Source organism: Arachis ipaensis, chromosome B05 (genome assembly GCF_000816755.2).
Source record: "Arachis ipaensis cultivar K30076 chromosome B05, Araip1.1, whole genome shotgun sequence".
NCBI classification, from domain to species: Eukaryota; Viridiplantae; Streptophyta; class Magnoliopsida; order Fabales; family Fabaceae; genus Arachis; species Arachis ipaensis.
Window position 1 is genome coordinate 76,051,218 of NC_029789.2, and position 72,089 is coordinate 76,123,306.

The window sequence follows — 72,089 nt, forward strand, 5'->3', positions numbered from 1 at the left end:
TGGTCGCTCACGATTGCTCGTGGCGACCCATAACGGCATACAATGTGATTCCTAATGAAAAACACAACGGCATTGGCGTCGTCAAGGCGGGTAGGTATGGCCTCTACCCACTTTGACACGTAGTCAACCGCTAACAGAATATACAGATACCCACTAGAGTTGGGAAACGGTCCTATAAAGTCAATTCCCCATACATCAAATATCTCACAGTACAACATAGGTTGTTGAGGCATTTCATCCTTTTGGAATGTGTTTCCTGACTTCTGACACTGATGGCAAGACACACATAACCAGTTAGCATCCTTGAATAAGGTTGGCCACCAGAATCCACAATCCAACACTTTTTTAGTGGTCCTTTATGGGCTAAAGTGGCCACCACATTCGGACGAATGACAAGCTTCAAGAACTGGTTGGAATTTAGACTCCAAGACACATCTTCGAATTACTTGGTCCACGCCCCTCTTCCACAAGTGAGGGTCATCCCAAATATAGTATTTGGAATCACTTTTCAACTTGTCCCTTTGGTTTTTCGAAAAGTTGGGAGGGAAGATTTTCGCAACCAAGTAGTTCGCCATCGGGGCAAACCAAGGAAAGCTATCCGACACAGCATGCAAACTATCCAATGGGAATGAGTCATTGATCGAAAATGGATCAATTTTTAAATTCTCAATGTGGCTTAAATAATCCGCAACCAGGTTTTGAGATCCACTCCGGTCCCTAATCTCAATGTCGAATTCTTGCAAAAGCAAGATCCAACGTATGAGTCTAGGCTTTGACTCATTCTTTGTCAATAAGTACTTTAAAACTGCATGATCCGTGTATACCACTATCTTTGAACCTAGCAAATAAGATATGAATTTATCCAAAGCATGAACAATAGCTAGGAGTTCTTTTTCAGTAGTGGTATAGTTGGATTGTGCTGCATCAAGTGTCTTAGAAGAGTAAGCAATGACATAAGGGAGTTTACCATCGCGCTCTGCAAGCGCGGCACCTACAGCATGGAGTTGACGCATCGCACATTATCTCAAATGGCAACGTCCAGTTGGGGCCTCGCACAATTGGTGCCATGGTAAGAACTCTCCTTAGCTCTTCAAAAGCTATTACACATTCACTATCAAACTCAAAATCCACATCTTTTTGGAGTAGACGCGACAATGGCAAAGCAATCTTGCTGAAGTCCTTGATAAAGCGCCTATAAAATCCGCCATGTCCCAAAAACGAGCGGACCTCCCTCACGGATGAGGGGTGAGGCAAAGTGGTGATAACATCGACCTTGGCCGGGTCTACAGAAATGCCTTCATTGTCCTAACACTATACCTTGTTGTACCATAAAGTGACATTTTTCAAAATTTAATACAAGGTTAGTGTCAACACATCTAGCTAGGACCTTGGCCAAGCTGTCTAAACAATAATCAAACGAAGTACCATAAACACTGAAGTCATCCATAAAGACTTCCAGACAATTCTCCATTAGATCGGAGAAGACACTCGTCATGCATCGCTGAAAAGTAGCGGGTGCGTTACATAGTCCAAATGGCATCCTTTTATAGGCAAAGGTGCCAAACGGACAAGTGAACATGGTCTTCTCCTGATCTTCAGGAGCAATATGTATATGAAAGTAGCCAGTAAATCCATCAAGAAAGCAGTAGTGAGATTTACCTGCCAAGCGGTCTAGCATCTGATCGATGAAGGGTAAGGGGTAATGGTCCTTCCGTGTAGCAGCGTTCAATCTTCTGTAGTCAATATATATTCACCACGCATTTTCTACTCTTTTGTGACCAACTCACCGTCGTCCTTCTTGACCGTTGTGATGCCCGACTTCTTGGGGACAACCTGAATCGGGCTCACCCACTCACTGTCGGAGATTGGGTATATGATATCCGCATCCAGTAATCGGGTGACCTCTTTCTTCACTACATCGAGGATGGTTAGGTTGAGCCTCCTTTGCAGTTACCTAACCGGCTTAGCTCCATCTTGGAGAAATATCCTATGCATGCACTTGTGGGGGTCAATTCCCACAATATCCGCTAGGCTCCATCCTATTGCTTTCTTGTACTTTCTTAGAACATCTAGGAGCTTTCCTTCTTCTTCACTTGAGAGCTCACTAGCAATAATAACTGGAAACCTTTGGTTATCCTCTAAGAAAGCATACTTCAAATGAGATGGAAGGGGCTTCAGTTCACTTTTTGTCTCAAGATGAGGTTCCTTTTCATCAAGCTCATGGGACTCATTCTTGAAAACTTCCTCATGTTCATCTTCTTGGTCATCCGTCTCCTCAACAATGGGGTAGCACAACTTGTCATGGTCTTCTTCTTGCACTTTCGCTACCATTTCATCAAACACATCACATCAGACCACGGAATGTTCTTTGGGAGGATGTTTCATGGCTTCCTATAAATTGAACTTGATAATCTTGTCTCCAACCCCAAAGGAATATATACCGGTAAAGGCATCTAACTTTAATTTGGAGGCTTTGAGGAAGGGTCTACCAAGTAGAACGGAGGATGAGCTTCTATTTTCTGCTGGAGGCATTTCAAGGATGTAAAAGTCAACCGGAAAAACCAAGTCCTTAATTGCCACAAGTACATCTTCCGCTATCCCCATCACTGTGATCACACTTTTATCGGCTAAGGCAAACTTCGCTGCCGACTTCTTCAATGGAGCTAAATTCAACCGCACATAGATAGAAAGTGGCATGATGCTTACACAAGCTCCCAAGTCACACATACAATCATGAAAAGTGTATCCACCAATACAACAAGACACTAAGCACGGTCCAGGGTCACCACATTTTCTTGGAATAGGTTCCATCAAGGAAGAAATTGAACTACCCAAGGATAATGTCTCCAATTCTCCTATCCTATCCTTGTGTGTACACAAGTCTTTCAAAAATTTTGCATACTTTGAAATTTGTTGAATAGCATCAAGGAGTGGTATGGTTACCTCAACCTTTTTGAACACTTGAGGCATGTTCAAATCAAACTCCGGTGTTTTCTTTGCCTTCTTCACCATGGAAGAGAATGGAATAGGAATGGACTCATCCACTATAGCTTTCGTCTTGGGTTCCTTGAGGTTTACTCCTTCTTCCTCAAGCATTTTGTCTACCACCTCTTCTTCATGTGGAGCTTCAACAACTACCTCTTCCTCATGAATTTCTCCTATGACCTTTGGAGGTATCTCCTCTAATGTAGTCACCGACCGTAGAGTGATGGCGTTGAGACCGCCTCTTGGGTTTGGTTGGGGTTGGGATGGAAGGTTAGAGAAACTTGAGGGTTGGTTGGTGTTGTTATTGGGGGTTGGTGGTTGGCTTGACATGTTCATCTTTGAAAGCATGTTGGTGAGGTTGGCCAATTGAGTATTCAAGGCCTCGAATTGAGCCTTGTTGCTCTCATCTCGTTTTTCCATGGCGGCTTTAAGCTCATCAACTTGATTATTGGAAGATGGAGGGGTTTGGTTTTGGTTTTGTTGTCTATGGTGTGGTGCTTGGTATTTGGTGTAGTTGTTTTGGTTTTGGTTGGAGTGGCCTTGGTTGGCTTGGTAGTTGGTGTTGTTATGGTGATATTGGGATGAAGATTGGTTGTTGTTGTGATGAGAAGAAGAGTTATTCCACCTTTGGTTTTGATTGCTTCCATGTGCATTATCTCTCCACCCTTGATGTTGATTACCACCTTGATGGTAATTGTTTTGACCTTGAGGAGGGTAGGGTGGACGATTGTTGTAATTCACATTGGCTACCATAAGAGCATGTTCCTCTTGAATTTGATGGCATTGGTCGGTGTAATGTGTGGTGCTAGAGCACAAACCACAAATCCTAGGAGGGCCTTCAAGTTGAGCAACCGGAGGTGGGGCTTGGACGGCTTGGATGGAGTAGTATTCCTTTTGATCCTTTTGGATTTGTGTAAGGATGGTGGTCATATCCCCAAGTGCTTTGGTTAGACTTGATTCGGAAGGGGATGGTTCTACCACACCCTTGAGAGGATTACTTCTCACCCTTGTGTGTTGTGTAGCTTCGGCAACATCCATTATCAAATTCCAAGCTTCTCCCTCCGTCTTGATTTTCGAAAGGGAACCGCCACTAGAAGCGGTGAGCAATCTTCTATCTTTCGCACAAAGACCTCCGGTAAAGTAGCTAATGAGCAAGTGAGTGGTCATTCTGTGGTGTGGACATGACTCCAATAGCCTCTTGAACCAAGACCAATATTCGTACAAACTCTCTTGGTCTCTTTGCATTATACCCGAAATCTCTTTCTGAATATAGTCGGTCTTCTCCGGTGGGAAGAACTTATCAAGAAACTCTCTTCTCAAGAAATCCCAATTAGTCACAATCTCATCCAGTAGCGAATAGAACCATGTCTTTGCTTGCACTTCAAGAGAGAAAGGGGAGGCAAAAACCATGATAGCTACCTCATCGGCTCCATGCCTTCGAGCCGTAGAACAAGCAACTTGAAAATCTTTCAAATGTCGGATGGGGTCTTGACCCGGCAACCCATGATACTTAGGAAGTAGATTTATCAAGCTACTCTTCAACTCAAAGTTCGGATCAAGGTTAGGATACCTTGCTTGCAACGGTTGAAGTATGATATCCGGAGCTCCTTGCTCATGCAAAGTGATTCGGCATGGCTCCGCCATGTATGGCTCACCTGTAGGATGCAAAGATGTATTAGTAGTGTGGTAGCACAAATTGCGAATCACACTTTTCACAACTCGTACCACTAACCAGCAAGTGCACTGGGTCGTCCAAGTAATACCTTACGTGAGTAAGGGTCGAATCCCACAGAGATTGTTGGTTTGAAGCAAGTGTCAACAGAAGAATAGGAAGTAGCGGACTCCAAGTCACTCTCGGTGACGTCTAGTGATTCGGTATTTTCTTCAAGAGAGGCCGAAGTACTAGGCGTATAGTCCAACCGCCGTCAAGCTTGCCGAGTGTGTAATAAAGTTCTTTCAATCTCGGGATCAAAATTGGCTAAGCTAGAATTCGGTTGAGACCGAGTCATCAAACTTGAAAGTCATAGCACAAATGCAAAAGAAATCTAAACTATAGCTAGGTACTGGAAGAAGTAAAATATCTACAATATTCACATATTCACATAACCAATATCAAGGCACATGTTGCAACCATTCCCTGGCAACGGTGCCAAAAATTTGACTAATGAATTTATACCGGAGGACTCTTTCATCAAAAATTATACCCTAAAACAAGAATTATACCCTAAAATGTCTGGATGACGCGATCGCGTGATATGCGCGATCTGCAAAATCTGCAGAATTTGCTGGGGCGATTTTGGGCCCTGTTTTGACCCAATTTTCGGCCCAGAAAAGCAGATTAGAGCCAGGGAACATACAGAGACAAAATACAACATTCATTCCGCATAATTTTAGTTTCAGATATGATTTTACTCCTCCTCTAGGTTTTTCTCTCTACACATTGATAGTTCTTATGATTTCATTTTTATTGCTTTTAGGATTGGGATATTGAGAAGAGTTATTACCTCCGCCAAGATTTCATTATTCTATTTTGTTCTCCTTACTTGTCTCTTACTCTTCCATGTCTTTAATTTATTCAGAATTGCTATTGGATTATTTTTGGAATTTATTAATACAAGAACTAATTTTATTTTTAATTGATCTTTTTTATTATTATTTATCATGTCTTTCTTTATTTCTCTTCCTTATTTTGTGGAATTTACATTCATAATGAGCGAGTAGTTCCATAACTTGATCGGGAGATGATTGAAAGGAAACCTTGAGTTGGATTACTCAAGAGAAAAATTGTAATTGGGTTTATTATTGGATTGTCCTCTAGTCACTGACACTAATCCTTTCCAGGAGGGAGGATTAGAACTTGTGAATAGAAATAGCTTTCCAACTTGCTTGACTTTCCTCTACCTAGTAAAGGATAACTAAGCAGAATAACCTTCAATTACCAATTAATTTTGAGAGTACTCCATCAAGGATAGAGCTTCCAACTAATCTACTCCCAGTCAAGGCTTTATTTAAATTACATAATTTCTCTGATTTAATTTCCTGTTATCAACTCAAACCATTTTTGAAAACATCTAATTAATAAAATAGCACATCTTTCTGCAACTGGTTGGGAGACGACCTGGGATTCATACTCCCAGTATTTTAATTTTAATTTTGTGACAACCCCTTCTAAATTGATAAGTGGATTTTTGGTTGGTTAAGAACTGTACTTGCAACGTATCTCTTATAATAATTTCTTAACTCGGCAATTTCTGCCACGTCAATTTTTGGCGCCGTTGCCGGGGAGTTGCAATAGAGTACTAAGTTATTGATTGGGATTTATTTATTTGCATTTTTATTTTATTTTGCTACTATGAGCTGCATGTTTCTTTCCTTAAATGACGCGTTCACTTCCTGATCCAAGCTTGCCAGTATTTGATCCTGAGATTGAAAGAACTATCTCACGAGTAAGGCAAGCTCGGCGTCGGTTAGTCCTCTCCGAGGGCGAATCTGAAGCGTCACTTGAGGAAGAAACAAGCTCCCTTTCTGCTGATTCGGTTGATTTACGTGTAGGCGACATGGCAGCACCTAGGAGAATTACTATCCAGGAGTCTGGAGCCCCTGATTTTACAATGCAACCGTTTCAAGCGCATCACCCAGCAGTGGCTACAGACTTTGAAATAAAGACTGCACTGCTCAATTTGATGCCTAAGTTTCATGGCTTACCTACTCAAGAGCCTATCCAGCACCTGAGGAAAATGACCAACTTACTGAAGCAGATGCAATTGAATCAACAATAAGCTCAGCAAGCTCAACCTTCTCCACCACAGCAAAGCCAACAGTTAGTCCCACAGAGAGTGTGTGGGATCTATGCTGATTATAGCCATTATACTGACGAATATTCGCAGCTCCAGCAGGAAGACAACACCGTGGCAGCCACAATCAAGGATACAATCAAGGTGGCAATTACAACCACGGATGGCAGGACAATTCAAACCAAGGTTGGAGAGATAGTTCTAACCAGGGCTGGAGGGACAACAATAACAGAAGAGGCAGAGACAATCAGGGAAATCAGAGGTGGAATAATTACAACAACAGGCAGCAGAACCAGAACCAGCCTTACAGAGCACCTGACCTGAGGCAATTCCAAGGATCACAGCACAACCAACACCAGACCTCTCAGATCACTTGTCCTTCTTCATCTTCTAATGATGAGTTACTAAAATCTATTGATCAGAGACAACAGGCCATGGAAAACAACCTTACTTCTACTCTAAATGGTCTGAACTCTACCTTGCAAGCTCTTGTCTCACATATTGGATCACTGAATAACTCCAATAACCAACCTTTGAGCTCCAGTTGAATCCCCTCTCAACCATTACCCAATCCAAATGGTGGCATTAATGCCATCACCCTAAAGTCTGGAACCATATTGCAAGATAGGAATCAGGAGGAGCCAAACCCACCAGAACACACCTCAGCTGAAGAGGTAGTGGAAATAGAAGATGTTGAGGAAGAAGAGGACATACAGGACATGGCTGAAGAAGAAGAAGCTCAATCACAGGAAGAAGCACCAAAGGGTGTAGACACTGCAGAAAACGCCATTCCTATTCCATTTCCACAACTTGCAAGGAAGCCCAGGATGCAGTTGGAACCTGATCCCAAAATGGTAGAAATATTCAAAAAGGTTGAGGTAACTGTTCCCCTTTTTGATGTTATTCAACAGGTACCTAAATACGCAAAGTTTCTAAAAGATTTATGCATACATAAAGACAAAATTAATGAATTAGAAACTATTCCTTTAGGTAGTTTCATATCTGCTTTAATGGGAGTTATACCTGAAAAGTGTAGTGATCCAGGTCCATGTATGGTTAATTGTACTATTGGTGGTGTGGTATTTTCTGACTGCATGTGTGATTTAGGAGCATGTGTGAGTATAATGCCTTTGTCTATATATGATATTTTGAGGCTCCCTCCCTTAAAAAGGTCGGCAGCTCGTTTTGTGTTAGCAGATAAAAGCATTATTACAGTGGTTGGAGTTGCTGAAGATGTATTAGTGGGCATTAAGGGGCTCACATTCCCCATTGATTTTTACATCCTAGAGATGCCCCAAAATGACTTAGAGAAGCCATCATCAATCCTACTCGGAAGACCATTCCTGAAGACCTCGAAGTTCAAATTGGATGCTTTTTCAGGAACATACTCTTTTGAAATAGACGGCCGAGTAGTAAGCTTCAATCTGAATGGAGTTATGAAGCACCCTCCAGAAGATCATTCTATCCTCCAGTGTGACATCATAGATGAAATCGAGGCTGAAGTTCACCAGGAGGAGTTAGCAGAGAAGTACATAGGACATGGTCCGAGTGTGGAAACACTTTCTGAGGACAATGAAAGTACTTTACCATTGTCACCAACTCTAGACAATCTAGAGCCTGGCCATGAGCAGAAGTTAGAATTAAAACCCCTCCCTCCACACCTCAAATATTCTTACCTTGAGGACAAGCAGAAGTTTCCAGTTATCATTGCACGGGAACTCACTTCTCAACAGGAAGAGCAGTTACTTAGTGTGCTGAGGAGGCACAAGAAGGCAATTGGGTAGAGTTTGGCAGACATAGTAGGCATCAACCCTCAAGTTTGTGAACACATAATATTTTTAGAAGAGGGAGCTAGGCCTGTTTGTCAACCCCAGAGAAGACTGAATCCCACTATCTTGGAGGTTATCAAAAAGGAAGTGACCAGACTACTTGAGGTGAATATCATCTATCCCATCTTAGACAGTGAATGGGTAAGCTCAGTACAAGTGGTGCCCAAGAAGTCTGGAGTCACCACAGTGAAGAATGAGCATGGAGAGCTCATAGCAACCAGAGTACAGAACGTCTGGAGGGTCTGCATTGATTACAGGCGCCTAAACCAGGCCACTCGTAAGGATCACTATCCTCTTCTATTCATTGATCAAATGCTGGATCGCCTTTCAGGTAAATCGCATTATTGATTTTTAGATGGTTACACAGGCTATTTCCAGATTCATATAGCTCCTGAAGATCAGGAGAAGACTACTTTTACCTGTCCTTTTGGGACTTATGCTTATAAGAGGATGCCATTTGGCTTGTGCAATGCACTAGCTACTTTCCAAAGGTGCATGATGAGTCTTTTCTCTAACCTCATTGAGGACTGTATGGAGGTTTTTATGGATGATTTTAGCATTTATGGTGATTTTTTAGCCTTTACTTAGATAGTTTATCTAGAGTATTAGATAAATGTGTCAGTACAAACCTTGTATTGAATTTTGAAAAATGTCACTTTATGGTTAAACAAGGTATTGTACTAGGACATGTTGTTTCTAATACTGGCATTTCTGTAGATCCAGCAAAGGTGGATGTTATTTCTAGTTTACCTTACCCCTCCTCTGTGAGGGAAGTCCATTTGTTCCTTGGCCATGCAGGTTTTTACCAGAGATTCATTAAGGACTTCAGTAAGGTAGCACTTCCCTTATCCAGATTACTGCAGAAAGATATTGAGTTCGAGTTCAGTGAGCATTGCAAACAAGCGTTTGATAAACTGAAGATTGCCCTGACTCAAGCTCCAATTGTGAGAGGACCTGACTGGAGCCAGCCATTTGAGATCATGTGCGATGCTTCCAACCATGCAGTAGGAGCAGCACTGGCTCAGCGTGAAGGTAAGGACCCCTTTGTAATTGCTTATGCGTCTAAGACTTTAGACGCCGCTCAGTCTAATTACACTACTACTGAGAAAGAGCTTCTTGCTATTGTTTTTGCTCTGGATAAATTCCGAGCGTATTTACTTGGTACTAAAGTAGTAGTGTACTCAAACCACACAGCTCTAAAGTATTTTTTAGCTAAAAAGGAATCCAAACCAAGGCTTATACGTTGGATACTGCTACTACAAGAATTTGATTTAGAAATAAAGGATAGGAGTGGTAACCAGAATTTAGTAGCGGACCACTTAAGTCGACTTGAGCACATTAAAGATGACTCCACTCCTATAGTTGATAATTTCCCATTTGATAACCTGCAAGCAGTATCTGAGGTAGTCCCTTGGTATGCACCTGTAGCTAATTATCTAGTTAGTCGCACCTTTCCTCCAAACTTTACTAAGCATCAAAGAGACAAGCTAAAAAGCGAGTCTAAATATTATATATGGGATGACCCGTATTTATGGAGATGTGGCGCTGACAAGGTAATTAGACGGTGTGTGGCTCAATCAGATTTCCAGTCCATCTTAGAGGCCTGTCACTCATTTGACAGTGGAGGACATTTTGCCCTTCAAAGAACAGCTAGAAAAATCTTAGACTGTGGGTTCTGGTGGCCTACTCTTTTTAAAGACGCTGCTGAATTTTGTAAATCCTGTTTCCCATGCCAAAAATTTGGTAATATATCTAGGAGGGATGAGATGCCTCAACAGATTATGCTTTTCTGTGAAATTTTTTATGTTTGGGGAATTGACTATATGGGTCCATTTCCAAATTCTAATGGTTATTTTTATATATTGTTAGCTGTAGATTACGTTTCCAAATGGGTGAAAGCAATTCCTACCCGCACTGATGATGCTAACACTGTTGTTTCCTTTGTTAAAAACCATATTATTTGTCGCTTTGGATCACCGTGAGCAATCGTGAGCGATCAAGGCACCCATTTTTGTAACAGGAGACTAACAGGATTACTGAAGAAGCATGGGATAATTCATAAAGTAGCAACAGCCTACCATCCTCAGACTAATGGGCAAGCCAAAGTGTCTAACAAAGAGATAAAGTGCATATTACAGAAGATAGTCAAACCTCATAGAAGAGACTGGAGCACTAGGCTATAAGATGCACTTTGGGCATACAGAACAGCATACAAGACACCCATTGGGATGAGTCCCTTTCGCTTAGTTTATGGAAAAGCCTGTCATCTCCCAGTAGAAGTAGAGCAAAAAGCCTTTTGGGCAGTAAAAGAGTGCAACATGGGATTTGAGAAAGCCGGAGCTGAAAGGAAGTTACAACTGCAAGAATTGGAAAGCCTTCGCCTGGAAGCTTATGAGAACTCAAGACTGTACAAGGAAAAGATAAAGGCTGTACACGATCAGCACATCAAGAGGAAAGAGTTCCAACCTGGGGACTTAGTCCTCCTTTACAAATCTAGACTGAGGCTCATGCCAGGCAAGTTGAGATCAAGATGGGAAGGTCCATGTAGAGTAGAGAAGGCTGAGTCGTACGGAGTTTTTCACCTAAGTCATCCTTCAAGCTCTTAACTCATCAAAGTTAATGGACATCGTTTGAAGCTATATCATGGTGAGAAGGTGACGAAAAATAAGGAGTTAAAAATCTTCCTCTTGGAGGATCCACTCACAGTAGAAGACTGATCTAGTAGAGCGTCCAACTTAAGGACGTTAAAGCAAAGTGCTAGGTGAGAGACAACCCACCATGGTATGATCGTTCCTTTCTTTATTCTAAGTTTTATTTTTCAATAACTCTTCTCCTTATTATCACATTTAGTTTGCATCTGTATTTGCATATTTTTATGTTTTTTTTTAAAAAAAAAAAGAGGGAGAGCACGGGACGCGACAGCGTCGCCGACGCGTCCGCATCGTATGTACATCAGGAAGAAAAATGCAATCAAATAGAGAGTCATGCGAGAGTGTGGATGGAGGTGTGAATTTGGCACAAATCACCCCACGCGACCGCGTCGCTGACGCGTTTACGTCACATGGGAAACATGCCTCCCACGCGTCCGCATCACTCACGTAGACGCGTGACCCGAAAATTGACGTAAGAAAGGGTGCACGACCGAAAGTTGTGCTAGAGTGGTGCTGGACTGGTGTTGAATGCACAAGCCTTACCACACAAATGCATGGCTCACGCGTCCGCGTCATATCCCTATACTGACCACTCACGCGATCGCGTCGACCACGCGACCGCGTCACCCTAGATTTTGGCAATACTAAGTTTTGAACAGAGAGTTGTGCGAGCGCGAGGCTACCCTCGCGCCAGTAGAACAAAACACGTCACGCGTCCGGGTGACCGACGTGACCGAAGAACGGATGCTTGACAGTTTAGAATTCAGAATGAATTCCCGTTGCAAGTATAGTTTCTAAACCAAGCAATCACCCTTTCTTACAAACGTTTTGGTTGTCACAAGTAACAAACCCCTTTGAAATTGATAACCGAAGTATTTAACCTCGGGTCGTCTTCTCAAGGAATTGTAGGGAGGTGTTCTTATTATTGGTTATGTGTCTTGTAAATTGGGGGTTTTGAAAGTGAGGAACAGGTAATTTAAATAACAAGGAAAATAAATTGCAGGAATTAATAAATTAATATCTAATAAAACTCTTGGCAAGGTATAAAAACCGGAAGTCCTATCCTAGTTATCCTTATCAATTGTGATGAGAATTAGATTTTTCTCCCACTTTGTTAACCTCTAACTATGAAGGTAAGTTAAGTGGATGAATTAATTTGAATCCTCAAGTCCTAATCTTTCCTTGGGAAAGGCTAGAGTTATTGAACTCGAATTAATTCTTGAAAAATTCCAATTTTCAGTCAACACCTCGAGTTTGATAACTCAAGCGTCACCAATTATTTAACCAAAGCCAAAAGAGAAAATTCTAAATTAAATTGAAGATATCATAAATAGAATAAAGCAATCATAAATCTAAAACACATCAAATTACATTTAAACATAAATTCAAATCTAACATGGAAAAATTCATAAATGAAATTGGAAAAATAAATAAAAGGAATATTGAACCTGAGAAGCAGTTGAAATCCTAAATCCTTTAAGAGGAATCCTAATCCTAAAACCTAAGAGAGAGGAGTGAACCTCTCTCTCTAAAAACTATATCTAAAATATGAAAAGTGAATGTATGAGTTGATGATTATGAATGAATGGATTCCCCCACTTTATAGCCTCTAATCTGTTTTTTCTGGGCCGCAAACTGGGTCGAAAACAGCCCAGAAATTGCTGGAGAAGAAATCTGCCACGCTGACTTTCGTCACTGCGACGCGTCCGCGTGGAGCATGCGTTCGCGTCGCCTAGCGTCAGGGCAACTATGGCATATTATATTTCAAATCGAAGCCTGGACGTTAGCTTTCCAACGCAACTGGAACCGCGTCGTTTGGACCTCTGTAGCTCATGTTATGACTGTTTTAGTGCGAAGAGGTCAGGCTGGACAGCTTTGCAGTTCCTTCAACTTCTTGTATTCCTTCCACTTTCGCATGCTTCCTTTCTAGCCTCCAAGCCATTCCTTCCCTGTAATCTCTGAAAATATTTAACACACATATCAAGGTATCGAATGGTATAAAAGGAGAATTAATATTAATGAAATTAAGGTCAAAGGAGAATATTTTCAATCATAGCACAAAATCGGGAAGGAGAATATAAAACATGCAAATAGTATGAATAAGTGGGTAAAGATTGATAAAAACCACTCAATTAAGCACAAGATAAACTATAAAATAGTGGTTTATCAACCTCCCCACACTTAAACATTAGCATGTCCTCATGCAAAGCTCAAGAGAAGCTATAAAGGAGTAAAGAGGAATGGTAGAATGTATGAAATGCAACCTATCTATATGAATGCAACTATACATGCTAAGATGTTTCTACCTACTTGGGTAAAAGTAAATAAGTTCTCCTAGACAAAAATAATTCAAATTTCACTAATTAAAATTATACAGTAAAGACAAGTAAACTTGTAAGAAAATAGCTCATGAAAGCAGGGAATATAGAATTAAGCATTGAACCCTCACTGGTAGTGTATATCACTCTAATCTCTCAAGTGTCTAGGGTTAATCATTCTACTCTTCTCTAGTCATGCTTTCTAAACTTTGTTTTTCATCTAACCAATCAACAAATATTTAGTATACCAATGCAAACATCATGAGGTCTTCTCACCTAACATATACATACTTTACATAATTTTAAAATGCTTTACCTAGCTACCCAAATTTTTTTCCACTTTTGTGTTACATGCTCATGTATCAAACTTATTTTTTGAATTTTGTCCCATGTGCATTGATTCTTTTTATTTTGCATTTGGGGTAATATTATTTTTCTTTCTCTTTTTTTTGTATCCCCTTATTTAATTAATTAATTTTTTTTTTCAATGCACATGGTAATTCAATTATTTTTATTTCTCATGAGCATGCTTTCCAAATTTTCAAATAACTTATTCAATTTAATTCTATTTTTTTTTCTATCATCCCATGTTCCCATAAAATTCCCCATACTTAAATTATACACAATATCTATCTTAAGCTAACCAAGGATTCAACTTGGGATTTTTAATTGTTTTTCTACTTAAGGCTAGTAATGTGGTTATAAAACAGAAGGGGGTTAAAAAGTTCAAAGTGGCTAACAAGGGTGATGTAAAAGGTAGGCTTATTTGGGATAAGTGAGCTAATAACAAATAATGGCCTCAATCATATGCAAGCATGTAAATATACTAAATAATGGACATATAGAACGGAACAAAGCAAAGATTGCAATTATAGAGAAGAAAACACACAAGAATAAAAATTTTATTGTTAAATAATGTAACCATATAAATAAGCTCAAAATCTCACAGGTTGTGTGTTCTTTAGCTTTTTAAACTATGTTCCAAATACAACTTCAAACAAGTTTTAACAGAAAAAAATTTTCAATTTAAATTAGTGAAATACTATAAAAATTTCTTGAAAAAGAAAATATTACTTCAACTAAGTAGTAACTAAATACGTAAAATCAAATAAACATGCAATCAAATATGCAAATGCAACAATGAACAAACAAAGAAAATAGAGTATTGGTGTTGAAAAGAAGGTAACTAACCCCTGGAAGTCGGTATCGACCTCCCGACACTTAAAGGTTGCACCGTCCTCGGTGCATGCTAAGATGTGCAAGTGGATGGGTGGCTTTACTGATACTTTTCTCCAAAGATTGTGCAGGTGGACTTGTTTGTCTTCCTATTAAGAAGCTTTTCCTCTCCCTTTGTGGTGGCCATCCTGAAAGAATAGAAAAAGAAGAAAAGTAACCCAAAATAAAGATAGAAAATAAATAAAATATGGATGTTAATGCCAGATAATAAGGGTCTCAATTACATGGTAGCTACAACATGCAAGTGAAAAAATAGTAGAAGTACATGGCAAATCAAGAGTGCAAAAAATTTGCAACAAAGGAGAGGGGAATGTGGGTAATGCAAGATAGTATAAGTTCATATCAATGCAAGAGAAGTACGAGTATCATAAAAGATTAGCGTTGATTTAAATAATGTTACCCAATCAGAATAAAACAAGTCATAAGCACCAAGAAAATACCAGAAAAGATGTAACAGTTGAATAAGAACATTTGAACACCAATGAAAAATAATAAATTTAAAAAAGAAAATAAAAATGTGCACAAAATTAAAATGCAATGAATGAAAGTATGCAAATAAATAAAATAAAATAAAAGTGAAAAGGCATGAGAAGTTAAAAAGATGAAGAAAAAGAAAGTAAGAAAGGAGAGAGAAAGAAGAAAAGATAGAAGAAATTAGGATTAGAAAAGAAAAGATAAGATAGTTGGCGCTGATCTGGATAAGTTGTGCGAAGCATGCGACGCGGACGCGTGGGTCAAGCGTTCGCGTGGAGTAATTTGTGCCATTAGTGCGAGGGCAGCCTCGCGGTCGCACAACTCTCTATTTTAAATGCAGTTTGCCAAAAATCTGGGTGACGCGGTCGCGTGGTTGACGCAATCGCGTGAATGGCCATACTTTGAAAAACGACGCGGATGTGTGGGCCACGCGTTCGCGTGGGAGGGCTTAGGCTTCTAGCACGAGTCCAGCCCCATTCCAGCCCAACATAATGCCATACAGCCATTTACGTCAATTTTACAGGGCCACGCGTTCGCGTGGGTGACGCGGACGCGTGGGGAGGCTATTTTTCAAATGACGCGGCCGCGTGGGTGACGCAGTCGCGTGGGCATATTTGTGCCTAAAGCACGCCTCCAGCCACGCTCTCGCGTGACTCTCTGTTCACTTTTCTTTTCTTCCTAATCCACTTGTGATGCGGACGCGTCAGCGACGCTTACGCGTCGCGTGCATTTTTTTTATTATGCAAAATGCAGAATGCAGTATGCAGATGTTATGAATTATTCCAGGTTCAATGAAGTAAAATAAAACTGAAAACAGACAAAACTAAATAAAATTATAATTGGAAAAGGAACGATCATACCATGGTGGATTGTCTCCCACCTAGCACTTTTAGTTAAAGTCCTTAAGTTGGACATTTGGTGAGCTCCCTGGTATGGTGGCTTGTGCTTGAATTCATCCAAAAATCTCCACCAATGTTTGGAATTCTAGTAGCCTCCGGGATCCCAAACTAGGTGCAAAAAGCCTTCAAGTAAGTTAAAGCAAGTGACAAGGCCCCAAGAGTGTTGATTGCCAGAATGAATTCTGGGGTCCCAAATCTTGCTTTTGCACCCGTCTTCTTGTTGATCATTATGATTCCATCCGGGTAGCAAGCAATCTGAATTCTCACTAAAGCGGCCAAACAACTTCCTAGACCCATTCAGTTGAGCTTTACACCAACCCTTGCATTTAAACTTTGAGCACACAACCATGTTGAACCTTGCATGACAACTCCAACTACTAACCATCTTCCTTTTATGCTTAATGCCACAAAGAGCTCTAAGCTGACCATCTGTTTCAAGTAAAGCATATTCAAGTGAGCAAATTAAGCTTAGAGTTGAAAGATTTACCCACTTGAATGAAGGAATGGATGGTGATGGCTTTGGGGGAGAGGTCTCCAACAGCATTGGCAAGGTGATTTCCAGCTCCAGTCCCTTGAGTTCTTCCTTGTTAACTTCCACCTCCTTGCAAGTTTTTTCAATTTCAACCTCTTCCTCTTGGTAGCTTTCTTCCAATTTGATCTCTTCTTCATTGTTCACCAAGGGCATGGGAGGTTGTGCTTCTTCTTCTTTAATTTCCATGTCAAGTCCAATGGGAGAGGATTCAATTGTAGATAAGAATTCATCAATGATTGAATCCATCTCTTGATCAACCTCTTCAAAGTCTTCAATCATGATATGCCTTGGAGGTTGTACACCCTTCTCAACAACAAATTCAAACTCCTTAGAAGGGGGTTCTATGACTGGGCTTTCCCATAGAGGTTCAGCATCTCCTAAGTCTTCGACCACTTCTTCCTCTTTAACGATTACGGCTTCCTCCAATTGTTCCAATACAAAGTCATGCTTCTCACTGTCCATGGGGGTTCCTTGAGTGTCCGAACATCGGGAAGCTAATTGATTTATTGCTTGTTCCAGTTGATGAAGGGTTGCATGAAATTGATCTACTGTTTCCTTGAGGCGAGCCTGTGGTTCTTGGGTTGATGGAAATGGACATGTGATAAACCACTATTTTATGGTTTATATTGTGTTTAATTGTATGGTTTTATCATGATCTTTACCTACTTATTCGTTAAATAAGCATGCATTTATAATTCCTTCCTAAAGTTATTGCATGATTGAAAACTTGCTTCCTAGAGACTTTTAATTATGTATTTTATTTCTCTTTTATTCCATTCGATGCCATGATCTGTGTGTTAAGTGTTTCAGGCTTTATAGGGCATGAATGAGTTGGAGATTGGAAAGGAAGCTTGCAATAATGGAAGGAACACAAGAAATTGAGGAGATGACCAGCGAGAAGTGACGTGGCCGCATTGATGACGCGACCGCGCGAAAGAAAGGAAATTGCAATGACGTGGCCGCATGGATGACGCGACCGCGCGACATGGAATAGCACAAGTGACGCGGCCGCATGGATGATGCGACCGCGTGGAAAAGCAGAAAGCCAAATGACGCGGCCGCATGGATGACGCGACCGCGTGACATGCGCGATTTGCATAATCTGCAGAATTGCTGGGGGCAATTTCGGGTCTTATTTTGACCCAATTTTCGACCCAGAAAAGCATACTAGAGCCAAAGAACATGCAGAAACCAACAATAACATTCATTCCGCATAGTTTTAGTTTTTAGATCTAGTTTTTTCTCTCTTCTAGGTTTTCTCTCTACACATTCATAGTTTTTTGGATTTGTTATGTTCATTATTTTTCCATTGGGATATTGAGAAGAGTTATTGCCTCATCAAGACTTCGACATTCTAGTTCGTTCTCTTTACTTGTCTCTTACTCTTCCATGTTCCTTAATTCACTTAATTTTACTATTGGATTATTTTAGCATTTATTAATACAAGAATTACTTTTTATTTTCAATTAATCCTTTGATCATTATTTATCATGTCTTTCTTTAATTCCCTTTCCTATGTTATGAATTCTTCATTTAAAATGAGCGAGTAGTTCTCTAACTTGATGGGGAGTTGATTGAAAGAAACCCTTGAGTTGGGATGCTCAAAAGAAAGATTGTAATTGGGTTTATTGTTGGATTGCTCTCTAGTCACTCACACCAATCCTCCCAAGAGCGGATTGGAACTTGTGGATAGAATAGCATTCCAACTTGTTTAACTTTTCCTTACTTAGTAAAGGACAACTAAACAGAATAACCCCCAATTATCAATTAATCTTGAGAGTACTGCAACAGAATAGGGCTTCCAGCAAATCAACTCCCAGTCAAGGCTTTTATTTAACTTTATATAAATTCTCTAATTTAATTTTCTGCCATTCAACTCAAACCTTTTTGAAAACAACTGATTAGTAAAATAGCACACTTTTCTGCAACTCGTTGGGAGACGACCTGGGATTCATACTCCCAGTATTTTGATTTTAATTTCTGTGACACCCTTCTAAATTGATAAGCAGATTTCTGGTTGGTTGAGAACTACACTTGCAACGCATATTTTATAATCATTCTCAACTCGCCAATTTCCGCTCGCATCAATTTTTGGCGCCGTTGCCGGGGAGTTGCAATAGAGTGCTAAAGTTATTAATTGGAATTGATTTATTTACATTTTATTTTATTTTGTTACTATGAGCTGCTTGTTTCTTTCGTTAGATGACACGTTCGCTTCCTGATCCAAGCTTGCTAATATTCGATCTTGAGATTGAAAGAACTATTTCACGAATAAGGCAAGCTCGGCGTCAGTTAGTCCTCTCTGAGGGCGGATCTGAAACGTCATTTGAGAAAGAAACCAGCCCCCGTTCTACTGATTTGGTTGTTTCATGCGCAGGTAACATGGCAGCAGCCAAGAGAGTTACTATCCAGGAGGCTGGAGCCCCTGATTTTACAATGCAACCATTTCAAGCGCATAACCCAGCGGTAGCTACAGATTTTGAAATAAAGACCGCATTGCTCAATTTGATGCCCAAGTTTCATGGCTTACCTTCTCAAGAGCCTATCAAGCACCTGAGAGATTTTCAGGCAGCCTGTTCTACTGTCAAGCGTGAGGGTGCAGATGAAGCTTCAATTTTGCTGAAAGCTTTCTCGTTTTCTCTTGAGGGGAAGGCAAGAGAATGGTACTACACTCAACCAGCAGCCATTGTATCCAACTGGGATACACTGAGGAGAGAATTCTTGGAAAAGTTCTTTCCAGCTGAAGTTACTGATAAACTGAGGAAAGATATTTCCATCATTGTTCAGGATGAATCCGAGACGCTTTATGAATATTGGTAGCACTTCAATAATCTTCTGGAAACTTGCCCCCACCATATGATTGACACGATAGTGTTACTCGGTTATGTCACACAGGGAATGAGGCCCCAAGATAAGACCACATTGGAAAGTGCTAGCAATGGGTCTATGAAAAAGTACAAGACCACTGATAAGGCATGGCAATTGATCAGCGACTTAGCTGAATCTACTAGGAAAAACAGGCAGAAATAAGGCCGTGCAAAAGCTGTGGCAGAAGTATCCTCTAGCAGAGAGACTGCCGCTTTAACTCAGAGTATCTGTGAAATGACCAAATTGCTGAAGCAAATGCAATTGAATCAACAACAAGTTCAGCAAGCTCAACCTTCTCCAGCACAGCAAAACCAACAGTTAGTCCCACAGAGAGTTTGTGGAATATGCGCTGATTACAGCCATTATACTGATGAATGTCCGCAGCTCCAACAGGAAGACAACACCGTGGCAGCCACACATAATTTCTATGACCGCCCCAACTAAGGGTACAATCAAGGTGGCAATTACAACCACAGATGGCAAGACAATTCTAACCAGTACTAGAGGGACAACAACAACAACAGAGGAGGCAGAGATAATCAGGGAAATCAGAGGTGGAATAACAAAAACAACAGGCAGCAGAATCAGAATTAGCCTTACAGAGCACCTGACTTAAGGCAATCCCAAGGACCACAGAATACCCAACAACAGACCTCTCAAGTTACCTATCCTTCTGCATCTGCCAATGATGACTTACTATAATCTATTGATCGGAGACAGCAGACCATGGAAGATAACATTAATGTCACTCTAAATGGTCTGAACGCTACTTTGCAAGCTCTTGTCTCCCAGATAGGATCAATGAATAACTCCAAAAACCAACCTTTGAGCTCCAGTGGAATTCCCTCTCAACCATTACCCAATCCCAAGGGTGGTATTAATGCCATCACCCTGAGGTCCGGAACCACACTGCAGGAGAGGAATCAAGAGGAGCCAAACCCACCAGAACACGCCTCAGTTGAAGAGGTAGTAGAAATAAAAGATGTTGAAGAAGAAGAGGACATATAGGACGTGGCTAAAGAAGAAGAGGTGCAACCACAGGAGGAAGCACTAAAAGGCGCAGACACTGCAAAAAATGCCACTCCCATTCCATTTTCACAACTTGCCAGGAAGCCTAGAAAGCAGCTGGAACCTGATCCAAAAATGGTAGAGATATTCAAAAAGGTTGAGGTAACTGTTCCTCTATTTGATGTTATTCAACAGGTACCTAAGTATGCTAAGTTTCTAAAAGATTTATGTATACATAAAGACAAAATTAATGAATTAGAAACTATTCCTTTAGGAAGTTCCATATCTGCTTTAATGGGAGGTTTACCTGAAAAGTGTAGTGATCCAGGTCTTTGTATAGTTAATTGTACTATTGATGGTGTGATAATTTCTGAATGCATGTGTGATTTAGGAGAATGTGTGAGTATAATGCCTTTGTCTATATATGATGTTTTGAGGCTCCCTCCCTTAAAAAGGTCGGCAGCTCTTTTTGTGTTAGAAGATAAAAGCATTATTACAGTGGTTGGAGTTGCTGAAGATGTACTAGTAGGCATTAAGGGACTCACGTTCCCCACTGATTTTTATATGCTGTAAATGCCCCAAAATGACTCAGACAAGCCATCATCAATCCTACTCGGTAGACCATTCCTGAAGACTTCAAAGTTTAAATTAGATGCTTTTTCCAGAACATACTCTTTTGAAATAGATGGCCGAGTAGTGATCTTCAATCTGAATGGAGTTATGAAACATCCTCCAGAAGATCACTCTATCCTCAAGTGTGACATTATAGATGAAACCATGGCTGAAGTTCACCAGGAGGAATTTGAAGAGAAGCACACAGGACAAGGTCCAAGTGTGGGGACATTCTCGGAGGACAATGACAGTGCCTTACCGCGTTTACCAGCTCCAGACAACCCAAAGCCTAAACATAATCAGAAGTTAGAATTAAAACCCTTTCCTCCACACCTCAAATATGCTTACCTTGAAGACGGACAGAGGTTTCCAGTTATCATTGGAAGGGAACTCACTTCTCAACAGGAAGAGCAGCTACTTGGTGTGCTGAGGAGGCACAAGAAGGCAATTGGTTGGAGTTTGGCAGACATAGTAGGCATAAACCCCCAAGTCTGTGAGCATAGAATATTTTTAGAAGAAGGAGCAAGACCTGTCCGTCAACACCAGAGAAGACTGAACCCCACTATCCTATAGGTTGTCAAAAAGGAAGTGACCAGACTACTAGAGGCAGATATCATCTATCCCATCTCAGACAGTGAATGGGTAAGCCCAGTACAAGTGGTGCCAAAGAAGTCTGGAGTCACTACAGTGAAGAATGAGCATGGAGAGCTCCTGACAACCAGATTTCAGAATGCTTGGAGGGTCTGCATTGACTACAGATGCCTCAACCAAGCAACCCGTAAGGATCACTATCCTCTCCCATTCATTGATCAAATGCTGGATCGCCTGTCAGGTAAATCGCATTATTGCTTTTTAGATGGTTACACAGGTTATTTCCAGATTCATATAGCTCCTGAGGATCAGGAAAAGACCACTTTTACATGTCCTTTTGGGACTTATGCTTACAAGAGAATGCCCTTTGGCTTGTGGAATGCACCAGCTACTTTCCAGAGGTGCATGATGAGTCTTTTCTCTGATCTTATTGAGGACTGTATGGAGGTTTTTATGGATAATTTTAGTGTTTATGGCGATTTCTTTAGCCTTTGCTTAGATGGATTATCTAGAGTATTAGATAGGTGTGTCAGTACGAACCTGGTATTAAATTTTGAAAATGTCACTCTATGGTTAAACAAGGAATTGTACTAGGACATGTGTCTAACAATGGCATTTCTGTAGATCCAGGAAAGGTGGATGTTATTTCTAGTTTACCTTACCCCTCTTCTGTGAGAGAGGTCCGTTCTTTCCTTGGCCATGCAGGTTTTTACAGGAGGTTCATTAAGGACTTCAGTAAGGTAGCACTTCCCTTATCCAAATTACTGCAGAAAGATATTGTGTTCGAGTTCAGTGAAAATTGCAAACAAGCGTTTGATAAGCTGAAAAACCGCCCTGACTCAAGCTCCAATTGTGAGAGGACCAGACTGGAGCCAACCATTTGAAATAATGTGCGATGCTTCCAACCATGCAGTAGGAGTAGCACTGGCTCAGCGTGAAGGTAAGAATCCTTTTGTTATTGCTTACGCGTCTAAAACTTTAGATGCAGCTCAGTCGAATTACACTACTACTGAGAAAGAGCTTCTTGCTATTATTTTTGCTCTGCATAAATTCCGAGCCTATTTACTTGGTACTAAAGTAGTAGTGTATTCAGACCACGCAGCTCTAAAGTATTTATTATCTAAAAAGGAGTCCAAACCAAGGCTTATACGTTGGATACTGCTATTACAAAGAATTTGATTTAGAAATTAAGGATAGGAGTGGTAACCAGAATTTAGTGGCAGACCACTTAAGTCGCCATGAGCACATTACAGATGATTCCACTCCTATAGCTGATAATTTCCCATTTGATAACCTGCAAGCAGTATCTGAGATAGTCCCTTGGTATGCACCTGTAGCTAGTTATCTAGTTAGCCGCACTTTTCCTCCGAACTTTTCTAAGCATCAAAGAGACAAGCTAAAAAGTGAGTCTAAATATTATATATGAGATGACCCATATTTATGGAGATGTGGCGCTCACCAGGTAATTAGATGGTGTGTGCCTCAATCAGAATTCCAGTCCATCTTAGAGGCCTGTCACTCATCTGAGAGTGGAGGACATTTTGGCCCTCAAAGAACTGCTAGAAAAATCTTAGACCGTGGATTATGGTGGCCTACTCTTTTTAGAGACGCTGCTAAATTTTGTAAATCTTGCTTCCCATGCCAAAAATTCGGTAATATATCCAGGAAGGATGAGATGCCTCAACAGATTATGCTTTTTTGTGAAATTTTTTATGTTTGGAGCATTGACTTCATGGGTCCATTTCCAAATTCTAATGGTTATTTCTATATATTGTTAGTTGTGGATTACGTTTCCAAATGGGTTTCCTGTTGAAATATAGCAAAAATCCTTTTGAGCAGTAAAGGAATGCAACATGGGAATTGGAAAAGCCGGAGCTGAAAGAAAGTTGCAACTGCAGGAGCTAGAAAGCCTTCGCCTAGAAGCTTATGAGAACTCAAGACTATACAAGGAGAAGATGAAGGCTGTACATGATCAGCACATCAAGAGGAAAGAGTTCCAACCTGGGGACTTAGTCCTCCTCTATAAATCTCGACTAAGGCTCATGCCAGGCAAGTTGAGATCAAGATGGGAAAGTCCATACAGAGTAGAGAAGGCCGAACCGTACAGAGTTTATCACCTAAGCCATCCTTCAAGCTCTGAACCTATCAAAGTTAATGGACATCATTTAAAGCTGTACCATGGCGAGAAGCTGAAGAAAAACAAGGAGCTTGAGATCTTCCTCTTGGAAGATCCCTGACGTTAGGATTTTTACCAGTAAAGAGATTCATAGAAACAGTTGCGTTGTAGATATAGTCTCTAAACCGACAAAATTCCCTTCGTACAAACGTTTTGGGTGTCACAAGTAACAAACCCCTTTAGAAATTGTTAACCGAGTATTCAAACCTCGGGTCGTTTTCTCAAGGAACTGCGAGGAAGTATGTTCTTACTATTGGCTATAAAGGTTGTAATCGGGGTTTAGAAGATGAGAATCAAGTAATTTAAATGACAAGTAAAGTAAATGGCAATTAAAATAAATAAATACTATAAAGCAGACTTTTGGCAAGGTAAGAGAAGTTGGAGGTCCAACGTAGTTATCTCTCTCAACTATAATGAAAGTTGAATCTAAACTCCACTTGATCAACCTGTACTAGGGCAAGGGAAGGTCAAGGGACTAATTAAATTGACCTTTGAATCCTATTTATTTCCTAAGAAAAGGTTGGGATTACTCAAGTTCAGCTCAATTAGTAAGATAACGATTATCAATTATGTTGAGTTTAATAACTGTTGAGTTACTAAATTCTTAACCAGGACCAAAAGGGGAAAAAGTAAAATAGCTAGAATAATAAAAATATCCTTAGATGGGAAGCAATGGTAACTTAAATCAAAGAGAACAATGATAAACTGAAAATACCTCAATTATCATTAATTCGAATAACAGTCTGTAACATGGAAGAATTCTTAAATCAAATTATAATAATCGATTCAAATGTTGGAATAAATAAATAAAAGTAAAACTAAAATAAAAGAACATTAAACCTGGGATCTAGAGTTACTCTTAAAACAAGAAGAAATCCTAAATCTTAAAAGAGAGAGAGAGGATCTCCCTCTCAACTAAATCTAAATCATTGAAAAGTAAAATATGCGAGCTCTCTTTGAATGGGTGCATTCCCACACTTTATAACCTTTGGTCTATGCTGTCTGTACTTGGATCTGGGCCAAAAAGGGCTTCAGAATTCGCTGGGGGGGTATTCTGTAAATTCTGATACGTGGCCTCTGTCACGCGTCCGCGTGGGTCACGCGGTCGCGTCATTTGGAGCTTTTCCTTGCCACGCGGTCGCGTCAGTCATGCGACCGCGTCAGTCATGCGGCCGCGTCGCTGCTGATTCGTGCTTGGCACGCGATCGCGTCGTCCATGCGATCGCGTGGATACCAGTTTCCTTAAAGCTCCATTTTGCTTTCTCCTTCCATTTTAGTATGTTTCCTTTTCCATCCTTTAAGTCATTCTGCCTTAGAAAATCTGAAACTACTCAACACACTAATCTCGGCATCGAATGGAAATAAAGGTAATTAAATTCATTAATTTTAAAGCTTAGAAAACATGTTTCTCACAATATGACATAATAAGGAAGGGAAAGTGAAACCATACAGTTAATGTGAATAAGTAGGTGAAGGATTGTATAAATTACTCAAATTAAGCACAAAAGAACTCATGAAATATGGGTTTATCAACCTCCCCACACTTAAACACTAGCATGTCCTCATGCTAAATCCAAGGTAAATAATTAAGGTTAAAATGATGGAATGTCATGCAATGCAACCTAATTTAAATGCAACTACCTAAATGAATGATGCATCATGCAAATCTAATTTATTCACTCATATATAAAGCTTACATGTAGTTAAGTTAATTCACATTCTCAAGGAGTCATGTATATATATATAGCCAACCCTTAAATAATAAAGCATTTTAGCAAATGAGATGGGAAAGAAAACTTTGTACAATTAGTAAATTAAGTACAGATATATGTTGATGAGTTATTGAACCCTCACTGGATTTTGTGTTTACTCTCTAGTCACTCAGTGTTTATTGGGTTGATTCACTCCATCTTTCTTTTTATTCTTAATTTCTATAGCTTTGTTCTTCATCTAACCAATCAACAATTATAGAATATAGTCATACCAAAAAGTCATGAGGTCTTAATTAAGGTTGTAATGGGGCCAAGGTAAAGGTAAGGATTTATGTATAGGGTTAAGTGAGCTAATAAGCGAATCCTTAATTAGACTAAGATCTCACCTAACATACATTTTTAGCAAGATAAAACTTCTTTACCTATCATCCCATATCATCCCACTTATTGTTACATGCTCATGTTTCACTCTTTTATTTTTATCCCATGTGCATTGCTTTTATTTTGCATTGGGGAATTTCTTTTGTATCCCCTTTTATTCAAATACTGAAAAAAAAATAACTTTCTCTCTTTTTTTTTTAATGCACATGGTAATTGAATTACTTAGATTTTTTTCACGAACATGCTTCCCAAATTTATTTTATTTCTTTTAACTTCTCTTACCTTTTTGTTTCTATCATCCATGTTCCCAAAAATTTTCCCACATTTAACTCTATTCATGATTTTCTATCTTAAGCTAACCAAGGATTCACTTGGGATTTTCTTTTATTTTTCTGCTTAAGGCTAGTAATTTGGCTAAATTGAATAAAGGGGTTTTAAAAGGCTCAAGGGAGCTAACAAGGGTGATGTAAAAGGTAGGCTAATTTGGGGTGAGTGAGCTAAAATCAAATGATGGCCTCAATAATTATCTTGGTATGTATCTATTCTATATTCTATAATTGGACATATAGATTAAAGCAAAGGAAAGAACATCAGAATAAAAAGAAATGTAACACACAGAAATGAAATTATGGTTTGAATGCAACCATACAATTTAAGCTCAAGACTCACAGGCTATGTGTTCTCTAACTCAAGCATCATATATCATTTATATATTGTATGCAGGTTTAGTTAAAAATTCCCATTATTCTCATAAAAAAATTTATTTAGGGTGGCTTTTAAAGTTTTAATGTTCCTCCTTGATGAAATGTTGTCAGTTTAACTACATCATGTAATGCTATATACAAGGTTTGTGGATTTAAATCTGTTATGTTCAATTTCCTAGCTTACTTCCTTTTTATATTTTTCAATTTAAATTATACTATCTTATGCTAAAAAGGGTAAACTATACTAATTAATCCACTAATAAATCAGAATTGCAAACTAAACTAAATAACTAAAAAGAACTAAATGGCTAAAATATGAACTAAAGATGCAAAATGCAGAAAATAGAGTAAAAATACATAAAAGCAATGTATAAGTACTCAGAAAATAATAGTAAAAAGAAAAATACAGAAAAATATCCAAAATAAAAGAAAAAGTATGTAGTGGTTCACCAAAATAAACGCCAGAGATGGCGACCTCCCCACACTTAAAAGGAAGCATCGTCCTTGATACTCAATCAAGCCGGGTGTGAAGGAGTGTCATCACTGGGAGGGATGGTAACGGGGGTCTCAGTGGTGGTGGTGGGCTGAGGGTCTGGCTGATGTGGAGGAGGTGCTGACTGGATCGGGATCTCAAGATCCGCAGCCTCAATCTGATGTGGGACCGCTGCCTGTGGTGCGGCTGGTGCTGCCTCCTGGGGATGGGTCTCTGCCTCGGGCACATCCGCCTCCTCCTCAGATGCCTCGGATGGTGTGTCGGGCTCGGAGGGGATGTCGCCGGATCGTATCATCAGCTTTAGGTGCTCATAGCGCCGCTTGTTGCGACGCTCCATCTGGTCAAGTCGTCGGAACAAGCGGTGCACCAGATGATAGACGGGCTCTGTGGCAGGTGGAGGTGCAGTGGTGGTAGCAGGGGTAGGTGGTGCAGTAGTTGATGCACGGAAAACTTGTCTCTCAACAAATCTCCCTTCGACAAGTGTACCGAAGTTGTCGTCAAGTAAAAACTCACAATAGAGTGAGGTCGAATCCCACAGGGATTGATTGATCAAGCAACTTTAATTAGAAGAATTTCTAGTTGAGCGAATCTAGAATTTGGGTTGAGAGTTACAGAAAATAAAATGGCGGGAATGTAAATAACAGAAAAGTAAATGCTAGAATTAATGAACTAGAAGTAAATGACTGAGAATAAAATGCAGATTTGAAAATGGAAATGGGGGATTTGCTCATAAAAGTAAATAGCAGAAATTAAAGAGAATGGGTTAGATCAGAGATGGGGAGTTCATTGGGCTTAGGAGATGTTGCAATTCTCCGGATCAAGTTCATTTTCATCTCTTCCTCAATCAATGCACTCATTGACCTCCTTGGCAATCTTAAGTGATTGAGTTACAATTTCTTGCAATTCAATCTCTCAAATCTTGATCAATAGCCAATTCCTTGGTCAATTGCTCATGAGAAGAGATGAAGTATGGTCACTGATTATACCACATGCATTTCCCAAATCAAGTGTTGAGAGGGTTATAGTCACATACCCATCCAATTAGCTTGAGAGGGTTACAATTTCTAGCTTGATCTCTTCATTCCTCTTTCAAGGTTCAAAAGAGATCCAAGTTTGAATAGCTTCTCTTCCAAGATAACTACTCAATTGGATGAAGATCGAAAGCTTTCAAGTAAAATCAAGAGGAAAGATAGAAGAAGAATAATGAAAATTAGTATTGATCCATCAAATTACAGCAGAGCTCCCTAACCCAATGAAAGGGGTTTAGTTGTTCATAGCTCTTGAAAATGAAAACAAAGATGGAGAATACATCATAAAACTAGAAATTGCAAAGAAAGTAAATACAGAGAGTAGTTCTCTTTTTCCCAGCCTTCCAAAACTCATTCTCAGTTCAAAGCTACTCCTATATATACTACTCTTCTCAGCTTCTAGTGTGATTCTTCAAGTCTTGGGACTTTGGATCTTGAGTTTGAAGCAGTTCCTTTCTTTATTTGGGCTTGGCTTTACTTGCAGAGAGAAAGTGCGAAGTGGGCGGAGACTTTAGTTCAGGATGTTAGGGGTGTTAATATTTAGTGAGAATAATAGTTCGAGAACGTTAGTGACACTTAACATTGTCACTAACGTTCCAATGCACCCCTTTGCCAACATAATAATTGTCACTAAACTTATGCAAAATCCTCATGAAATTATGTAAAATGCACAATATATGCTTGAATCAAGGCATAGGTGAATATCTACCCAAAACTAGCTTATTTCCTAAAGAAATGATTAAAACTAACCTATAAACAGTAAAGAAAAGGTCAGTGAAACTGGCCAAGATGCCCTGGCATCAGTAGTGGAGGAAGAGGGTCCAGCAGACTGTGGGGCTGACTCATCAGGAGCAGTGAATGGTGCTGGTCTGTGGCCCAGGGCTAAGAAGTTTCAGCTGTGCGGAATGATCTTCATGCAATCCGCCGCTGGTGGTCTCTCATCGGCATCCTCCCATGGCACGTCAGCTCGACGGCCAAGCTGTGTAACTAGATATGGAAAGGGGAGAGTGCCTCGGACGTGGACCCTAGCCATATAATGCCGAATGAAACGTGGCAGATAAAGATCCTTACCCTCTAGCACACACCAAAGGAGGGTGATCATAGCAGCCGAGATCTCCGTCTCGTGAGTACTCGGCATCACATAATTACTCAAGATCTGATGCCATAACCGAGCCTCATCGTTCAAGTATGCTCTCTTGATCCCTCTAGGCATGGTAGTGTCCTGACCCATCTCCCAAGGAACTGTCGGGTCGAGAGCTATCCGTGCCTTCACGGCATCCCAATCAAACTTAATCTGGCGCATGTCCTCCTCAGCCTTTGAATAACCATCAGGCTGATCGAACTTGGCTGGGAGCCGGAGAATGTCCTCTAAGGCCTCCTCAGTGACCAGAATTTGTTTTCCTCTCAGGTTTACTGCATCTAGGGTGGTGAGGTAGTAGTTGCAGTAGAATTCCCGGACCCAAGATGAATTGACCTCTGTCAGTGTTCTCTCCAGAAAGAACCAGCCCCTTTGCTTAATTTGCTCAGTGGTGTACTGTTGGAGGGCTTCTGGAATCTTCAGAGTTCATTCCAGGTATAGATTTCTGGAGTTTGCAAAAGTCGGGTACCTCAACTCACAGTACCGGTTTGCAAATTTTTTAGGATCAGTTGTAGGGAGCAGCTGGTCAGCTTTTTCCTGCTGTGTGAAGTTCTTCTCCCGCCATGAAGAATCATGCATTAGAGCAATGATGGACTGGGAGGAATCTCCTCTCTTGCGCTTGCCAGTAGCTTTGTCTTTTCCTTTCCTCTGTGAGGCAGACATCCTGAAAAACAGAAAAGTAGGATATGGATAAAAATAGGAACGCAATTAGGTAATTAAATAAAGGAAGCTCAAAGCAGCAAGGGAGAAATAGAATAAGGAAAATGAGTAAATGAAGTGTGATTGAATTTATGTTAAATGGAAAAATAATCAATATGCCATGTTTAGAAAGTTAGAGGAAAGTGAAAATAATCAGAAAAGAGATTAAAAGTGTTAGTATGGTTAGAATTTGAAAAAGAAATTAGTAAATTAAAATTAGTGAGTTAGGAAAGTGCGGGTTAAAGTAAGTGGCATAGAAAAATTCTATATAACAAGGATTCACATGTAAGAATAGAAGTACTCATAATCAAACAAGGAAAACAGGGTGATGCTGATTCGAATAGAAATAAAGAGAGTAAAAATTGGAATCAGTGAATCACAAATGCAGTTTATCAACCAGGAAATCAAAGAGGATAAGAAAGTCTGCCATAGCATTCATGAAATGGTTTGGGTAAAGCAGAGTAAAACAGACTTCAGAAATGCCAAACCAAAACATGAATGAAAAAAAAAATTTTAAAAAATTTGGGCAGCATTTTGGCTAAAATTGGATTATCGCGGAAAATAAACAGTAATCATAGCAGTTCATATGAATTTAAAAACTAGCTGCAGAAACAGAAAAATTTAAAGTAACAAGCACCAATTGCATGAAATCACAACATATGAACGAGGTCACAGGAACAGCAAAATTGCAGTTATGATAAAACATAAACAGGAACAGTGCAAGTAAACAGACCTAGATCCACTAACCAGAGCCTAAGCTACCTAACAACCTAAAAATCCACTACAGCATGCATATCTATCTATCCTAATGATGAACAGAAACGGAAAAAATTATAGAAAAATGACGAACGGATAAAAGGGGGCTGCGTTTTGCGGAACCTGGTAGGCGGGAGGGGTGGAACGGGTAAGAAGGTGGTTGCGGTGGTGTCTGGCGCAGTGGCGGGGCACGGTGTCACGGTGGCGGCTGATGGGGGCAGTGGCGGCGAGGGTTTTGGGTTAGTGATAGAAGAAGGGGGGTGCGGGTGGGTGGCGGAGACTGATAGGGTTCGCGGGCTAGGGGGGTTATATTTTCGAATCCACGCGGCCGCGTGGGGCACGCAGTCGCGTGGTTGGGGTGAAAATGGGAGTGACACGATCGCATGGGGTGCGCGATCGCATGAGAGGGGGGAAAAGAAGGGTGACGCGATCGTGTGGGTTGCGCGATCGCGTCGCTAGAATTTATGCTAAACGCACGACTCCAGCGCCGTTTTAGCGCAACTCTCTGTCTCCTTTTGGGGTGATGTTCAATCCATGCGACGCGATCGCGTCGCTCACGCGGTCGCGTGGGATTGGTATTTGTGCAAGTGACGCAATCGCATGGGGCATGCGATCGCGTGGGCCAATTTGTGCGAAACGCACAGGGGCCGCACGATTCTAGCCTAACTTTCTGTTCATTGGATCCTTATGCCGATATATATATCACGCGTCCGTGTGGATCACGCGGTCGCACGGGTGGTGTTTTCCGCGATATGACGCGATCGCATGGGGCATGCGGTCGCGTCGTGCATCCCTTTTTTTTTATGAAAAATGCAGAATGCAATGATTAACATGAATGCTATGCATGATTCCAAGTTTAATAAATTAAAATGAAAAAGGAAAAATGAAAGCAATTAGAAAAAAAATTCAAAAAGAAGCGACCATACCATGGTGGGTTGTCTCCCACCTAGCACTTTTAGTTAAAGTCCTTAAGTTGGACGTTGGAGGAGTATCCTGTTATGGTGGCTAATGTTTAAATTCGTCCAAAAATCTCCACCAGTGCTTGGAATGCCAATAGCCTCCGGGGTCCTAAACTAAGCACGCAAAGCTTCCAAACAGCTTTAAATATATTGTTAGGCTCCCGAGATGACAAATGTCAGAATAAACTCCAGGATTCCAAGCTTGCTTTTAAATTCGCCTCCGTCTTGATCTACATGTCTCCATTCAGGCGGGTTAAAAAGTAGAATCTCACCTTGGTGACCAAACGTTTTCCGTGATCCATGTGATTGAGCATGATACCAATCCGTGTAGTTCGAAGTGAAGCGTGGAACCTTATTGAACCTTGTGCACCAGCTCTGAGTACGAGCCATTTCCCTCTTACTCTTAAAGCCGCAGAGAGCTCTAAGCTGGCCATCTGTTTCAAGCAAACCATATTCAAGTTTATAAGTAAAGTTATAAGTTAGGGATTGTACCCACTTGAAGCTTGTATTAGGTGGTAATGGCCTTGGGATAGGTGTTTTTGGTGGTTCTGCAAGTTCCGTTTCCTTGTGCTCTTCTGTGAATTCCTCCACTTCTTTGCAAAGATCTTCAATTGTATCTGTGTCCTGGTCAAAGTCTTCTGTGTCTTCGAGGAAGTATGTTCTTACTATTGGCTATAAAGGTTGTAATCGGGGTTTAGAAGATGATAATCAAGTAATTTAAATGACAAGTAAAGTAAATGGCAATTAAAATAAATAAATACTATAAAGCAGACTTTTGGCAAGGTAAGAGAAGTTGGAGGTCCAACGTAGTTATCTCTCTCAACTATAATGAAAGTTGAATCTAAACTCCACTTGATCAACCTGTACTAGGGCAAGGGAAGGTCAAGGGACTAATTAAATTGACCTTTGAATCCTATTTATTTCCTAAGAAAAGGTTGGGATTACTCAAGTTCAGCTCAATTAGTAAGATAACTTTGCTGGAATAATAAAAATGTCCTTAGATGGGAAGCAATGGTAACTTAAATCAAAGAGAACAATCATAAACTGAAAATACCTCAATTATCATTAATTCAAATAATAGTCTGTAACATGGAAGAATTCTTAGATCAAATTATAATAATCAATTCAAATGTTGGAATAAATGAATAGAAGTAAAACTAAAATAAAAGAACATTAAACCTGGGATCCAGAGTTACTCTTAAAACAAGAAGAAATCCTAAATCCTAAAAGAGAGAGAGAAGATCTCCCTCTCAACTAAATCTAAATCATTGAAAAGTAAAATATGCGAGCTCTCTTTGAATGGGTGCATTCCCACACTTTATAACCTCTGGTCTATGCTGTCTGTACTTGGATCTGGGCCAAAAAGGGCTTCAGAATTCGCTGGGGGCATATTCTGTAAATTCTGATACGTGGCCTCTGTCACGCGTCCGCGTGGGTCACGCGGTCGCGTCATTTGGAGCTTTTCCTTGCCACGCGGTCGCGTCAGTCATGCGACCGCGTCATATGCATTCTGCTTAAGGCGCGCGGTCACGTCAGTCATGCGGCCGCGTCGCTGCTGATTCGTGCTTGGCACGCGATCGCGTCGTCCATGCGATCGCGTGGATACCAATTTCCTTAAAGCTCCGTTTTGCTTTCTCCTTCCATTTTATATGTTTCCTTTTCCGTCCTTTAAGTCATTCTGCCTTAGAAAATCTGAAACTACTCAACACACTAATCACGACATCGAATGGAAATAAAGGTAATTAAATTAATTAATTTTAAAGCTTAGGAAACATGTTTCTCACAATATGATATAATAAGGAAGGAAAAGTGAAACCATACAATTAATGTGAATAAGTAGGTGAAGGATTGTATAAATTACTCAAATTAAGCACAAAAGAACTCATGAAATAAGGGTTTATCAATCCCCACATAGCTGAAGACTGAGCTAGTGGAGCGTTCAACTTACGGACGTTAAAGCAAAGTGCTAGGTGGGAGACAACCCACCATGGTATGATCATTCTTTTCTTTATTTTTAGTTTTCCTATTCAATAACTCTTCTCTTCGTTAGTACATTTCGTGCATCTTCATTCACATATTTTTAATTAAAAAAAAAATACGCGACACGACCGCCTCATTGACACGTCCGCGTCGCAGGGAGCTGGGAGACAATTTTAACATGAACAGAGAGTTACGCAGGAGCAGGGCTGGAGGCGTGCCAATGGCACAAATCGTCCCACGCGACCGTGTCGCCGACGCGACCGCGACATAGGGGAATAATGGCCTCCCACGCGACCGCGTGCCCCACGCGGCCGCGTGACCTTGATTTCGACGTAACAAGGGTGCACAGCCGAAAGTTGTGCTAGAGTGGTGCTGGACTGGCGCTGGACGCGCAGTCCCTCTCACGCGATCGCGTGCCCCACGCGACCGCGTCGTATCCCAATAATTGACCACAATTTATCACTAATATGATTTTGAACAGAGAGTTGTGCGAGTGCAAGGCTACCCTCGCGCCATTAGCCTAAAACGGGTCACGCGGGCGACCACGTCATTGAGTTTAAGCACAAGTTGCACGACTGCGTGCCCCACGCGACCGCGTCGCTTGCGCTGCACAGCCTCCCTAATTTTGCCAATTATCATATCTTTTTCCCCCCCAAATCCTATTTTCTCTTTTCCCTCCTTATTTCTTCTCCCTCCCTTCCTCCCTTCTTCCTTCTTTCTCACTTTTTACTCTCTCTCACCCCCATTAACAAGGTTCTTCTAGTTCTCCTTCCCTCCTTACTTTTCTATTATTTTTATGTGTTATCTTCTTTTCCTTTCTTTTCCCTTTTTACTTGGTGTTATCAATTTCTGTGTGTCATTATTTATGTTTATATGCTTGTGGATTATTGTAAATTTGTTTGATAATTATATATTGCTTTTTAAGGGATTACTTACATGTTCAAATTCTTATTTTCAAAGAACTTCTTCTACATGCATGCTATGTGTTTGTGAAAAAGCCCATATGGCATTATGAACTTCTTTACATTTTTCTACTCTAATACTCAATGCTTGCTTTTCACAAATTCCCTTTACTATTTTATTCATTGAATTTAATTGTCAATACAAACATGAAAGTTAGTTACGAGTGATAATATATTTAAATTGGACATTGAATGCTTGATATATGCTACTCATGCCTTTGCCTGCATGCCAATAAACCCCTTGCATTTACTTGTCCTTATATGCAATTGCTATATTTCCATTAATGGACTTTTCACATGTAATCCAGACCATGTGTTAACGTCATTCTTCTTTATTGCGCATTGATTATCACTTACACCACCCTCTTCCTTGCTCTATCTCTTTAAATTTAATTTACTTTCTCTTCCCTTTTTCAGGATGGCCACCAAGAAAGGAAAAGAGAAAGCTACTCCCAAACAACTAGCAAGAAGAGGTACAAAGAGAGCATTAGTGGCAGAACCCTCTTCAACTGCAGTAAAGCCCTCAACAAAGAAAATTAAGAGGATCATAAAGGTTGATGATAAAGAAAGAGCCTTCCCAGCAAAGGACACTGTGCAGTTTTCCAATCGCTACTATGAGCAGATGTTCCCCATCCTGGCTGAAAGGAGTTACAACAACGAATACCTTCTTCTCCTCCCAAACCACATTGCTACATTTGTTGAGCCACAGATTGCCCAAAGACAATGGGGTTTCCTACAGAGACAGCCAAGGCAGGTCAACCTTTCTTGGGTAGTCGAGTTCTACTCCAACTTCCACCTACCAACCCTGCAGTCTGTCTACGTCCGTCAAAAGCAAGTCCCCAATACAGAAGAGGCCATTCAAAAAGTTCTAAGTCTTTCCCCTGTTCCAGAAGGATTGGATGCCTTTCAAGAAGCCGCACTCAAGTGCCAGATGTACCAATTTGACTGGGACGCCGTTCTCAGAGTTATCGCGCTACCTGGCAGCAGATGGATCTACGGATACCATCGTACCCGCCTAAGGGAATTTCAGCTTCAGCACTTACCTTGGAGGCTCGCGTATGGGCATAGATTATGTCCCATTATATCTTTCCGAGCACTCACGAATCCTCCTTCACTGCGGACATGGCCATTCTACTATGGTGCATCCTTACGGACCAACCTCTGAATCTACCAAGACATATCCGGAATGCAATGGGACACGTACAAATTGCTGGCAACTTACCTTTTCCAGCCCTGGTCTCGGATCTTATCTCAGCAGCCGGAGTCTCCTACAGAGCTGGGGACACCAAAGCCATGCTTCCACGGGATGATCAGTATCTCCCCAACGGGAAGTACCTTAGACTTCCAGCAACCACTATCAGCTAGCTTACTGAACCAGTTGAAGACATTCCTTCTTCAACACCACAAGCACCTACAACAGCCCAACTGCTCCAGCAGATACTTGAAAAGTTGTATCGGCAAGAACACAAAGCTAAGATGAGAGAGCGCCGTAACAAGCGCCGATTCACATACCTCAAGGAGCTGATTATGGGAAAATTCAAGGACTCAGACACCTCGGACTCCACTTTCATTACCAGCACAGGGAGCCATGATGGTCCCGACTGTGTAGCTACTGCTACCAGCCCACCTTTGTTCTTGATAGATGGCACCGAGGACGGTACAAAGCCTTAAGTGTGGGGAGGTTGGTCAGTACCTGACTTCCGGAGGTAATTTCTCTTCCCTAGCACCAATAAATTATGATATTTAGTTAGATTTTTCTTTTGTTGAATAGGATAAATTGCATAGTAATAGGTTAGTTGCATGCATGTTCTGCTTGATTGAAAAGACAATAAGTTTCTTCTCAGACCTTATCTTTGGAACAAAAATTTCACTAATTTTAATTAAAACTTTTATGTTAAATTTGCTTGAAGTTGTATTTGGAACATGATTTTTGAGCTAAAGAACACACAACCTGTGAGATTTGAGCCTTTATGAATGGTTATATTATTTAACCATAATTATTTTATTCTTGTGTGTTTACTTCTCTATGATTGTAATCTACATTGTGTTTCATCCTATATGTCCAATGTTTATTATATTTATATGTTTGCACGTGATTGAGGTCATTATTTGTTTATCTCACTTATCCAAATAAAGCCTACCCTTTCAACTACCTTTGTTAGCCACTTTGAGCCTTTAAATCCCGTTTGTTCTATATTTTACCACATTACTAGCCTTAAGCGGAAAAACAAGTATATACCCCAAATTGAATCTTTGGTTAGCTTAAGATATAATTGTGTATGTTATTTAAGTATGGGAAATTGTGGGAACAAAGGATAATAAGGGAATGAGTCATGATAATATTATGGGAATTTGGATACCTGCTCATGTGAAACTATAAGAATTAAAACTCTATGTGCATTGATAAGCTATGTTATTTTTATGTTTCTATGTTTATAAAAAAAAATCCAAAATACTCAATAAATAAATAAGGGGACAAAATTACCCCATTGCTAAGTCAAGCATTCAAAGATCAATGCATGTATGATAAAATCAAAATAAAAGGTTGATACTTGAGTATGGATGTGAAAGGGATTTCTGGGTAGCTAGGTATGAATTTTAAAAGTTCTATAGAATATATATAGGATATGTTAAAGCTTGGGTTAATTAAAGATTCAATTTATAAGCTTACTTAGCCATATATGTATCTGACGTTGGGATTTTTGCCAGTAAAGAATGTCATAAAAACAGTCGCGTTGTAGATATAGTCTCTAAACCGACAGAAATCCCTTCGTACAAACGTTTTGGGTGTTATCTAAATTAAATAGCATCAATATAAATAAAGCAAAGCAAAATTAAATCTGAAAATTCCTCAAATTATATTAATAAAAGCAATCCAATCTAACATGAAAGATTTATGAATCAAATGGGCAACATAAGTAATTAACAAATAAAAGTATTAGAGTATCTAAAAGTAGAAGAGAAATAATAACTGAAGAACATTGAACCTGGGATTTAGAGGCACTCCTAAAACAAAGAGAAATCCTAAATCCTAATCCTAAGAGAGAGGAGAGAACCTCTCTCTCTAAAAACTACATCTACTCCTAAAATTGTGAATGTGAAAGCCTACTTATGAATGGATGCATTTCTCCATTTTATAGCCTCTAATCTGTGTTTTCTGGGCCACAAACCGGGTCAGAAACAGCCCAGAATTCGCTGCTTGTGAATTCAGATTCGCTAATTTTCGTCACTTGCGACGCGGCCGCATGGAGCACGCGGTCGCGTCGCCTAGCTTCAAAGCAACTAAGGCATATTATATATCAAATTGAAGCCCCAGACGTTAGCTTTCCAACGCAACTGGAACCGCGTGGTTTGGACCTCTGTAGCTCAAGTTATAGCCGTTTGAGTGCAGAGAGGTCAGGCTGGACAGCTTAGCAACTTCTTCAACTTCTTGTATTCCTTCCACTTTTGCATGCTTCCTTTCTATCCTCTGAGTCATTCCTGCCCTATAATATCTGAAATCACTCAACACACATATCAAGGCATCTAATGGTAATAAGAGAGGATTAATATTAGCAATTATAAGTCCAAAGAAGCATGTTTTCAATCAAAGCACATAATTAAGAAGGCAAATGTAAAACCATGCAAATAGTATGAATAAGTGGGTAAAGAGTTAATAAAAACCACTCAATTGAGCACAAGATAAACCATAAAATAGTGGTTTATCAACCTCCCCACACTTAAACACTAGCATGTCCTCATGCTAAGCTCAAAAGAAGCTATAAAGATGAAGAGGAATGGTAGAATGCATGAAATGCAACCTATCTGTATGAATGCAACTATATGCAGAATGTTTCTACCTACTTGGTTAAAAGTAAACAAATCTTTCAAGAGGAAATATGAACTGGATTTCACTAATTTAAATCATAAAAATGAAGTACAAATAGACTTGTAAGAAGAAAATAGCTCATGAAAGCAGGGAACATAGAATCAAGCATTGAACCCTCACTGGTAGTGTATATCACTCTAATCTCTTCAAGTGTATAGGGTTATTCACTCTACTCTTCTCTAATCATGCTTTCTAAACCTTGTTCTTCATCTAACCAATCAACAAATATTTAATGTACCAATGCAAACATCATGAGGTCTTTTCAAGGTTGTAATGGGGCTGAGGTAAAGGTAAGGATATATGTATGGCCAAGTGAGCTATAATATGAATCTTCAATTAACCTAAGCTCTCACCTAATATACATATACTCTATATACTTTTAAATTCATGCCTAGCTACCCATAATTCTCACTTTTGTATAATTCCCATATTCATGTACCAAATTTTTCTTTAATTTTTATCACATGTGCATTGATCTTTTATTAAACTTAATATTGGGGTAATTTTGTCCCCTTATTTACTTATTTATTGAGTATTTTTGGATTTTTCTCTTTTTTCTCTTTTTTTTTCTTTCTTCTTCTTCTTTTTTTTTTTTAGAGAAACAAACATAACTTATCAATGCACATGGATTTTCTATTATTTTTCTATTTTGGTTTTTCATGAGTAGGTTCCCAAATTCCTGATATTCAAATAAATTAGAAACATTATACTTTTCCTTTATTAACCCATGTTCCCATAGTTTCCCCATACTTAATTAACACACTATCTTAAGCTAACCAAAGATTCAATTGGGATATTTAACTTTGTTTTTCTACTTAAGGCTAGTGATATGGTAAAATAGAACAGAAGGGGATTAAAAGGCTCAAAGTGGCTAACAAGGGTGATTTAAAGGGTAGGCTTATTTGGGATAAGTGAGCTAATAACAAATAATGGCCTCAATCATATGCAAGCATGTAAATACACTAAATAATGGACATATAGATTGGAACAAAATATAGATTACAATCATAGAGAAGAAAACACAAGAATAAAAATTTATGGTTAAATAATATAACCATGTAAATAAGCTCAAAATCTCACAGGTTGTGTGTTCTTTAACTCAAAAATCATGTTCCAAATACAAATTCAAACAAGTTTTAATATAAAATTTTATTCAAATTAGTGAAATTCTCTAAAAATTTTCTTGAAAAAAGAAAATATTACTTCAACCAAGTGGTAAAATATGCAAAAATTAAAATAATCATGCAATCAAACATGCAAATGCAACAATTAACAAGGAAAATAAAATATTGGTGTTTGAGAAAAAAATACTAACCCGTGGAGATCGGTATCGACCTCCCCACACTTAAAGATTGCACTGTCCTCGGTGCATGCTAAGATGTGCAAGTGGATGGGGGTTGTGGTTTCTCAGCTGGGCTCCCTTTTTTTTTTTTTTGTTCCTTTCCTTGCCGGCGGTTTGGGAGTAGCTTTCTCCTTTCCTTCCTTGGTGGCCATCCTGAAGAAGGGAAGAGAAAGTAAATTAAATTCAAATAGATATATAGCAAGGAAGAGAATGGAAGAGTGGTGATGGATGCACATTAGGATGTAATTGACATTAACACATGCTCTCTAGTGCATGTGAAAAGCCAGTAATGAAAAATAGCCAGTGCATCGAAAGATAAGTGGATGCAGGGTGTTTATTGGCATGCCGGAAAAGGGCATGAGTAGCATAGACCAAGCATTACTTGTAATAAATTATCATGTTTGTATTGACAATTATATTCAATTAAAATAGTAAAGGGGGTTTATGAAAAGCAAGCATTAAATAGTATAAAGTATAATAGAGAAGTGCATAATGCCATATGGGCTTTTTCACAAACACATAGCATGTATGGTAAATAAGCTATTTGAAAGTATTAAATTGAACATGCAAGCATCCTTTAAAAAGTAATATATAATTGTCAAATAATTATGCAATAATCCACAATGACCCAAATAAAATTCCAACACCAGTGAAAATAATAAAATGAATGAAATATGCAAATAAATGAAGTAAAATAAAATGAAAGATAAGAAGAATGAGAAGGGAAAGAAAGAGAGGCGAAGTAAGTAAAAAATAAGGAGGGAAAAGAGAAAATAGGATTTGGGGAAGAGAAAGACAAGATATTTTGGCATATGAGGTTAAGGTGTGCGACGCTGGTGACGCGGTCGCGTGGGTGACGCGGCCGCGTGGTGCGCAATAAGGTCAGGCGACGCGGACGCGTGGGGCACGCGATCGCGTGACTTGATTTGTGCTAGTGGCGTGAGTGTAGCCTCGCGGTCGCACAACTCTCTGTTCAAAACTTAGTATTGCCAAAATCCTGGGTGACGCGGTCGGGTGATCGACGCGATCGCGTGGGTGGCCTTATTTCCAATATGACGCGGACGCGTGGGTGACGCGTTCGCGTGGCAGGGCTTGTGCTACTAGCACGGGTCCAGCCCAATTCCAGCTCAACTTTCGGCCATGCACTCTTTTGACGTCGAAATCCTGGTCACGCGGCCGCGTGGGGCACGCGGTCGCGTGGGAGGCCATTATTCCCATATGACGCGGTCGCATCAGCGACGCGGTCACGTGGGGTGATTTGTGCCATTGGCACGCCTCCAGCGCTGCTCCTGCGTAACTCTCTGTTCATATTAATATTGTCTCCCATCTCCTTGTGACGCGGACGCGTCGCTGATGCGATCGCTTCGGGTGCTCTCTTTTTTTTTTTTAATCTGAAAAGATGCAGAATGCCGTGTTAATATGAATGTGATGGAAAATTCCAGGTTCAATAGAATAAAATTAAACTTGAAAATAAATAAAACTAAATAAAAATGAAAAATGAACGATCATACCATGGTGGGTTGTCTCCCACCTAGCACTTTTAGTTAGAGTCCTTAAGTTGGACATTTGATGAGCTTCCTGTTATGGTGGCTTATGCTTGTATTCATCCAGGAATCTCCACCAATGTTTGTATCTCCAGTAACCTCCGGGGTCCCAAACTTGGCGTAGAAAGCCTTCAAGTAAGTTAAAGCAAGTGACCAGGCCCCAAGAGTGGTGATTGATAGAATGGATTCCAAGGTCCCAAACCTTGCCTTTGCACCCGTCTTTTGGTTGAGCAATATTGTTCCATCCGGGTGGCAAGCAGTCTGAATTCTCACGTAAGCGGCCAAACAACTTCCTAGACCCATTCAGTTGAGCTTTACACCAACCTTTGCATTTAAACTTAAAGCTTCCAACCATAATGAACCTTGCAGGACAATTCTTACCACTGACCATTTTCCTCTTACTCTTAATGCCACAAAGAGCTCTAAGTTGACCATCCGTCTCCAGTAGCCCGTATTCAAGTGGGATTAGAAAGCTAAGGGATATGAATTTTACCCACTTGAATGTTGTGAAGGATGATTGTAACTTAGGGGGAGGTATTTTTAATGAAATTGCAAGCTTCACTCCCTTGTGCTCTTCTCTGATAATTACCACCTGCTTGCAAGCTTCTTCAATTTCAACCTCTTCCTCTTGGCAGCTCTCTTCCAATTTAATCTCCTCTTCATTGCTTTCCAAGGGCATGGGAGGTTGTGCTTCTTCTTCTTGAATCTCTATCTCTTGATCAACCTTTTCCAAATCTTCAACTATGATATGCTTTGGAGGTTGTACACCCTCCTCAGCATCAATTTCAACCGTCTTGGAAGGAGGCTCTATGTCTTGACTTTCCCATGGAGGTTCTGCATCTCCTAGATCTTCAACCAATTCTTCTTCTTCAATAATTCCGGCTTCCTCTACTTACTCCAGTACAAAGTCATGCTCCGTACTCTTCACTGGAGTTTCTAGTATCTCCTTCATACTACGTTCTTCATTAGATTGTCCACATGAAGCCATGGGGGTTCCTTGAGTGTTCGAACATCGGGAAGCTAATTGTCTCATTATTGCTTGCCCCAATTGATGAATGGTTGCCTGACATCGATCCACTGTTTCCTTGAGACGATCCTTTGCCTCTTGAGGCACTCGGCTTTCATAAATAGGATCATAGTGCTCTTGGATTGATGGATATGGAGATGGTGGTGATGGAATGGAGAGATTATTCTGTGGTTGACAAGGAAGTGCACTAGAGCTTGAGGGTTGATTGTTGAAGATATTTGGTGGTCTGATTTGGGTGAAGAGAGCTTGTATAGTAGAGTTTAGATCGGCAAGTGCTTTCTCCATGGAGGTTTGGGGTGGATCTATGTATGGTTCATTTGGTTCATAAGGTGGTTGGTATGGTGGATGTGGGTTAGGGTCATATGGAGGTAAATGGTGGAAAGGGGCTTGTGATTTTGGTGGTCCAAAGTTATGTTGAGGAAAGGGTTCATAGGCATATGGTGGTGGTTGTTGATAGTCCATTGGAGGTGGTTGTTGCCATGAGGATTGATTAAATCCTTGTGGCTCCTCCCATCTTTGATTGTTCCAACCTTGATGCCTATTTTCATTGTAATTTCTTCTTCCTGCAATATTATTGTAACCAGACTCATAGCCAAAGGGGTGAGAGTTCATAGTAGAAAATAAAAATTAAAAAATGTAAATAAAAATAAATTTAAATTAAAAGGTTATTTAAATTTTGAATTTTGAAATTTGAATTTTTTTTTTTTGAAATTTGAAATTTGAATTTTAAGTATTGAATTTTGAAATTTAAAACTAAGATAAGATAAGATAAAAATTTTAAAATCAAAATCTGAAATTTTTTTTTTTCGAAAAAATTAATAAAAAATATTTTTGAATTTAATGAGGAAAGAGAAAAATAATAAAATGACACCAAATTTCAAATTTTTAGATAAAAACGAAGAAAACAACTAAGAACAACTTGAAGGTCAAGAAGAACACGAAGAACAACTTGAAGATCAAGATGGACACTAAGAATAAATTTTTTAAAAATTTTTTATAACAAAATAAAAACCAATATCCTCTTAATTTACGAAAAAAGAAAAAATTAAAAACAAAAAATAAAAACAAATTAAAAAAGCAAATATTTACAATAACCAATAATAAGGCACACGTTTGCAATTCCCCGGCAACGGCGCCATTTTGACGTTGGGATTTTTGCCAGTAAAGAATGTCATAAAAACAGTCGCGTTGTAGATATAATCTCTAAACCGACAGAAATCCCTTCGTACAAACGTTTTGGTTGTCACAAGTAACAAACCCCTTTAAAATTGATAACCGAGTATTTAAACCTCGGGTCGTCTTCTCAAGGAATTGCAGGGAGGTATGTTCTTATTATTGGTTATGAGTTTGTAAATTGGGGTTTAGGAAGTAAGGTGGGAATATGTTATATGACAAATAAAATAAAATAATAATAATAAAATAAAATCTCTTGGCAAGGTATAAGAACTGGAGGTCCTATCCTTATCAATTGTGATGAAAATTGGATTTTAATCTCACTTTGTTAACCTCTAACTATGAAGGTAGATCAAGTGGATTAATTAGCTTAATCCTCAGGTCCTAGTCAATTCCGATGGAAAGACTAGAGTTATTGGAGCAACTTCCAATTTCAACTACTCCTTTATTTGACAGCTCAAGCGTTACCAATTACTTAACCAAAGCCAAAAGGAAGAAAATATCTAAATTAAATAGCATCAATATAAATAAAGCAAAGCAAAATTAAATCTGAAGATTCCTCAAATTATATTAATAAAAGCAATCCAATCTAACATGAAAGATTTATGAATCAAATGGGCAACATAAGTAATTAACAAATAAAAGTATTAGAGTATCTAAAAGTAGAAGAGAAATAATAACTGAAGAACATTGAACCTGGGATTTAGAGGCACACCTAAAACTAAGAGAAATCCTAAATCATAATCCTAAGAGAGAGGAGAGAACCTCTCTCTCTAAAAACTACATCTACTCCTAAAATTGCGAATGTGAAAGCCTACTTATGAATGGATGCATTCCTCCACTTCATAGCCTCTAATATGTGTTTTCTGGGCCACAAACTGGGTCAGAAACAGCCCAGAATTCGCTGGTTGCGAATTCAGATTCGCTGATTTTTGTCACTTGCGATGCGGCCGCATGGAGCACGCGGTCGTGCCGCCTAGCGTCAGAGCAACTATGGCATATTATATATCAATTCGAAGCCCCGGACGTTAGCTTTTCAACGCAATTGAAACCGCGTTGTTTGGACCTCTGTAGCTCAAGTTATAGCCGTTTGAGTGCAGAGAGGTCAGGCTGGACAGCTTAGCAACTTCTTCAACTTCTTGTATTCCTTCCACTTTTGTATGCTTCCTTTCTATCCTCTGAGTCATTCCTGCCCTATAATATCTGAAATCACTCAACACACATATCAAGGCATCTAATGGTAATAAGAGAGGATTAATATTAGCAATTATAAGTCCAAAGAAGCATGTTTTCAATCAAAGCACATAATTAAGAAGGCAAATGTAAAACCATGCAAATAGTATGAATAAGTGGGTAAAGAGTTAATAAAAACCACTCAATTGAGCACAAGATAAACCATAAAATAGTGGTTTATCAGTATCCTTACCCTCACCTTGGCCCCATTACAACCTTGAAAAGACCTCATGATGTTTGCATTGGTATATTAAATATTGTTGATTGGTTAGGAGAAGAACAAAAATTAGAGAGCATGATTAGAGAAGGATAGAGTGATTACCCTATACACTAGAGAGACTAGAGTGTACATACATCATCAGTGAAGGGTTCCATGCTTGAATTTCTATGTTCCCTGCTTTCATGAGCTATCATCTTGCATTTTTATTTGTTCTTACTTTATAAGAATTGAGTTAGTGGAATTTGATTTGTAATAGTTTTGAAGAGCTTACTTACTTTTGATCAAGTGGACAAAGATCATATAGTTGCATTCATATATATAGGTTGCATTGCATTTCATAGGTTTTACATGTTCTTACTCATTCATTTTATCTCCTTCAACTAAGCATGAGGACATGCTAATGTTTAAGTGTGGGGAGGTTGATAAACCACTATTTTATGGTTTATATTGTGTTTAATTATGTGGTTTTATCATGATTTTTACCTACTTATTCGTTAAATAAGCATGCATTTATAATTCCTTCCTAAAGTTATTGCATGATTGAAAACTTGCTTCCTAGAGACTTTTAATTATGTATTTTATTTCTTTTTTATTCCATTCGATGTCGTGATCTATGTGTTAAGTGTTTCAGGCTTTATAGGGCATGAATGAGTTGGAGATTGGAGAGGAAGCTTGCAAAAATGGAAGGAACACAAGAAATTGAGGAGATGATCAGCGAGAAGTGACGCGGCCGCATGGATGACACGACCGCGCGAAAGAAAGAAAATCGCAGTGACGCGGCTGTATGGATGACGCGACCGCGCGGCATGGAATAGCACAAGCGACGCGGCCGCATGGATGATGCGACCGCGTGGAAAAGCAGAAAGCCGAATGACGCGGCCGCGTGGATGACGCGACCGCGTGACATGCGCGATCTGCATAATCTGCAGAATCGCTGGGGGCAATTTCGGGTCTTATTTTGACCCAATTTTTGGCCCAGAAAAGCAGACTAGAGCCAGAGAACATGCAGAAACCAACAACAACATTCATTCTGCATAGTTTTAGTTTTTAGATCTAGTTTTTTCTCTCCTCTAGGTTTTCTCTCTACACATTCATAGTTTTTAGGATTTGTTATGTTCATTATTTTTGCATTAGGATATTGAGAAGAGTTATTGCCTCATCAAGACTTCGACATTCTAGTTCGTTCTCTTTACTTGTCTCTTACTCTTCCATGTTCCTTAATTTACTTAATTTTACTATTGGATTATTTTAGCATTTATTAATACAAGAATTACTTTTTATTTTCAATTAATCCTTTGATCATTATTTATCATGTCTTTCTTTAATTCCCTTTCCTATGTTATGAATTCTTCATTTACAATGAGCGAGTAGTTCCCTAACTTGATGGGGAGTTGATTGAAAGAAACCCTTGAGTTGGGATGCTCAAGAGAAAGATTGTAATTTGGTTTATTGTTGGATTGCTCTCTAGTCACTCACACCAATCCTCCCAAGAGCGGATTGGAACTTGTGGATAGAACAACATTCCAACTTGTTTAACTTTCCCTTACTTAGTAAAGGACAACTAAACAGAATAACCCCCAATTATCAATTAATCTTGAGAGTACTGCAACAAGAATAGGGCTTCCAGCTAATCAACTCCCAGTCAAGGCTTTTATTTAACTTTATATAAATTCTCTAATTTAATTTTCTGCCATTCAACTCAAACCTTTTTGAAAACAACTGATTAGTAAAATATCACACTTTTCTGCACTCATTAGGAGACGACCTGGGATTCATACTCCCAGTATTTTGATTTTAATTTCTGTGACACCCTTCTAAATTGATAAGCGGATTTTTGGTTGGTTGAGAACTATACTTGCAACGCATATTTTATAATCATTCTTAACTCGCCAATTTTCGCTCGCATCATTTTTTGGCGCCGTTGCCGGGGAGTTGCAATAGAGTGCTAAAGTTATTAATTGGAATTTATTTATTTACATTTTATTTTATTTTGCTACTATGAGCTGCTTGTTTCTTTCGTTAGATGACACGTTCGCTTCCTGATCCAAGCTTGCTAATATTCGATCCTGAGATTGAAAGAACTATTTCACGAATAAGGCAAGCTCGGCGTCGGTTAGTCCTCTCTGAGGGCGGATCTGAAACGTCATTTGAGAAAGAAACCAGCCCATGTTCTACTGATTTGGTTGTTTCACGCGCAAGTAACATGGCAGCAGCCAGGAGAGTTACTATCCAGGAGGCTGTAGCCCCTGATTTTACAATGCAACCATTTCAGGCGCATCACCCAGCGGTAGCTATAGATTTTGAAATAAAGACCGCATTGCTCAATTTGATGCCCAAGTTTCATGGCTTACCTGCTCAAGAGCCTATCAAGCACCTGAGAGATTTTCAGGCAGCCTATTCTACTGTCAAGCGTGAGGGTGCAGATGAAGCTTCAATTTTGCTGAAAGCTTTCCCGTTTTCTCTTGAGGGGAAGGCAAGAGAGTGGTACTACACTCAACCAACAGCCATTGTATCCAACTGGGATACACTGAGGAGAGAATTCTTGGAAAAGTTCTTTCCAGCTAAAGTTACTGATAAACTGAGGAAAGATATTTCCATGATTGTTCAGGATGAATCCGAGATGCTTTATGAATATTGGGAGCGCTTCAATAATCTTCTAGAAGCTTGCCCCGACCATATGATTGACAAGATAGTTGTTACACAAGGAATGAGGCCCCAAGATAAGACGACATTAGAAAGTGCTAGCAATGGGTCTATGAAAAAGTACAAGACCACTGATGAGGCATGGCAATTGATCACCGACTTAGCTAAATCTACTAGGAATCACAGGAAGAAACAAGGCCGTGCAAAAGCCGTGGCAGAAGTATCCTCTAGCAGAGAGACTGCCGCTTTAACTCAGAGTATCTGTGAAATGACCAACTTGCTGAAGCAAATGCAATTGAATCAACAACAAGTTCAGTAAGCTCAACCTTCTCCAGCACAGCAAAACCAACAGTTAGTCCCACAGAAAGTTTGATGAATCTGCGCTGATTACAGCCATTATACTGATGAATGTCCGCAGCTCCAGCAGGAAGACAACACCGTGGCAGCCACACATAATTTCTATGACCGCCCCAACCAAGGGTACAATCATGGTGGCAATTACAACCACGGATGGCAAGACAATTCTAACCAGAACTGGAGGGACAACAACAACAACAGAGGAGGCAGAGATAATCAGGAAAATCAGAGGTGGAATAACAACAACGACAGGCAGCAGAATAAGAATTAGCCTTACAGAGCACCTCACTTAAGGCAATCCCAAGGACCACAGAATACCCAACAACAGACCTCTCAAGTTACCTATCCTTCTGCATCTGCCAATGGCGACTTACTACAATCTATTGATCGGAGACAGCAGACTATAGAAAATAACATTAATGTCATTCTAAATGGTCTGAACGCTACTTTGCAAGCTCTTGTCTCCCAGATAGGATCAATGAATAACTCCAATAACCAACCTTTAAAGGCTCAAGGGGGCTAACAAGGGTGATGTAAAAGGTAGGCTAATTTGGGATAAGTGAGCTAAAATCAACAATGGCCTCAATCACTCTCTTGGTATGTATTTCTATTCTATAATCGGACATATAGATTAAAACAAAGTAAAGAACACCAGAATAAATAAGAAGGGTGGAACACACAGGAATAAAAATTATGGTTTGAATGTAACCATACAATTAAGCTCAAAACTCACAGGCTGTATGTTCTCTAACTCAGAAATCATATATCAGTTATATATGTCATGCAAGTAAAAATCAAGAGTTCCCATTATTCTCAATGTAAAATTTATTTTGAGTGGCTTTAAAGTTTATGTTTCTCCTTGATGAAATATTGTTAACTAACTAACATGGAATGCTATATATACAAGGTGTGGGTTGTTTCTATTATGTTCAAGTCTTGCAACTAAACTAAATAGCTAAAATATGAACTAAGGTGCAAAATGCAGAAATAAAGTAAAAATACATGAAAATAACAATGTATAAGTAATGAGAAAATAAAAATAAAAAAAAGAGAAAAATACAGAAAAATAGCAAAATAAAATGAAAAAGTCTGTAGTGGTTCACCAAAAAAAATGCCAGAGATGGTGACCTCCCCACACTTAAAATGAAGCATCGTCCCTGATGCTCACTGAAGTAGGGTGTGAAGGGGTGTCATCACTGAAAGGGTGGGTAGTTGGAGTCTCTGTGGTGGTGGTCTGAGGGTCTGCTTGCTGCAGAGGAGGTGCTGACTGAATAGAAACCTCAGGGTCTGCAGCCTGAATTTGATGCGGGGCCTCCTGCTGTGATGCAGCCTGCTCAGTGCCTGCCTGCTCAGCCTCTCTCTGGGGGTGGGTATCTGCATCGTGATCATCCGCCTCCTCCTCAGATGGCTCTGATGGTGTGTTAGGCTCGGAGGGGATATCGCCAGATCGTATCATCAGCTTCAGGCGCTCATAGCGTTGCTTGCTGTGACGCTCAGCTCTCTCATATCGGCGCCAGTTGCGGTGCTCCATCTGCTCTAGCTGTCGAAACAGGCGGTGCACTAGGTGATAAATCGGCTCTGAGGCAGGTGGAGGTGCAGTGGTAGTAGCAGGGGTAGCTGTGGAGGAAGAAGGGCTGGCAGATGGTATGGCTGTCTCATCACTAGGAGTGAGGAATGGAGGTCTGTAGCCCAAAGCCAGAAAGTTCCTGCTGTGAGGAATGATTTTCTTGCATTCTGCAGCAGGTGGCCTCTCATCAGCATCCTCCCAAGGCACGTCAGCTCGACGGCCTAGCTGTGTAATCAGATATGGGAAAGGGAGAGTGCCTCAGACGTGGACCCTGGCCATGTAGTACCGAATGAAGCGTGGCAGGTACAGGTCCTTACCCACCATTACACATCATAGGAGGGTGATCATAGCGGCAGGTAGCTCCGTCTCGTGAGTACTCGGCATAATAAAGTTGCTTAGGATCTGATACCATAGCCGAGCCTCATTGTTCAAGTATGCCCGCTTGATTCCCATAGGAATTGTGGTGTTCTGACCCATGACCCATGGGACAGTCGGGTTAAGGGCTATCCTGGCCTTGACTGCATCCCAGTCAAATTTCATAAAGTGCATGTCCTCCTCAGCCTTTTGATATCCATCTGGCTGATCGGATTTAGGCAGAAGCTTCAGAACATCCTCTGTAGCCTCTTCAGTAACCAGAATCTGCTTCCCTCTTAGGTTCACTGCATCTAGGGAAGTTTTGAAGTAATTACAGTAGAATTCCCTTACCCAAGATGTATTAACCTCAGTCAGGTTTCTCTCCATGAAGAACCAGCCTCTTTGTTTGATCTGATCAGAGGTGTATTGCTGGAGTTCTTCTGGGATCTTCAGAGTCCTTTCCAGGTACAGGTTCCTGGAGTTTGCAAACACCGGATACTTCAGCTCGCAGTATCGGTTTGCAAATTTAATGGGATCAGTAGCAGGGAGTAATTGGTCAGCCTTCTCCTGTGGGGTAAAGTGTTTCTCCCGCCAGGAGTCATCATGCATGAGGTCCAGTATGGACATGGAGGCTTCTCCTCGTTTCTGTTTGCCAGTTGTTGCCTTTCCTTTTCCTTTTCTTTGGGTGTCAGACATCCTGAAAAACAGAAAACCAGGATATAATAAAAATAGGAAAGCAGGTAGGCAAATAATCGAAAGAAGCATATAATGGCAAAGGAGGAATAAAATAATGAAAATGAGTTAAGTAAATGTGCATTAAGGATTGTATAGGAGTTAAAAGTCCGAGAATAAAAATTCACAATCCAAAATGTAAAAGGATTCATGTTGAGTAGGAAAAACATCCGTCATGCCTTGGTTAGAATGTTAGAGAGAATAGTGAAAAACCAGAAGAGTTGTTTTGAAAGGTAAGTGGGTTAGGAATGAAAAAGAGGTTAGGGAGTTAAATTAGTGAATTAGTAAAAAGTGGATTAGAGTAAGTGGCATGATGAGCATTTTCTAAATAACGAGAATTCACAAATTAAAGCAACAGATAACTCAAGTTCAAACAAGGAAGTTAAGGATGAACAAATGAATATAGCAAAAAGTGGAATTGAATCATCCAAGATGCAATTTATAAACCAGGAAATGAAAAAGAATAAGGAAGCTTGCCCTGTCATTCATGAATTGGTTTGGTAAAAGCTGAGTAAAGTAGAGTGCAAGTTTGCCGAAACCAAAACAGGAATGAAAATCAAAGCAATTTACAGAAATTTGGGCAGCATCCCAGCTAAAATTGGATGTTCCCGGAAAATAAATAGCAATAAAAATAACTCATATGAATTAAAATATAGCGCAATTACATAAAGGGAATAAGAACATGGAAAAGCCGTGTAAAAAGCAGCATGAACAAGAAATTACAGCATATGAAAAATATTAACAACACAACAATAGCAGAATTGCAAAAATTAGAAAACAAGAAACATGAACAGCGCAATTAAATAGGCCTAAATCAACTAACCACATCCTAAGCTACCTAACAACCTAGAATCCACTACAACATGCATATCTAACTAGCCTAATGATGAAAATAAACAGAAAAATAGGAAATTAACGATGAAAGAAAAGAAGGGTGGCATTCAGCAGAACCTGGAAGGGGTAGGAATGAAAGTGGGGCAAAGAGGTGGCTGGGGGTGGTGGCGGTGGCGGCTGATGCGGCGGTTGACAGCGGCACGGCGCCGGTGGTGGCTGTTCAGAGGCAGGGGAGTTTCGGCAAGGGTAATGGGGGTAAGGGGAAGGAAAGGAAGGGAAAGGGGGGGCGGGGGGTTAATAAATTTGAATCCACGCGATCGCGTGGGGCACGCAGTTGGGTGGCCGGGGTGAAATGGGGGTCGACGCGATCGCGTGGGTGGCGCGATCACGTGGAATAGGTAAATTATGAATGACGCGGTCGCGTGAGGCATGCGACCGCGTCGCTGAAAATTGTGCTAAACGCAGAATTCCAGTGTCGTTTCAGCGCAACTCTTTGTCTCCTCTGGGGTGGTGGTGCAATCCATGCGACGCGATCGCGTCGCTCACGCTGTCGCGTGGGATTGGTGTTGTGTAAGGGACGCGATCGCGTCAGGGACGCGACCGCGTGGGTCGTTTTGTGCGAAACGCACAATGGCCGCACGATTCTAACCTAACTCTCTGGACGTTGGGGATTTACGCCGATCTCCAGATCACGCGGCCGCGTGTGTGACGCGGACGCGTGGGTTGTTGTTTTTCGCAACTGACGCGATCGCATGAGCAATGCAGTCGCGTCGCGCACCCTTTTTTTTTTATACAGGTATGCAAGTATGCAGTATGCAATGTGAATGAATAATATTCATGTTCAATTGAAAAGGAAATAAAAAAGATAAAAATAAATAACACGAAATAAAACTAAAAAGGAAACGACCATACCATGGTGGGTTGTCTCCCACCTAGCACTTTTAGTTAAATTCTGTAAGTTGGACATTGGATGAGCTTCCTGTTATGGTGGTTTGCGCTTAAATTCATCCAAAAATCTCCACCAACGTTTGGAATGCCAATAGCCTACAGGGTCCCAAATTAGGCAAGTGAAGCTTCTGAGCAGCTTCAAACATATTCTCAGGCTCCCGAGGTGACGAATGTCAGAATAGATTCCAGGATCCCAAACCTTGCTTTTAAATCCGCCTTCGTCTTGATCTATATTTTTCCATCCGGGCGGTTTAGAAAGTAGATTTTCACCAAGGTGACCAAATGTTTTCCGAGATCCATTCGATAGATCATGATGCCAATCCGCACACTTCAAGTTGAAGCGTGGAACCTTATTGAACCTTGTGCACCAGCTCTGAGTACGAGCAATTTTCCTCTTACTCTTAAAGCCGCACATAGCACTAAGCTGGCCATCTGTTTCAAGCAAACCATATTCAAGCGGAAAAGTAAAGATAAAGGTTAAGGATTGTACCCACATGAAGCTTGTATAAGGTGGTAATGGCCTTGGGATAGGTGTTTCCAGTGGTTCTGTGAGTTCTACTCCCTTGTGCTCTTCTGTGAATTTCTTCACTTCCTTGCAGACTTCTTCAATTGCATCCATGTCCTGATCAAAGCCTTCTATGTCTTCCTCGTCACTTAAGTCATAAATGGGAGGTCGAGAGAAATCTACCTCCACATCATCTTCGCATTCACTTGGGGAAGATTCTGCGATCTCAGAGAGTTCACTTGCTGGTGCAAGTTCACTACTGGGAGAACTTGACTTGAGATCATCATCATCAAGGAAACTTGCTTCTTGGATTATTCCGTCCAGTTCTTCATAAAAGACTTTCCTTGGGGGCTGTGTACTATCCTCTTCAGCATCAATTGTAACGTCTTTGATAGAATTCTCCACAACTCTGGATTCCCATGGAGGCTCAGTGTCTCCTAGGTCTTCAACCAACTCTTCTTCTTGTGTAATGACAGCTTCCTCTGCTTGTTCCAGTACGAAGTCATGCCCTGTTCTGTCCACTGGAGTTTCTAGTATCTCCTTCATGCTACGCTCATCATTAGATTGTCCACACGGAGTTGTGGGAGGTCCTTGAATGTTCGAACGTCTAGAAGATAATTGACTTATTGCTTGCTCCAGTTGATAAAGGGTTGTTTGAAGTTGATCTACTGTTTCCTTGAGGCAAACCTCTGATTCTCGGGGTGCTGGATTTGGACGCGGTACATTGGGAAGTGGTGGTGTTTGGGAGTAATTGGATTGGAATCGGGGTAAATGAGGATCGTATGGTGGCGAATGGTGAAAAGAAGCTTGTGGGTGTGGTGGTTCGAAGTTATGTTGAGAGGATGGCCTATAAGCACAGGGTGGGACTTGTTGGTAACTACAAGGTTGTCCACCATGTCTATTTGCTTGGTATGCATTGTAGAATGGTCTTTGTCCATGATATCTTGGAGGGTGTTGTTGCCTAAAGGGTTGATCAGATCCTCTTGGCTTCATCCATCTTTGATTGCTCTGACCTTGATGCATGTTCCTGTTATAATTTTAACTCCTTTCAACAATATTAGAACCAAACTCGAAGAGAGAGGGGTGAGAATTCATAGTAGCTAATGGAAATAAAAAGGGAAAATAAAGACAAATAAACAGGTAAAAGAAAAATATTTACAATAACCAATAATAAGGCACACAATTGCAGTTCCCCGGCAACGGCGCCATTTTGAAAGAGCTGGAAGATTGATGGTTTAGAAGTTATAGTAAACTCTCGTTGCAAGTATAGTTACTAAACCGAGCAATCAACCTTTCTTACAAACATTTTGGTTGTCACAAGTAACAAACCCCTAAATAAGTTGATAATCGAAGTATTTAAACCTCGGGTCGTCTTCTCAAGGAACTGCAGGGAAGTATGTTCTTATTATTGGTTATGGAGATTGTAAATCAGGGTTTTAACTTTTGAAGATGAGGAGCAAGTAATTTAAATTGTAATTAAAATAGGTGAAAGACTGTAAAGTAAATAAATAACTGTAAAATAAACTTTTGGCAAGGTATGAGAAATTAGAAGTCCTATCCTAGTTACCCTTGTCAATGATGATGAAAGTTGAATCGTAATTCCACTCAGTTAGTCTTTACTTAAAGTGAAGAAAAGTCAAGTGACTAATTAGTTAGATCCTCAAATCCTAGTTAATCCCTAAGAAAAGATTGGGATTATTGAAGTTCAATTCAATTAGCAAAGATAACAATTATCAATCATATTTGAGTTTGATAACTCCTGAGTTACTGATTTCTTAACCAAGACCAAAAGGGAAAAGTAAATCTACCGGAATAAAAATGTCTTCAGATGGAAAGCAACATCGATATAAATAAAAGAAACAATTGTAAATTGAAATACCTCAAATAACATTAATTCAATAGAGTAATCTGTAACATAGAAGAATTCATAAATTAAATTGAAAAGATAAATAAAAAGGAATGTTGAACCTGATAGGAAGAGATAATCCTGAAAGCGAATAAAATCCTAAATCTAAATCCTGAAAGAGAGAGGAGAGAGAACCTCTCCCTCAAAACTACATCTAAATCATGAATATTAACTAATTGGAGACTCTCCCTGAATGGATGCATTCCCCCACTTCATAACCTATGATCTGTGCCTTCTGGACTTGGATTTGGGCCAAAAAGGGCTTCAGAAATCACTGGGAGCATTTTCTGTAATTTCTGGTGCGTAGCCTCTGTCACGGGGCCGCGTGGGTCACGCAGTCGCGCCAATTGGAGTTTTCCTTGTTGGGCGGTCGTGTCAGTCATGCGTCCGCGTCATATGCGTTTCGCTTAAGGCGCGCGATCGCGTCAATCACGCGGTCACATCGCTATTAATTCGCGCTGGCATGCGGCCGTGTCGTCCATGCGAACGCGTCGCTGCCTATTTCTTCAAAAACTCCGTTTTATGCTTTCCTTCCAATTTTGTATGTTTTCTTTCCTTCCTTTAAGTCATTCCTACCTTAAAAGATCTGAAATTACTCAACACACGAATCACGGCATCAAATGGTAATAAAGGGAAATTAAAATAATTACTTTTAAAGTATAGAAAACATGTTTTTCACATACATCACATAATAAGGAAGGAAAAGTAAAACCATGCAATTAATATGAATAAGTGGGTGAAGGATTGAATAAATAACTCAAATTAGGCACAGAATATATCATAAAATATGGGTTTATCAGGCATCTATGGCGTATTATATATCAAATCGAAGCCCTGAACGTTTCTTTCCAACGCAACTGGAACCGCGTCGTTTGGACCTCTGTAGCTCAAGTTATGACTGTTTTAGTGCGAAGAGGTCAGGCTGGACAGCTTTGCAGTTCCTTCAACTTCTTGTATTCCTTCCACTTTTGCATGCTTCCTTTCCATCCTCCAAGCCATTCCTGCCCTGTAATCTCTGAAAACACTTAACACACATATCAAGGCATCGAATGGTATAAAGGGAGAATTAATATTAATGAAATTAAGGTCAAAGGAGCATGTTTTAGATCATAGCACAAAATCAAGAAGGAGAATATAAAACATGCAAATAGTATGAATAAGTGGGTAAAGATTGATAAAAAATACTCAATTAAGCACAAGATAAACCATAAAATAGTGGTTTATCAGCGACCGCGTCGATTAATTTAAGCGCAAGTCGCGCGAACGCATACCCCACGCGTCCGCGTCGCTTGCGCCGCACAGCTTATCCTAATTTGCCAAATATCTTATCTTTCTCTTCCCCAAATCCTACTTTTTCTTTTCCTTCCTCATTATTTTCTTCCCCTTTCTTTCTCCTTCCTTCTTTTTCACTTTCTACTTTCTCTCTCTCACCACCATTATCAAGGTTTTTCTTTTCTTCTTCCCTCTTTACTTTTCTATTCTTCTTCTCAATTTATGTTTTCTTCTCCTTTTCTTTTTCTTTTTACTTGCATTATCCATGTTTTTCTTTTCTTTATTTTTCTTTTAATTGGTGTTGGATGTTTCTTAGGGTCATTATTATTCCTTATGATTTGCTTGTGGATTATTCAGGAACTATTTGACAATTATATTTTACTTTTTACAAGGGTTGCTTGCATGTTCCATTTAATATTTTCAATAGCTTCTTTACCATGCATGCTATGTATTTGTGAAAACGCCCGTATGCCATTGTGCACTATTTTTGAATTCTTTTATTCTCCTACTCTAAATGCTTGCTTTTCACAAAACCTTTTTTCATATCATATTAATTTAATATAATTGTCATTACAAATAGATTGTTAGTATGAAAGACTTGGTAATCTAACCTAGACATTGAATGCTTGTTCTATGCTACTCATGCCTTTGCCTGCATGCCAATAAACACCTTGCATTTAATTGTCATCATATGCACTTAATATATTCCTCATGATAACTTTTCACATGCAGTCATGACCATGTGTAAACTTCATTCATCTTTAATGTGCATTGATTACCACCCATGCCATCATCTTCCTTGCTCTACCCCTTGACATTTTGACATACTTTCTCTTTTCTCCCTTTCAGGATGGGCACCAAGAAAGGCAAGGAGAAAGCTACTTCCAAACCACCAGCAAGGAGAGGAACAAAATGAGAATTAGTGGCAGAGCCATCTTCAACTGCAGTTGAACCCTCAACAAAAAAGAATTAAGAGGATTATAAAGGTTGATGATAAAGAGAAAGCCTTCACAGCAAAGGACACTGCGCGATTTCCCAATCGCTACTGTGAGCAGATATTCTCCATCCTGGCAGACAGGAGTTACAACAACGAATACCTTCTTATCCTCCCAAACCACATTGCTGAATTTGTTGAGCCACAAATTGCACAAAGACAATGGGGTTTCCTCCAGAGACAACCACGGCAGGTTAATCTTTCCTGGGTAGTCGAGTTCTACTCCAACTTCCACCTGCCAACCCTGCAGTCTATCTATGTCCGTCAGAAGCAAGTCCTCATTACAGAAGAGGCCATTTAGCATGCTTTAGATCTTCCCCCTACTCCAGAAGGACTGGACGCATTTCAAGAAGCCGCACTCAAGCGCCAGATGTACAAATTTGACTGGGACGCTATTCTCAGAGTTATCACACTACCTGGCAGCAGATGGATCTACGGATACCATCGTTCCCGTCCTAAGGGAATATTGGCTTCCGCACTTACCTTGGAGGCTCGAGATTGGGCACAGATTATGTCCCATTACGTCTTTCTGAGCACCCACAAGTCCTTCTTCACTGCAGACATGGCCGTTTTACTATGGTGCATCCTTATAGACCAGCCTTTGAACCTACCAAGACACATCCGGAATGCCATGGGACACGTACAAATTGTGGGCAACTTACCTTTTCCCGCCTTGGTCTCAGATCTTGTCTCAGCAGCCGGAGTCTCCTACAGAGTTGGGGACACCAAAGCCATGCTTCCACGGGATGATCAATACGTCCCTAACGGGAAATATATCAGACCTCTAGCAGCCACTACAAGCCAGCCTACTGAACCGGCTAAGGACATTCCTCCTTCAATACCACAAGCACCTACAACAAACCAACTGCTCAATCAGATACTTGAAAGGTTGGATCGGTAAGAACAGAAAGCGAAGCTAAGAGAGCGCCGCAACAAGCGCCGATTCACACACCTCAAGTAGCTACTTAAGGGAAAATACAAAGACTCGGACACCCCGGACTCCACTTCCTTTACCAGCACAGGTAGCTATGACGGTCCCAACTGTGGAGATACTACTACCAGCCCACCTTTGTTCCTGATAGATGGCACCGAGGACGGCGCAAAGCCTTAAGTGTGGGGAGGTCGGTCAGTACCTGACTTCCGGAGGTAATTTCTTTTCCCTAACACCAATAAAATAGGATATTTAGTTAGTTTTTTTTCTTTTGTAGAATAGGATAAATTTCATAGTAATAGATTAGTTGCATACATGTTCTACTTGATTGAAAAGACAATAAGTTTCTTCTAAGACCCTATTTTAGAACAAAATTTCATTAATTTTAATTAAAACTTTTATGCTAAATCTGCTTGAAGTTGTATTTGGAACATGGTTTTTGATCTTAAGAACACACAACCTGTGAGACTTTGAGCCTTTATACATGGTTACATTATTTAACCATAATTTTTTCATTCTTGTGTGCTTACTTCTCTATGATTGTAATTTATATTTTGTTTCATCCTATATGTCCAATGTTAATATATTTATATGCCTGCATATGATTGAGGTCATTATTTGTTTAGCTCACTTATCCCAAATAGGCCTACCCTTGCAATTACCTTTGTTAGCCACTTTAAGCCTTTAAATCCCATTTGTTCTTTATTTTACCACATTACTAGCCTTAAGCGGAAAAATAATTTTATATCCCAATTGAATCTTTGGTTAGATTAAGATAGAATTGTGTGTTAATTAAGTATGGAAAAATTGTGGGAACAAAAGATAATGAGGGAATGCGTCATGATAATATAATGAAAATTTGGGTACCTACTCATGTGAAAATATAAGAATTAAAAATCTATGTGCATTGATAAGCTATGTTTATTTTTATGTTTATGTTAAAAAAAATCCAAAAATATTCAATAATTAAATAAGGGGACAAAATCACCCCATTGTTATGTTAAGAATTCAAAGATCAATGCATGTATGATAAAATTAAAATGAAAGTTGATACATGAGTATGGAATGTGAAAGAGAAATTTTGGGTAGCTAGGTATTAAGTATTAATTATATAGAATTTATATATGTGTGTTAGGCGAAAGCTTGGGTTAATTAAAGATTCAATTTATGAGCTCACTTAGCCATATATGTACCCTTACCCATACCTTGGCCCCATTACAACCTTGAAAAGACCTCATGATGTTTGTATTGGTATATTAAATGTTGTTGATTGGTTAGGTGAAGAACAAAAATTAGAAAGCATGATTAGAGAAAGATAGAGTGATTACCCTACATCATCAGTGAGGGTTCAATGCTTAAATTCTATGTTCCCTACTTTCATGATCTATCTTCTTACATTTTTATCTGTTTTTACTGAATAAGAATTGAAATATTGGAATTTGATTTGTGATTGTCTTGAAGAGCTTATTTACTTTTGAGCAAGTGGACAAGAATCATATAGTTACATTCACATATATAGGTTGCATTGCATTGCATGAGTTTTACATGTTCCTACTCATTTATTTTATCTCCTTCAACTAAGCTTGAGGACATGCTAATGACTAAGTGTGGGGAGGTTGATAAACCACTATTTTATGGTTTATATTGTGCTTAATTGTGCGGTTTTATCAAATCTTTACCCACTTATTCATATGATTAGCATGCATTTATAATTCCTTCCTAAAAATACTTCATGGTTTAAAACTTGCTTCCTAGAGACTTTTAATTTTGTATTTTAATTCTCCTTTATTCCATCCGATGCCGTGATCTGTGTGTTAAGTGTTTCAGGCTTTATAAGGCATAAATGACTTGGAGATTAGAAAGGAACACAAGAAATTAAGGAGATGACCAGCGAGAAGTGACGCGGGCGCATGCCTCACGCAACCGCGCGATATAGAGGAAATTGCAGTGATGCGGACGCATGGCTCACGCGACCGCGTGGATTGGAAACTACACCAGTGACCCGAAGGCATGGATGACGTGCACGCGTGGCAAGGCAAAATGCTGGATGACGCGAACGCCTGGATGACGCGATCGCGTGACGTGCGCGATCTGCAGAATCTGCAGAATTCACTGGGGGCGATTTTGGGCCCTGTTTTGACCCAGTTTTTGGCCCAGAAAAGCAGATTAGAGCCAGGGAACATGCAGAGACAGAATACAACATTCATTCCGCATAATTTTAGTTTTAGATCTGATTTTACTCCTCCTCTAGGTTTTTCTCTCTACTCATTGATAGTTCTTAGGATTTCGTTTTTATTGCTTTTAGGATTGGGATATTGAGAAGAGTTATTACCTCCGCCAAGGATTCATTATTCTAGTTTGTTCTCCTTACTTGTCTCTTAGTCTTCCATGTCTTCAATTTATTCAGAATTGCTATTGGATTATTTTTAGAATTTATTAATACAAGAACCAATTTTATTTTTAATTGATCTTTTTGATTATTATTTATCATGTCTTTCTTTATTTCTCTTCCTTATTTTGTGGAATTTACATTCATAATGAGCGAGTAGTTCCATAACTTGATCGGGAGATGATTGAAAGGAAACCTTGAGTTGGATTACTCAAGAGAAAAATTGTAATTGAGTTTATTGTTGGATTGTCCTCTAGTCACTGACACTAATCCTTTCCAACTTGTGAATAGAAATAGCTTTCTAACTTGCTTGGCTTTCCTCTACCTAGTAAGGGATAACTAAGCAGAATAACCTTCAATTATCAATTAATCTTGAGAGTACTCCATCAAGGATAGGGCTTCCAACTAATCTACTCCCAGTCAAGGCTTTTATTTAAATTACATAATTTCTCTGATTTAATTTCCTGTTATCAACTCAAACTATTTTTTAAAACATATGATTAATAAAATAGCACATCTTTCTACAACTCGTTGGGACGACCTGGGATTTATACTCCAGTATTTTAATTTTAATTTTGTGACAACCCCTTCTAAATTGATAAGTGGATTTTCGGCTGGTTAAGAACTGTACTTGCAACGTATCTCTTATAATAATTTCTTAACTCGCCAATTTCCGCCACGTCAGCAACCTACTTGTCTCAAATACTCCCTTTGTTTTTGATAGAGAGTGCATGGTAGCCTTTGATGAACTTAAGAAGAAACTCTCATCTGCACCTATTATAGCACCACCAAGCTGGGATCTTCCCTTTGAACTAATGTCTGATGCATCTGATTTCGCTGTTGGTGCTGTTCTAGGACAGAGGAAAGACAAGCTAGTACATGTTATTTATTATGCTAGCAACATTCTTAATGAGAATCAAAGGAACTATACCACCACGGAGAAAGAACTTTTAGCCATAGTTTTTGCTTTTGATAAGTTTAGATCATATCTTATTGGCTCAAAAGTAATTGTGTTCACTGATCATGCAGCACTTAAATACTTGCTTACCAAACAAGAATCTAAGCCCAAACTAATAAGGTGGATTCTGCTACTCCAAGAATTTAATATTGAGATTAAATATTGGAGTGGAGCAGAGAACAAAGTAGCTGACCACCTCTCAAGGATCCCACAAGAAGAAGAAATGCAGCAAGTAGCAGTCAATGAAATGAACAATTGATGATGATTCGATTAGCCCCTTGGTTTGCAGACATAGCTAACTTCAAGGCTATTGGGGAGCTACCAACAAACATCAATAAGCACATGAGGAGGAAGCTAATTAAGGATGCCAAACACTATATCTGGGATGACCCCTATCTGTTCAAAAAGTGTGCTGATGGAATCCTAAGAAGGTGTATATCCCATGAAGAAGGGCAGGAAGTGTTATGGCAGTGCCATGGATCCGCATATGGAGGTCACTTCAATGGAGAAAGAACAGCAGCAAAAGTACTTCAATCTGGATTTTACTGGCCAACAATGTTTAAGGATGCCAAGGAAATGGTGTCAAGGTGTGATAAATACCAAAGAGCTGGTAATCTAACCAAGAGAAATGAGATGCCACAGCAATTCATACCAGAGTTGGAGATATTTGATGTCTGGGGGATTGATTTCATGGGACCCTTCCCAACCTCCTACTCAAATAGCTACATATTGGTGGCTGTTGATTATGTCTCAAGGTGGGTAGAAGCCATAGCCACTGCAATAAATGACAACAAGGTTGTGATAAGCTTCTTGAGAAGGAACTTCTTTAGCAAATTTGGAGTTCCCAGAGCTCTCATTAGTGAAGGAGGGACACACTTCTGCAACAAACAACTCGAGACACTCCTTCTCAGATATAGAGTAAAGCACAAAGTGGCAACCCCATACCACCCACAGACCAACGGGCAAGCTGAAATCTCCAACAGAGAGCTGAAACGAATCCTTGAAAAAACTGTTGAAAGCTAAATAAAGGATTGGTCTACCAAACTAGATGATGCACTATGGGCCTACAGAACAGCCTATAAGACTCCCATTGGGATGTCTCCATACCAATTGGTATATGGCAATGCTTGTCACTTACCAGTTGAACTTGAGCAAAGAGCATTTTGGGCTCTAAAAATGTTAAACTATGATGAGCAAGCTGCTGGAGAAAAGAGATTAATGCAACTCAATGAGCTGGAAGAGTTTAGAAATCAAGCATATGAGAATGCAAAAATCTACAAAGAGAACACAACAAGGTGGCATGACCAAAAGATAGCAAGAAGGGAGTTCACTGAAGGACAGAAGGTGTTACTCTATGATGACAAGTCATCTTAGCCTAGTTTCACTAGTCTTTTTCTTGTATTTTCAATTGAATTTATGCACTTTCTTGAGCCATAAGTAAGCCAATTGGGTAGAATTTCATGTTTCCTTTGATTCAATTAACCATGGATAAATTAATGCAATTTCATGAGATTTTGTGCTAAAATTGTCATATATTATGAAAGAATAACAATCTCATGATTTTGAGCATAGCTTTGATGTGCTTGGTGATTGATGATAGGTGAAAAGAGCTTTGAAGAAGGTTGAAGAAAGAAGAAATGGCAAGGAGCAAGAGAGAACAAAAAGCTTGAGTAAAAGTTTGACCTCAAACTTTAGCTCAAACTTTTGGAAGAGTTGAACTCACCCTAGAGAGGAGCAAAAGCTTGCGCCAACGTTTGCCCTCAAGCTTTTAGGCAAACGTTGGCGCCACAACAAACATACCCTGGAGAAGAAAAAGCTTGCACCAACGTTTGCCCTCAAGCTTTTAGGCAAACGTTGGCACCACAACAAAACACCCAGGAGAGCAAAAGCTTGCGCCAACATTTGACCTCAAGCTTTTAGGCAAACGTTGGCGCCACAAGCATGAAGGGGTATACTTCCAACAAGAATAACTTGAGTTGTAGATGTCCAATTGAGGTGATTCTAAGTGTGTTAGAAAGCTGACATTCAGAGCTTTCCAACCATATATAATAGTCTATATTGGGCATAAAATTGGCAACGTGACAAGAGGACAAAGTAGCCCCCAAGAAGCATATAAAAGGGATCCACGTTTGGCTCAAAGTTTGACGTCAAACTTTGGCTCAAATGTGGATGGTAGCAAGGAAGCCTAGCTGATGTGAAAAGTTTGAGTAAAAGTTTGACCTCAAACTTTTACTCAAGCTTTTCTGGTTCATGGCCCGGTTCAAAAATGGGTTTCTCTCCAACTCCAAGAGCAATCAACAGAGGCTTTTGTCAACCCAATTCCATCAAGAGCAAAGGCCCAATTCAAGGCTTGAAGATCATTTGAAGAAAGTGTATAAATAGCTTAGAATTTAAGTTTTTAGGGAGCTTTCCTTATTAGAGCTTTTTCCGTTTTAGTTTTGCAAGAGTGATTTTGGGAGAGTTTTCGGTTGAGAGTATTTGGAGATTCTGAGTCTTGGGGAAGGAGAATTGAATTCTCTTCCTATTAGTTTTCTTGCTTTCAATTTCATTTACAATTTGTCTTGGATCTTGGGTTGGAGAATTGAAGGAATTTTGTTTCAATCTCATCCTGAGATCTCTCTGTTTTATGCTTCTTCTTCTACTCTTTCTGCAATTTGCTTTTCTCTATTCCCTTTGCAATTGCTCTTGTTGGATCAAGGAAGGTAGTGAGATCTAGACTTAGTTTTCTAGTCTCTTGACCCCTGAGATCTGAATTATCATTTTACTTTCTCTGTTTAACGCTTTTCATGTTCATTTACATTTCCGTTTTAGATCCGGTTCAATTCAATTCTTCTTCTACTTTTCAGTTTAGTGCAATTTACTTTTCCTTGTTTAATTTCTGCAAATCCAATTCCCAATTCCCTTTATAATTCAAGCCATTTACATTTCTTGCACTTTAAGATTCTGCAATTTACATTAATTGCGTTCTAAGTTTCTGCCATTTAATTTCTTGTTCTTTAAGATTCAGCACTTTAATTTTCTGTTCTCTTTAATTTCATGCAAATTACCTATTCCCTTTATTTTCCATGCAATTTAAATTCTATTAATCACAAATCACTCAACCAAATCTTGATTCGCTTGACTAAATCAACCACTAAACTAAAATTGCTTAATCCTTCAATCCCTGTGGGATCGACCTCACTCACGTGAGTTATTATTACTTGATGCGACCCGGTGCACTTGCCAGTTAGATTGTGTGTTTGGAATTCGTCTTCCAAAAATACACATCAAGTTTTTGGCGCCGTTGCCAGGGATTGATTAGGTTGACAATGATTAAGTGAGGTGGTGGTCTAGATTAAGCATTTTTTTTCTTTTTACTAAGCATACTAACTATTTGAATTTTTGCTTAAGTTAACACTAACTTCACTCTAGCAATAGAGTGCTTTATTTTGGTTCCTGGTTCTGTGTTTATGTCAGGAGGAAAAATCAATGAATCCACACCTTTTGATTCTGAAACATTTTGGAGGTTGAGAAGAAAACCAAGAAATGGAGGAAAATCCAACAAATCCACAAGTGGGAATGGCCAACGACAATGGTCAGCCCCAAAAGAGAGTATTGGCTTCATATACATTTGCTAATCCAAGGCATTGTGGGAGTAGCATCCTGACCCCAAATGTCGATGCAAATAACTTTGAATTGAAGCCCCAACTCATCACCTTGGTGTAGAACAACTGTTCCTATGGAGGAGGCCCCTTGGAAGATCCAAACCAGCACCTATCCACCTTCCTGAGGATATGTAACACAGTGAAGACCAATGGTGTGCATCCTGACAGTTACAAATTGTTGCTATTTCCATTTTCTCTCAGAGACAAAGCCACTCAATGGTTGGAATCCTTCCCAAGAGACAGCATCAACAACTGGGATGATCTAGTAGCCAAGTTCCTTGCCAAGTTTTACCCACCTCAAAAAGTTATTAGATTGAAGACTGAAGTACAAACATTCACAAAAATGGATGCTGAACCCTTGTATGAGGCATGGGAACGATACAAAGCTCTAATCAGGAAGTGCCCTCCTGAGATGTTTAATGTATCCTGGAAGAACCATCCAAATCTCAGATGGGGAGATAACCACACTCAAAACCAACAACCATGGCAAAGAAATTCAAGCCAAAACAACTCAAGAAACAACCAGAACAACAACCAGCAAAACATAACCCACAATCCATATAGAAAACCCAAAAATCACCATCATCCACCTTCCACATCCACATTCCACCCACAAAATAATCCCACAAATAGTTCAAACAACTTCCAGCAACAACAATCTCATTTTACACAACCACAACCAAATCCAGACTCCCAAAGATTCTCTAGTCTAGAGATAATGATGGAGAAACTCATGAAAAATCAAGAGATGGCAAGACAAGATCAAGAAGCAGCAAGAAAAGATAAAGCCACAACAAGCAAAAACCAAGAAGCTTCAATCAGAAATCTTGAGAGGCATATGGAGCAAATGGCTAAACAAATTGTAGAGATGTGTGAGAAGCAATCAAATGCATCCCCTAGTGCCACTCAAGACCACCCAAGGGACAAAGGAAAAGCTACAAAGTGGGAGGAGTGCAAGGCAATCATAGTGGGAAGTGAGAAGACTGGAGGGAAAGAAGTCATCAATCAGGAAGAACACAACAGAGAAGTTCCATAAGAAGAGACAGAAGAGAGAAGAGAAAAGGATAGAAGGACCAAGAATGCAAAAAGCTCAAAGAGAGACAAGAACATCCTTGAAACACAGCTACAGGAGAAGAAAGAAGGGGTGAAGCCAGATGTCCCCAAACTTCCGTACCCTCAGAGGTTCAAAAAAGAAAATGAAGATAAGCAATATTCAAAGTTCTTAGACATATTCAAGACACTTAGCATCAATATTCCTTTCTTAGAAGCACTTGAACAGATGCCATTATATGCCAAATTTATGAAAGAAGTGCTAACAAAGAAAAGACCCTTGAAGGAAGGACAAATTGTTGAAATGACAATGGAGTGTAGTGCTATTCTCCAAAGAGGTCTACCAGAGAAGAAGGATGATCCTAGAAGGTTTTATATACCTTGTACCATAGGAGACATAACTATTGAGAAATCATTCTGTGACCTTGGTGCAAGCATAAACTTGATACCTCTATCTCTTATGAGGAAGCTTCAAATTTTTGAACTGAAACCCACTCGAATAGCTCTTCAAATGGCTGACAAGTCCATTCAGCAAGCACTCAGAGTTGTAGAGAATGTGCTGATAAAAGTGGGGAAATTCTTTCTCCCAACTGATTTTGTCATCCTGGATATGGAGGAGGACCCTAACACTCCCATCATCCTGGGGAGGCCTTTTCTTGCTACGGGCAGAGCATTGATAGATGTTGAAAAAGGGGAATTATTGCTGAGAGTGCATGATGAGCACCTAGCATTCCATGTTTTTAAAACCCTACATGAGCCCACTCAAGAAGAAGATTGTATGGAGGATAAGGCCAGAGATCAAAGTTTGAAGGAGGTAGTCAATGAGTTAACTCCAAGATTTCCAAATCCATGCTTGAAAGAAGTAGAGATGGTGCAACAAACCAAAGAAATCAAGGAGGAACTAGATCAAAAACCTCCAGATGAGAAATTCAACATCTCAGATAAGGAACCACCAAGGCAGGGAGTATCTTTTGAGAAAAAAAAAGAAGAAGAGGCCAAGAGGGTGGAGAAACAAGAAGATCTCTACTGAAGGCTTTTCACCAGGGGATAAAGTAGTGTTAAACACCCAACCAATGAAGGTGTCCCCACAATCATCTGAATGTTATACTGTGAACCGGATCCTTTCACTTGAACACCTAGAAATCATCAAAGAGGAGACCGGATGGAAGTTCACAGTAAGAGGAGAAAAGCTAAGGCACTATGCTTATCAGCCTCCATGATCAAAGAAAAAGATGTCAAGCTAGTGACAATAAAGAAGCGCTTGTTGGGAGGCAACCCAACCTAAGGTAGTTTTCTTTTCATAGTCTTTTCAATAAAAATGTTGAATAATTGGTATGCATTGCAAGGAGCTAAGTTTGGTGTTGCACACCAAAACAATTTAAGGGAGAATGAAGGATTCTAAGTTTGGTGTTCCACCAAAACCTCATTTAAAAGCACATTCTCACCTCCTGCACAATACTAGCTCCAAGCAATCAAACAGATTATTCAACTACTTAACTGCTTTCTAGTTTTAACTCCATAACCTTTAGCAAGGATACAAGATTTTACATATAGTCAACCTGTTGCATCAGAGGAAGTGGCAAGGAATTAAGTTTGGTGTTCCCATACCAAATTAAATCCAAAAACCACACTCAATTCATACATACTAACCAGTCACTTAAGGGCTTGAGAAACAAGCAACTTTTGAGAATTGTGTAGGGAACTAACCACCTATTGAAGACATCATGCACCACAACTCAAAAGGGGCACAACAGAAGGAAGAACAAAAAGAACAGCAAACCAATAGGTTGTATCTATACTTAACTCTTGCGGTTAAGAAATGCCTCGATTTATGACCTGCTAAAAGTGTTCATTTAGTGTAGGCAAAAATTACTCTTTAAAATAAGTAAGCTAGTCTAAGTGTGTGCTTGTTGGTTCACTCTCACTTGACTAAAAGCACACTTTGTCCCCTGCATCTTTAATTCAATAAAAGAAATGTTTGGAATGTGAAATGAGATAGTTCTTTGTTAGCTAGAAGTACAATAAAAGTAAGTGGTGGTACGCATGTGTGATTGTATGATAGCTCACTTTTAGTGAATAAAAGAACTAGACTGTCTCCTTTTAAATAGAAGGTATCTCACTGTCTATGAATCTCAATAGAACAAAAGTCCTAGGTTAAAAAGAAAAACAAAAAGAGAAAAGAAATAGCCAAACAAAATGGAAACAGAACAAAAGAAAAATAAAAAGAAACAAAGCTAGACACCAATAGCTTGAACCTTAGAATATATGCCTTTGGTGTCTTTGTACTAGGATCTACTTGGATTATTAAGTTCTTTGGAGTGCATCAACACTTGGTGACTTGGGTAAACTAACCCGGGATCATCAACTGAAAGTCCACTATCAAAAGCAACCTAACTACAAGGCATTTAGTAACCCAAAGAGGTGCTGGGCATCAATGTTCTAAGAAGGAATGTGAGCCAAGTGTCAATAGTGAATAATGTGTCAAGCATAAAGAAAGAAAAGAGCTTGTTACACATGACACTGAACTAAAGCTTATAAAAAAAATAATGGTCAGGGACAAAGGAATAATGAGAGGTCATAGCAGTGTGTTGCTTGATGCTTGGAGGAGACTTTCTAAGCCTAAATATCAATAAGAAGTGAGTGTTTACAAATCTACATGAAACCCCATGAGCTACCAAAAATACTCTGCTAGCATGAACATCTTCTTCCATTTCATTCTTTCTTCTCAAAAATTCTTTTCTTACTTGGGGACAAGCAAGCTTTAAGTTTGGTGTTGTGATGACAAGTCATCTTAGCCTAGTTTCACTAGTCTTTTTCTTATGTTTTCAATTGAATTTATGCACTTTCTTGAGCCATAAGTAAGCCAATTGGGTAGAATTTTATGTTTCCTTTGATTCAATTAACCATGGATAAATTAATGCAATTTCATGAGATTTTGTGCTAAAATTGTCATATATTATGAAAGAATAACAATCTCATGATTTTGAGCATAGCTTTGATGTGCTTGGTTGATTGATGATAGGTGAAAAGAGCTTTGAAGAAGGTTGAAGAAAGAAGAAATGGCAAGGAGCAAGAGAGAACAAAAAGCTTGAGTAAAAGTTTGACCTCAAACTTTAGCTCAAAATTTTGGAAGAGTTGAACTCACCCTGGAGAGGAGCAAAAGCTTGCGCCAACGTTTGCCCTCAAGCTTTTAGGCAAACGTTGGCACCACAACAAACATACCCTGGAGAAGAAAAAGCTTGCGCCAACGTTTGCCCTCAAGCTTTTAGGCAAACGTTGGTGCCACAACAAAACACCCAGGAGAGCAAAAGCTTGCGCCAACGTTTGACCTCAAGCTTTTAGGCAAACGTTGGCGCCACAAGCATGAAGGGGTATACTTCCAACAAGAATAACTTGAGTTGTAGATGTCCAATTGAGGTGATTCTAAGTGTGTTAGAAAGCTGACATTTAGAGCTTTCCAACCATATATAATAGTCTATATTGGGCATAAAATTAGCAACGTGACAAGAGGACAAAGTAGCCCCCAAGAAGCATACAAAAGGGATCCACGTTTGGCTCAAAGTTTGACCTCAAACTTTGGCTCAAACGTGGATGGCAGCAAGGAAGCCTAGCTGATGTGAAAAGTTTGAGTAAAAGTTTGACCTCAAACTTTTAAACTTTTACTCAAGCTTTTCTGGTTCATGGCCCGGTTCAAAAATGGGTTTCTCTCCAACTCCAAGAGCAATCAACAGAGGCTTTTGTCAACCCAATTCCATCAAGAGCAAAGGCCCAATTCAAGGCTTGAAGATCATTTGAAGAAAGTGTATAAATAGCTTAGAATTTAAGTTTTTAGGGAGCTTTTCTTTTTAGAGCTTTTTCCATTTTATTTTTGCAAGAGTGATTTTGGGAGAGTTTTCGGTTGAGAGTATTTGGAGATTCTGAGTCTTGGGAAAGGAGAATTGAATTCTCTTCCTCTTAGTTTTCTTGCTTTCAATTTCATTTACAATTTGTCTTGGATCTTGGGTTGGAGAATTGAAGGAATTCTATTTCAATCTCATCCTGAGATCTCTCTGTTTTATTTACTGCATAATTGAATTTCAATTTCTGTTCATTGCTTCTTCTTCTACTCTTTCTGCAATTTGCTTTTCTCTATTCCCTTTGCAATTGCTCTTGTTGGATCAAGGAAGGTAGTGAGATCTAGACTTAGTTTTCTAGTCTCTTGACCCCTGAGATCTGAATTATCATTTTACTTTCTCTGTTTAACGCTTTTCATGTTCATTTATATTTCCGTTTTAGATCCGGTTCAATTCAATTCTTCTTCTACTTTTCAGTTTAGTGCAATTTACTTTTCCTTGTTTAATTTCTGCAAAGCCAATTCCCAATTCCCTTTACAATTCAAGCCATTTATATTTTCACTTTAAGATTCTGCAATTTACATTTCTTGCGTTCTAAGTTTCTGCCATTTAATTTCTTGTTCTTTAAGATTCAGCACTTTAATTTTCTGTTCTCTTTAATTTCATGCAAATTACCTATTCCCTTTATTTTCCATGCAATTTAAATTCTGTTAATCACAAATCACTCAACCAAATCTTGATTCTCTTGACTAAATCAATCACTAAACTAAAATTGCTCAATCCTTCAATCCATGTGGGATCGACCTCACTCACGTGAGTTATTATTACTTGATGCGACCCGGTGCACTTGCCGGTTAGATTGTGTGTTTGGAATTCGTCTTCCAAAAATACACATCACTCTACAACTCAAGACTCAAGTTCTTCCCTGGGAAACTTAAGTCTCGATGGTCAGGACCTTTCACCATACTCAAGGTGTTTCCTTATGGTCATGTGGAGCTCATGGAGGACAAGACTCAGAGAACTTTTACTGTCAATGGCCATAGATTCAAGCACTACTTGTGAGGCTCCATAGAGGAGCAGAGAGTGAGCTACAAGCTCAGCTGAAGATGAAGGAATGTCAAGCTAATGACAATAAAGAAGCGCTAGTTGGGAGGCACCCCAACACTTTATCCTTTTTGATTTAATTGCCTTTCTTAGAGTAATTTAAAATCTATTGCTTTAGATAGTTTAATTTTCAGTCTCACTTTGAGGTTATAGTATCAAATTAGGATTAGTTTACAATTGTAGGTTAGAAAGTTTGATATTAGCTTTGGTAGCTAGATTTTCTTTACACTCTTTTATTTCTTTCTATTTTGGAACTGCAACTTGATGAAGGCATAAATCATGATGAGTGAATGGGCTGAGAACTAGCTAAACTGCTAAGTTTGGTGTGGCCTCCCACCCACTTAATCTAGGCTTACAAATAATTATAGCCTGATTTTGAAGAGTAAGCCCAGAGATTAAGTTTGGTGTGGCCACCACCAAGGATCACCTAGCAGCTCAAGTCACCTAATTTGAAAGCACTTAATACTTTGGGTAAGAACATTAACGTGGTTTAATGAGTTCAGAGGAATTGAAATCAAAAGAAAATGAAAAGATTGATGATTACTCCATTCTTATGAACACATTAAATACACAATGATGGAACCAATTTATTAAGATGCCAAAGAATTAAGTTTGGTGTCCCAAGGGACACCCATCAGTTGCAATCCAAATCACTCTTGATGAGAAGGAATGTGAAGGGGTTCTTTTGTCATTACTAATGGGTTAAGTTTCAATTTCAGGAGAAAAGATGGGGCCCACATGGTAAACAACTCACAAAGCAAGGAAGTCAAGGTGTACTTGCACTTTGGACAACACACGCAGAAGACATGTGAGAAAAGAGTTGGCACCTCTTCCCACGCTAGGTGCCACTCCCCAAGTGGGAAAACATTTAACCCT